The sequence below is a fragment of the Takifugu rubripes genome, chromosome 13 (assembly GCF_901000725.2).
Source record: "Takifugu rubripes chromosome 13, fTakRub1.2, whole genome shotgun sequence".
NCBI classification, from domain to species: domain Eukaryota; kingdom Metazoa; phylum Chordata; class Actinopteri; order Tetraodontiformes; family Tetraodontidae; genus Takifugu; species Takifugu rubripes.
In genome coordinates this window covers 8,886,769-8,958,857 of record NC_042297.1, presented here as the reverse complement: position 1 = coordinate 8,958,857, position 72,089 = coordinate 8,886,769, and the positions used below count along the sequence as shown (strand labels likewise).

Here is a 72,089-nt window from a genome sequence, read left to right as displayed (position 1 = left end):
CTGCCTGCTTGCAAGGAAGGTGGGTATGACATTTAAAACTTAGTCCCCAGTGTAGATCGAGACAAATACCCCAGACGGTATCATGGCGTTTCTGGGCCCCTCCAGTCTCCCTTCATTACACCACAGTAGCACTGATGATGGCAGGTCACTGCGGAGAAGCTGTCCTCACGCCGCCCGTCACATCCCTGCCACTTTCATCTCCTCGCTCACTTCAAAAGTGACATCTGTCAACGCTAAGAAGCTTGGAAGCACCATGTTCCTTCATTGCGCGGCTTTGATGGTGATTCAGCCTCAGGCATTTGTCATACATAACTTAGGTGAAGAACAATGTCTTATCAGACTTGGATTTTAAGGAGAAAAGGAGTCTAAGTACACTACAGGAGGGCAAAATCAAAATGGCTCTAACCACTGGAGGGAGTAAATCAAAGTGCAGCATGAGCGGTTTGAGTAGTATTGCTTGCCTATATCACAGTCTTGTCACTTTTCTTCTTGTTCATCTCGTTACCGTGTCCCCATCTGCAAAAAGAAACGGCTGCTCTTGCAACTAATCAGCCAACTGCTACAGTATAACTATTTACATTTGTTATTGTTTTCTGGTTAAATGTGTTTTCTCTTTAACCACAGGGCACTTACAACCCCAACTGATGTCAAGAAATATTGTGGCTTGCTGATATATTTCATTTCCAGTGTCAACTACTAATAAATATACTTAGAGTATACTATTTTAAAACCAAAAAGACCAAAAAAGAATTGGGCCAGTCCAAAATTATGAAGGTTTTTTTCACCTTTCTGTCCAAATTGCAAAGGTTGATTCATGACTGACAGGCAAAAGCAGCAAAGTGTAATCTTTAAATGATGATTTCCTGAGCCTTTAATACTTGTGTGCTACAATCTGCAATTTCTTGTGGACTTACTAGATGTCCATGGGGGCTCATTCTTGGTTATATGTTCTTTTCTTTTTCTTTTTCTGCTAGTTCTTCATGCAGAATGATTTTCATCCTTCAAATTCTTTATTGATATTTCAGAAATACTTTATATACAAAGTTTCAGGCTTAGACAGAAGTCATGTAAGTAATAATTTGTTATTTTGTGTGCTAGTGATTCAGACATCTGGAGCTCTTTTATTATTTGGGACACACAATGAAACGGACATTTCTCTTGAATTCTCCTCTATTTGTAATCAGCTAAATTAAAAAAAATAATAAAAAAATCTTACACCACACAACATCACCGATATGTAGATAGATTCATTTATCTGTTTACCCATTTCAGACAGCCCCAACAAGTCTAATAGAAATATTGAGCTTTCTCTCTTCTAATTTTACGCCTAATTTAAATTTGAGTCATCCATTTCATTCAAACCCACATGTGTCCCAATGACAGCTGAGTTCTTTAGGACATCCGGCTGGTTTTCCTATAGCTTAGTCCTTTCTGGAACACTTAATGTACTGTAAGCGAACCATCTGTACTTTTCTGAGAACAAACATGGCACCATTTATCTTGCTGTAAGTCAGGGTATCAACTGGGCCATTAGCAGACTAAAAGCAAGGTCCCAGCCAACAGTTAATGTTATAAACAGTCTAAAACAAGTTACTTCTGTTCCACTGAACGGTCCAAGACAACTAACATAGCTTGAAACACACAAGTGAAAAACAACCCTGCAAGTGGATGTTGATGTAGTCGATTCCTCTGCTGTTCATGCTCACCTGAGTCATAGTAAGAATTGGCAGCTTCTGTAGAGGTGAGGAGTGTTGTAATTGAGTGCTATGTGAGAGCCTCCTGAACCAGTCAAGAAATATGAGTCAATATAGCCGCTCATTGTGATGTTCCATCCTGGGGCCAAGCAGACATGATATAGAAACTCAGTGTGACTCACACAACCCTGATTCTCAAAGTTCTTTCTGGTTTTCTAGGGTCATGATGGTAAGGAGACCAAAACCAGGTCAACATGGACACAGTGCCTCTGGGCGAACAACACTCTGGGAGCTTATCAAAGAAGAACAGCCTGCAGGTATCAAGTCAAAGACAAAACACTACCTAGAACATTTCACACACACAAAATATGTTGAGTTTGTGATTTTTCATTATGATCTGTAAAGCATGAATGTTGAACAAGTTAGTTAAAAGTTGTCAAAATTAAAAAAAAACTATAATCAAATTATTTATCTGTAAATATGCTATTTTAATATTATGGTGAAAATGTAAAAAGTGTAAAAACTGCAAAAAGTATACAGACCTTTATTTTTCCAACACTCACCTAGCTGTTCCACAGCAAAGTCACACATCCCATGAATAAATCAGTCATTTTGGAGCAACACATTAATCAATGATCCAAACAACAGAAACATTTTTTTCTAAATTAATCATCAACACTCTATTTGAACTACCCAGAACTTTAATCTGGTCTTGTCTGAACAGAGTCCTGCTTGTTGGGCACTGTTGTAGAAGCATCACATCACTTGTAGTTCTGGACAAGCTGACACTGATTGTTTCATGTATCTAGGCCTGTGCTCCTGACGCCTGCAATGCTTTTGAACCTGGCCTTTTGTGTTCTCCAACTGAGCTTTTGTTCTAGATGAAACAGACTATGTATGGTCGGCAGTGAGCTTTGTCAGGTACGTAAGACCAGACACACGCAGAAACACACACAGACACACAGGATCTGTAGAGAAATTGGTTTATAATCCCAAACTTGCGTATAAGAACCTGTTAGTTAGACCAGAAATGGGCAATCAAGACCTACAATGGCTGCAGGTAGCTTCAGGTTCATGTGTAAATGCTTTTCGAATTGGTAGGAGGGAAAACCTGCTGGATCGTGGCCCTCGTAGGACTAAGCCTTCAATCCCTGAACCACGTGATGTTGAATATGTCTTCACTGTGAACGTGTGTGTGAGCTCGATATCGATATTAAGGGCCAGATGACACTACCAGATGTTTCCTGATGTTATAGCTGCTTGTCTAGAACAGAAGAAGACAGCACATATACTCAGTATGTTGCAATTCAAGGTGGACTGAGATTAATTCATACTGTGCTTTATGTTCATTTATAAAATATGTTTATGGGAAAAAATGAATTGCGAATAATTCATGTCTTAAAGAGTACTACTTAATGGAGTTATGACATTATTCAGTCGAAATGGTTGGTTGGTTTATAAACATGTATCATGAAGGGGGCTGCATGGACAAATGTCCTAAAATGCCCTAAAATATGCAATGGTTGTCTATTTTTCTCCTTTTTTTAAAGAAAGTAATGACTGAAAACATTGTTCAAAATCCTCCCTCAAACTGGAAATGCTGCTACAAAACCAGCAAATTCATCATAAAAATCCATTTCTACAGCATATGTGACGCACGTCGTCGACCGTTGTCTTCTTCTGATGCTTGTGATGTGAACACAACACATCTCAGACCAGAAGACTTTGCATTTGGGAGGAAGGAGGGCAGCAAGAATTTCTACTAAACATGACGGGTGGAGCATGAAAAAGTAAATGAGCATCCTCATATTGAGGCCTCTTAATTTTTTAACAGATTTGATGAAGTGAGTTTTGACTGATGTTTCCTGAAAGTGGCAACATGTGTCCCTCTTACCCAGCTGGTGCAGCCCTCTCGTCTATAGATGTGTCGCTTGATGTAACCATCGAATGGCACGCTGCCACTTAATAAAATATCACTCTTGCTTTGACAGGAAGCCTTAATTGAGTCCCTTGTCAGTTTTATCAAACTGTGTGTTATCTTCATTTGAAACTTTTCCCCTCGTCCTCCCTCGGTTTCTCCCTCGCTCTTATGGAATATGCTAACAGTGGAATCATCTGGAGCTGGGAGCCCAGCTTTTGCAGGAGAAAAAGTATTTAAAAAAGTAAAGAACAAGAAATGAAGAACAAGAGTAAAAGGGAGAGAAGGGATGAAATACGGAGAGGAGAACGAGGCGAGGAAGATGGTACACAGACTGAGCCTTCGGAGCCTATCTTGTCATTGGATTTATAATTCAGGTTCATGATTTTAATTTCCCTCTGTTCTTATCAAAGGCCGGAGGAGCAGCGGGGGAAGGCTGGTAGTTAGCTGGATAACTGCATATGAGATGAGCTGCGGCACTCTGTCACAATGCCTGGACGACATAATAGGGATGGAAATGCAGCGAGAAGAACAAAGTATCTGTACTGTGACTCTCTTTCAACCACCAAAAACCTACAATCAGCCATTGTTTACAAAAACCCCTTTCTTTCCATGTCTCCTGTTTTCCTCAGAAGCCATAAGCAAGCTCTCATCCCCTAAAGCATTATACACTCACAAAAAAGTCGACGTGCTCGTGTGAAGCCTTATACAACTTGTGCGGATGAATAATGAATTTTGTCAGTGTTCCAGACTGAGTCTTTTGATTTGATAGCACTGTGGTGAGTGTCTATAATAAAGCTGCTCTTATATCAAAGTATATTTTCTGTAATGTACAGATACAAACAATTGCAAGCAAATGATTAAGGAGTGTTTTTGATAACTTTGAATATATTCAAACAAGGGAAGCACTATTTTTCTGTATTTATTTGTCCAATATTATCAGTTGAAAATCAATGCAGTTTATTTAATCAAACATATCAGCTGATACATTTATTGAACAAGCCAACACATTCCAGTTCTGCCATAACATCAGCACTGAGCGAACACTCCCAAGAGGGGTTTTATATGGAACCTAAAAATTTGAAATTGTAGTGAAATGTCTGGATATTTTAAGCAGTAATATCACTAGATCTGGTAATTAACATGCAACTTGCACACTACATCTTAGCCTTTCTCCCTCCCAAGACATATAATTGTGTATAAAAGTATCAGCAACCTTATTGGGAATGATCACCTCCTGGTTAAAAAAAACAACTAAAAACCTCTTACTGTGCTTGTCTGATTCAAAACCCAGGTGCATTTAACCAAACAACATACTGAGATTTCTTGATCCTATAACTGTTTTTCATCCAACGCACAGGCTACATGAATTCATAGTAGATTCTGTCACCTTCTTTATTAGGTGTTGTCTTACAAGTTGGTATTCTCTCCTTCTGTCCTTCCATGACTCAGTGGTGACACTTTACTCAGTGATTCATTTGATCATTAATTTAGCGCACTTCCAGCAGTTGGTTTGACAGGTGGAAGTGCTTTCATCAGAGGAAAACTTGCAGAGCATACAAGGAAATTTACATGTTGAATAACTGTTGATCAAATGACACTTTCTTGACAATGACCAACTTCTGTCATCTATAATTATTAAATGATAATCTTCATATATATAAAAAGCATGTACCACACTGTCCAAACTGGGGCCTTGATGCAAATCTAGCTTTTTCTTGGTGTCATAGTTAGGCTTATCTAGTTTGCATTTAACTTGGCTTGAGGAGTTCATCAGAAGACGTGGTTCATGATCTCAACATTCAGATTGTCAGCTTCTTTTCAAAGAAAATCTCTCCTTGATATAAAAAAAACACTTGCCAAGAAATTTTCCTTAAATATATATTCCTACTTTTTCTATATTGCTGGGGTGGAGATAAATTTGCCACAAATTAGGAGGAAACCTGTATACAGGAAGGCAAAATAAATGGACTGTGCTTTCATGGGAGCAGTAATCAAGCCTTTGCATGATGCTGCAGCTCATGATCTGCTTTGGCGGTTACTGTTTGTGTGTCATGCCACCGTAGTTTGCTGTTCTTTCAAGAAGCTAAAGATGCTATTTGCAATTAAAATAGAAACACCTGACACAGAAGACAGTAGCAGTATTAATTATGCTGTTTTTGTATTTTTACTCATTTGATTGTGGACCTACTTACAAGCCACTGAAATACATTATTCAAAAAAACAGAGTTTTGTCTGTCAGCCATTATTTTTAATTCAATGTATGTATTTTCATGTTTCTTCTTCATTTAGTTCATTGTCATTATCTAAATTGTTTGCAGTTAATATTAATCCTGTGATCAACCAAACAGTCAATAAATTTGATTTTTCCAAATAAACTCCAGTGTCTAACCATTGTTGGTTTTTTTTCTTTCCATTCTTCTTTCTTTTCCCTCCCTCCATCTCCAGGATCAAACTCTGCTGGGGCATTTTAAGACAGACACTTCCTCGACTATTTTGGTATCAAAGCTCCGAGGCAGAAGGAGGCATGCTCTCTGAAGTTGACATGGAAGAAGAGGAGGGCCATTCTCTCTTGCTGGATTTTAGGGGGCAATAGTTGGGAGGGGCACACGCAGTGGCCCTGCCAGGAGGGATCCCTACTGGGGATTGGGGCCTCACATGCATATCTTCAGGTCCACACCCTTCTGAGCCATAAAAGGCTTGAATAAGTGTTGCAACATTATGTAGTTGTTTACTGCTGTTTCTAGTTTTAGCTGAATTTTACAACTCTGTGCAGGTGATGCTCGAAATGGAAACAAGATGTTACTGATCATTTTTGTGTTTAAACTGACTATTCTAAATCTGTTAAAATTCCATAGTAAAAGCTGCCTGATTTTAAATATAATATCATTTAAAATATGGCCTGCTTTAATTCATTCTTCAGAATAACGAGTTTTCACGCTCTTACATGAGGAAATGGGAATTTTCTTCTTCAAGCGTAGTACCATTTTTTTTGGCTGATTGGCAATTGTGTGCAAAGATCCCACTATATGCTTTGATGTGAATTTAACCATCTCCAGCCCCATGTGGCAGACTGTTGTCCAGATTATCTCCTGTGTTTTTTCTCTCTATGCAGAGGAAGTCCAGCCTTCAGAGGATCAGACTGTGGAGCGCTCTGACCTGGCTAGTCTCTCTACCAACACAACTGCTCCCTGATTCATCTGCTGCCAACCCCTTCAAGTTATTCATCTGGAAGAAATATGCATTCATCATTGTATTTTTAAACTCACCAAATAGATAGACAAAGAGAATGCCTTAGAGAGTGGGGGAGCAATCTACAATTCCCAGAGCTCAGATGGTATTCCTGCCCTGCATCGCCAAACATTCCCTAAATTGACTCTGAATGAATTTATTTTTAATTTGTGGAAGATGCTCCACCATGGAGAATAGAGATATGTGTGTGGATTTGTGCTTTTGTTATTATCTGTATTGTTTGTAACACGCTGGGTACATGTGTGAATTTGCTATGTATTATTATAATTATTATTATTATTATTATTATTATTAGTAGTAGTAGTAGTAGTAGTAGTAGTAGTAGTAATACTAGTAGTAGTATTTTACTTATTCATTATTTTTCCCATTTTGCTGATCCATCTTTCGTTAATCAAAGCTCACTCTTTTTGTAGTGGAGCTGTTTGATCTTGTCAGTCCTGAACAAATGAGCAAACTCATTGCGCCATTTCATTGTATTCATTAATTAATTTATCAGCTCATATTCGTTCCAGCCTAATTGAGTCCCATCGCATCCCACTAAGTAGGGCACGTACTGATCCGGCAAATGGAATGCTATCTGGCCCCCAGTCCTCTGGGCTATGCCACGGTCCTGTACCCAGGAACGCGCCACTATTGCTTTGTTTGTTGCTTCACATGTGCTTGCGTATGTTTTCACATGGATAGATTCGATATCTGCCCATCTGTTTTTGATAGCTGTTGATAGTAAGCACAGTGCCACCATTTTCTCTGCTGCCAGGACAGTTTGGATGGTGGGGGGGAGGTCATCCTGGAAAGACAGGGAGAAAGAGAGGAGTAGAGAGAAAAGGTGGCTTCCTATTACCCAGATGAGCCCCTGTAGTGTTTTGTGTCTCTGTATACACAAATGCAGATAAAATGCATCTTAACAGATGTGCCCACACTCACACACTGCAAACAGATGTAGGCTCACAGAAAAGGGAGGGTCTTCTATAGCTTAATGCCATTACATTAAATTTTAAATAATGTTATGCAAATCAGAAATGACAGGAGATTATCTCCTTGGGACCTTGAAAGAGATTCGTCAGTTCTTATTCCAATATCCCTGGAAAAAAGCCCAGACGTCCAGAGTGGAGAAATATGGCAGGGCGTGACTGCTGCTGAAGTGGGTTTGGGGGGGCAGGGGGTGCTTGAGAAAAGGCCCCCAAGTGTTGGCTATTAAAATCAATTTACCCAGGAAGTCAATAAAGAGAACTCCCTCAGTAAAGGCATCTCCCAGGACAACTCAGGGGTCCTGGAAGAGGAGAACAAGGGAGGATGAAGGATATGATTGCAACATGCCAAGGTGACAGGAGCACACAAGCCAGATTGGGGGGGTGGGGGTGGGGGGTGTTCAGAAATAGGGAGGAAGAGAACTGTCTTTTGTGATTTCCTCTTCTGCCTTTAATCTAAACAGGCTGGCTGTAAGAGCAAAACCTTTTTGAAGAGCCAAGCTTGGCATGAAGCCTCCTGCCTGCTTTGCTTGACATGGCGATGAAAGTGTTATTCGTTGCTGGATGAAGAGGAGACTGTTGTTTCCAGGTCCTGCTGTGGCCCTTCAGATCACGTGATGCCTCCATTTTCATCAGCTACAACAGGTCAGGAGTGCATCCGCCATGCTTACAGTGGAGTCTCTCAAAATTGTGTCATCCATTACTGAGAAAACAAAGTCTTGTCTGTCTGCAGCGCTTTGGGCCAACAATTAAAGACAGCACGCCAGCACAGAGGCACTGCAGGGGGGGCAGCCCTTATCAGAGTCCATCCATCAAATATTGATGGACCTAATTGAGGTTCTTAGGCTCTACAAAGCTTCCTGAAAACGACCAGCATTTATATTAAAAACAGTGCAAGGATACAGACAGTGTGAGAAGAGTGCAAGAAGAGTGCAGTCTTGTGTGTAAATTTCATGTATGTAGACTAACTGCAGGCAATCGCATGTTACTGAGATGGAAAATAAAGGAGGAATTTGAACCAATGGAATTTTTCTTCTAAAGATGGAAAGTATGCCAGCACAGAGTTATCAGTTTTATCTGAAGGAGAAATTTGAAATTATGATCATATCATGGTATTTTTATTCTTCATGTTGAATATTCTTCCCTATTCTGTCAGAAAACAGAAATAGCATCCAAGCTCCCTTTTGGTGTAGACTGTATGTCTTGCAGCCTCTTTCTTTCTTTCTTCCTTTCAATCATTTTGAGATAATGCAGAATTACATTTCTTTTTTTTGAAATACAAAACTTTACTACTGTATTTCCCATTCCTCTCCATCTCCCAGTGCTGGTCCCCATGACACCAGCCTAAGAATGGCAGCTTTAATTTGCAGGAAAACAAGTTGAGAATATTGATTTTCAAAAACTGCTCCCTTCTCCCCTTGGAAAAACGGAGAAGAAGAATAAGAGACTGTCTGCTATGTGAAAACCTGTAGCCTTCAATTAAGTGGGGCTTGTAGGTGTGTGTTTTCATTTGGGCCCGGTGTTCACTTAAAATGACACATTAAAGGCTGTGTTTTACTTCAATCAGACTGTGAAAATATACACACAGGCCTGAGTGTCTCTTGAAGGGCTCTGATTTTGGCACACACACCCAGCTGCCGTACAGCACCAGACAGATGGATGGTATTTATCTTAGAATAAAAACCATGTTCTCCTGCTCCAAGAGAGGAAAACACTGCCTTCCTTACATCTAAAGATGACATGTGTCCTGGAATTCTTGTCGACGGATGTACACCGGTCTCAAGTCTCAGCTTCCCTGCTAAGACTTTTGTAAAACATGATGATTTCATGCAGCCTTTTTGCCCATGCACAAAACAAAAATCAGCATTGCGCCTTGGCTGCATCCTCATGCTGGACTACATTTATTGTCACTCACAATAGACCTTAAGAGATTTATTTGATCTTGTTTGTGCAATGTACCATCCCCGTGGTAGGATTTATCCCCTTTAATGTCTAGCCTATTCGGGGTTCTGATCTGGTGCTTAGGGCTATGACAGAGTTTGGTATCACCGCAGGGACTGATGGCAGCTAGCGGATGTAACACACTTTGGAAGTCCTCCCGCTAATGCAGACATGACTAAAGCCCCCTATCATCCTCCACAGAATGACACGGCATGGCTCCACGACTTAGCTCTTACAAAGAGCTTAAATATCTTAGATGTGTAATGCATAATGAAGGTGTATTCTGTACTTTGGGGTGCAGAGCGGTCCCTTCGTTATATGAGTTTGTTCTACAACCTCATGCTGGCTCGCTGGCTGTATCACACAGCAGCATCAACAGTGAGAAGTACACAGTGATGGCTCATAACAAAGAGACAAAGGCCGCAATAACAGTAAAATAATAAAGTGCATTCCGAGTTTGATGTCCTCCCCTGTTGAGTAACATTACATTTGTTTCCCTTTTTCTCTCTGCAAGTGTGTGTGTGTGTGTGTGTGTGAGAGTGCCATACGCTTCACTGTGTTTGCAGAAGAGGGGGTTGGAAGATCCCCTAGTGGCTCCTCTAGAGAATTACCTGAGAGCGCTGCAAACACGCTAATGGCATAAAAAACAGCAAACACATTTCTTTTGTCTCCATCTGTAGTCCGACTGCACCTTCTATTTTTACTTGCTTACATATATCTGGCGAAGCTTGTTTGTGAAACATAGCCCAAGCTCAAAAAAGATGTAGCTGTTTAGTGTTTGCAATTCAAGTACAATGTTTTCATCAGCAACTACTAAATAAAATAAAAGTGTTCGGGGAGAGAGTTGCTTATTTTCATATACATGATTTCCAACTTGCAAGATGTAATATTTTTGCCTTTGGTATCACTATGATCTATACTATTACATTCTGTTTAGAAGTGAGGGAAGCTGGCTTCAGAGTGCAGCATTGACTAGCAGGAAAATAACAATATGGTGGGTCTTTTAAACATAACCATTAATGATTTACTCTGTTTATACATCTGGTTTACAATCCACACACTGTTTTTGAGACTTGGACATGTGTCTGCTGGCCGTGTTGTGTTGTACAGAGCTGATAAGTAGTCTTACAAGATGAAGAGCTGAAAATTCTGTTAGGAAATGGATTTTTCTACAGTCTGTTAGTGTCTAGTAGCAGAAACTAATGTACATTCATGCAGTCAGGAGTTATTTTGTGTTCCAGGTTCTGTCAATATGTTTCTGACTGCATGAAATAGATGACATAGGCACAGTAATGCTAAGTATCTTTCGAGCCACTTTCATTTATGATGAAATGTGAATGAGGGCCTATAATGGTGACTCGTTATCCTCACCTCTTTCGTTAAGTTTGACTTCTTTAATGGTGCGGGTGTCTGCGTGGAGGACTGTGAGAGAAGCATCATCTTGTTTGATCTAAATTGATTACTTGCTTCTCTGCCCCTCTTATGTGTGAGGACGAGCTGATTGTGTCAGGAAGACGAGCAGCGGCCTGGTATGCTTCAGTTTCATTGGATTTAAAGAGGAGGTGCAGACATTAGAGCCTCAGTGCAATCACATTTGTCAGCATGATTGTTTTTTAAGAGCTTTTCAATTAGGCTTTGATTCTTTGATTTTATTAGGCCCCGGCCTTGCTGATAAAATGCGGACTGCTGGTTAAATATTCTTCTCTCTAATGTACACAATTTAATTTTCTTAATTGAACTAACATGTTTTTCATACCCTAGTTCCAGGAATAATCTTTGATTCTAGGATCCACTGTGGCGGGCTTTTAATGAAAGAGGGAAGCCTTGAAACATCTGTTGGACCTGTGATTAAATCATCTGCATAGCATGTGCATTTATGAGCATGTTGCACTGCCCTGTATTTGATCTATTTTGGGCAATTATCTGGTGGGTCTGTAGTGTTACAAGACATTAATATACTGTAGATCTATTTGTATACTTACTACCTTCCTACTGCAGAGGTGGACAGAATACTTTATCGCTTCCCTAATTTCATACTTTTCTGTCATTTTTTCAGCAATTCGAGAAAATGAAAGAGAAAATTAAAAACTACTCCTTTACATCTTAAACACCATCTGCCTGTCCCGCCCATTTCTGTCTTTCCTCCATCTCCACCCACAACTTCCCGGTGGTGCGGTCATCTGTCCATTAAGAGGGGGTGAGTCAGTCACCTGCCATGTCGCCCCCTCATCGTATGACACACGGCGGCACAGCACGGCTGTCAGGGCCTCTACCGAGCTTGGATCAGGTGACCAGATTATCACTCTACCAGGTTCCATTTCCCACATAGTCCCGCGCTACCCTGAAAACAGATCACAGGCAATCTACATGGAATCAGCCAGACGACCAGTGGCTCTTGTTCTTGCCATTTCCACAACACGTGTACAAGAGACACTACGATCTGAGCTTGCTGACTCAAAGGTTTCAGTTTAAGGTTTTGCAGATGGGCTGCGCTCCAAATTGAGTAATGTCACTGTGTGCCAGTGTTAGAGACATTGTTGGGTATCTAGAAGGACATCGGCCCACAGTTTGAGTCAAAACAGAACAAGCTAGTGCTTGTTCTATGGATGAACTTTCTGCTTTTTGGTAAGATTCCAGGTTGTTTTGTGGGAATTGGCAGAACTGTATATCTTATATTTGGCTTTGGTCAATTACAATTGTGAGTGTGCAGCTTTGTTATTGTGAATACCTTAAAAAGCTTGTGAAAGTCATTTTCACTCCGATGTGAAAAAGTCTTTTGAATGAGATGTTGTTTCTGCAAAGATTTGAACAGGTACAATTGTTTTGGAATCAAGCATTTAACACTATAATGATGTGGAGAACCTGCCCTAACACAGTATATTAAGCAAATATTTCAAATCAACATCAGTGTGTTTTGTTTTGTCTGCAACCCCCCCCCCCCCCCCCCCCACGCTCACTTAATCATAAAAGCAAAATGTTACTACCTATCATTAAAAATGAGTTATTGACCCTGAATATGACATAAGCTATTTGATCTTAATTTGAAACGTGTGTGTCTGATCTTTGCTTGCAGCCCACAGTTGCTGCTGATTAAAGTTTGGTGTCGTGATCAACAAAAGAAAGGGCATAGGGTCAACAAGGAAGGGAGTTGTCTAAGATCAGCCAGATGTTGTTTATTTTATTGTGTCAGCACTGTCATGTCATTCATTACACGCCTCTGTGGTCGGACACATATGAGTGTCTTCAGACCATAGCCACACCCAAGGATACGGCTAATTGCTGCTGTGCTGCCATTGTCTTTACAGCCCCATTTTGTGGCTCGCTTGCTAACTGGCACAGCAATAAGGGACACATAGATATACACTGGCAGTGTCCTTCGTGTGGCGGGTCCAACTTTTGTTTATGATTATGGAACATGATTTTGTTTTTTCCCTCTCTCATCTTGCCCTCTCTCCCCATGCCTGGTCTGTTTTAACTGCTTGGGTTTAGCTGTTCATGGGCGGTGCTGTGTCCCCAGCACTGCCAAAGAGGTTGCCTCTGCCTCATTTGGTGCCCACATTAGGGCAGAGAAACTTTCCAGAGCTGCTAAACCCACCCAGGATCTGCCTTGGCCTCATTTTCCCCTCTGCGGCAGAATCTTCAAGCTCTTCATAAAATCACTTGAAATCAAAGCTTTATGATCAATTTTATTTGAGTGATTTTAATGAAATGATCTTAGCTGATATATATTTTCAAACAGTGCATTATTTAAATGCAGAATTGTTTCTATCTCTATGTCTACAATAGAGTGCATTCCCCAAAGACCAAACTGTCAGAAGTTCCTTAGGTACTCATCACTTTAATGTGTAAAATGGTTTTGACAGACACTCCAGTGAAAGTCCAATGTCATCAACACAGTTTTCCTTTAGTGCTCTCCCCGTAGACAAATCTCAGAGCCAGTTTGTGTTGTGAGACCTCAAATCCTTGACCTGGCCCTTATGCGCGACCTCTCCTAGCGGAAAGGAGTAATCTGACCGGTGCACTGCTTGCAGAAACAACCGAGTAACCTCTGTTGTGCTATTATCAGCTGAGTGGTATTACCTCTCCTTGCACTGGAAAATATGCCTTGATTTCCATCGACCCATCACCAAATCAATGCTTTTAAAAATCTGAGACACCTTTTACTTAAGAGCAAAAGCATGCATTTTATGTTTTGACATGGTCATATTGATTGGGGAGGTGGGGTGAAGAAGGAGCAGAATGGAAAGAGGTGTGTGTGTTTGTATGCTTGTGTGTTCGAGTGTGTGTGTGTGTGTGTTGGGAGAGGCTCTCTCCTTTCTGTCTCCCTTTACGTGCAGCCTTTACGCAGCTCTCTTTTGCACACTCGGTCGCTGCCAGTGTCTGGTAACACTACCATCCTTAATGGCTTTCCTGTGCTGTACACCCACCCTTTCCACCCCACCCCACTCCACCTCCCTGCTCAACCATCTCTGGCTTTCATCTCCTTCATTCCCTTGCCCTTCTTCTCTCTTCTCTTTGGAGTCCCCCCTTTGCACCGTGCATTTTTTTCTCTTCCCACTAATCAATACTCAGTACTCCCTCCTGTCCACACCCCACGTCATTCACATTTGGCTTGCTGATAAATTATGGATGTTGGCCTCTCACATCACATCTAAAATTTCTATTGTGTTTGTCAATGGCTGATCGATACTTCACCTTGCCTCATGCTCGGAGCTCCCCATGCTTCCACTGTCTGACCACTTACATCCTTGGTCTCCTTCACCCCTTTTTTTTTGTTTGTTTATGATTTTGGTTTGCTGGGAATGCCTCTGGTGTCAAAATTTCATGGATGGCAACTTACCAAAAAAAACTAAACATCCTATACAAGTATGCACCCTATAAAAGTCTATTTCTTTTCCAAATGTTGTTAATGTTTTCAAGTCTGCGACTTGATGCTGGAGACATATTTTCTTTCCTTTTTGTCCACTCTGACAGTTGCAAGGCAACTTTGATATTTGAAGTGATAGAGTGGATTTGAAGATGGCGCACGACTATAAACAGGCAAACATGCACTTGGCTTCTATTCCGGAGTGAACTTTATTTAGCTGTAAGTGTTTTCTTGATAATGTATACATGGTAAGTAGACCCTCCTAACCTTCTCTGTGAACAGAAAAAGAGAACCCACATGCCCCACACACATTTGCACGCACTGGCATCCACATGTCTCAGCTTTTGTTTCTCACACTTAGACCCTCAAATCTCTCACTTTCTCTTCCCTGCACACATACAACCACTCGGGGTCAAAGCAGTGCTGGGGGTGTAATTTAAGTGGCGTTGGGCTTATCACAGATTAAGGCTCAGCTCTGATCTCTGGCCCTGCGCAGCACCTGCTCCTCACACCAGATCTCACCTCCCACCTGCTGACGAGAGAAACTATGCTGCCTACTAACGTCGGCTCGGCCTGTTTCCTTTTCCGTGACCACTTAACCTCTGATGCAGGCTTTTAAGTGAACGTCTGGTATGTGTCTGCCAGCCACAGCTTGGCAGCCGAGCTCTAGTACCAATACCTTAAGTAGCGTGCAATCACCTGTCAGTAGTGAGGCAAGAAGCTACTTGAAACTGCTACCCTTCTTGCATTTGGCAGTTGTAGTTTCTTGACTCTGATTTGACTTATCTGGCCAGTGTAGTTGAGTTACAGTTGCAACCAAAATATCAAACCAAACACATGAGACGAGTTCTATAAAGCAGTATGTAATGCTCTCCTTTTTTCTTGTTCATTTGACCAGCAAATCAGCAATTTACACCAAATGTCACTCACTTTTCAAACTATTTGATACCTGGAAGAATATAGAGGCCATAGTCTTAGTTTACTCCAGGCCTAATATAAATTAATATGTCTATAGTGTAGTTAGCACAACCATGGGCCTCACTTCTTCGTTCCTCACGATTAACAGCACCAACTAGGAGAGACATGGATTAAGGTTTTTCCCAAACATCAATAAATATTTTGAGCTAAATGGATTATTTTTTATTTCTATTCTTTGAATTTTTTTGAATCAGAGAAAGGTCGCCATAGTTGAGGGAGGGGTAAAAATGGCTCCGTTCTTCTATGCAGAATAATCTGCCTCCTGTCTGTCAGCACCTCCACTCCCTCTTCATCAATGGTGGGATGACAGCCTCACACACATAGACACAGTTGTCTTTTCCCAGATCCCTGGTATGCCATCCCCTCCTAAACCAGGGGAGGTGAAAATCTTTAGGACCCAAACTTTTATCCCCTTGGACACACCTTAGTGGCTTACATGCCAAGTCTTAGTTGACCCTTACATAGACACACGGGCACAAATTATCACATAAAGACTTCTGCCTTTGAGGTATGCATTCACACACATGCACTGCTCTAGTGACAGGAGTCAGGAGTCACAGAGCAGTGTGGCATGCTGCATATTATGAAAATCTCTGTCTGAGCAGAGGTCATTGTCTTTTATCTTTAGTGTGCCTCACCTTAGCGTGAGGATTATTCGGCTGAAAATGTTGCATGTGTTAGTGGAGCTCTTTGGAAATGTTGAATCACAGGTATCAATTCCTGGCAGCAAAAATCAATGTTGTGAGATTCTGAAACACAAAGAAGTCAAAAGGTTTGAGTTGAGATTAAGATATTGCCATGTTCCTTTTTCATTTGATATGGTGAGTCCGTGGATTTTAACAATGCACAAACATTTGCCCCAGTGTAATATTCCAGTCATTTTACTACCTAATCAGCTATTCAGTTAAATAAATATTCACTTAAAATAAAAGACACAATAGAGAATAATAACCGGTATGTACATTGTGCTTGCTGATATGTCTCTTCTAATCAACAATGACTGGACCATTTACTTTGCCAGACTTTCTATTGTATTTGACCTCTGTTATAGTCCAGGACATTGCTCTTTACAAGTCCTGGTATCTCTCTTTGTTTCCTTTCTGTTCCATTCAGTCTGGCACATGGACAAATGCACACACACACACACACACAGTCATACACTAACACAAGTTCTGTGGAAGAAGTGGGTGTCATCCTCCCCTGTCGTCCGTCGGGCTGGATTTGCCTCAGAGTGCAACGAGACTTCCTGATTTGTGTGACAAACACAAATGCCTTTAAATTCCCCACAGCCCTGCTTCTTACCAGCCTCATACCTTGTAATGCATTATTCACATCCTCTCTAGCATCCCCCTTACCTCACCCCAGCTCTCTACGCATCAGGGAAGGGACAGACACACACGACTCTGCTGGCAGAAAATCCATACGGCCTTGACGTCTTTGCTTCAAGTGGGCAATTAATGGAACTGCAAGTCAGTTCTATTTTCTCTCATAATTGTAGTTAAAGGTGAAGATATAATGATACCATTAAATGACAGTGTTCATACATTTTGGCAAGGAAAGTGTGATCGCAAGGAACATTATTGGCAATTATGCTGGATCAGCTGCGGCCTCTCCAGGGCACTAGTTATGAGTTGCCAAGTCTGAGAGAAAAAGTCACACCAGATAATATATCCCTCATCCTTTACAGCTCTCCCATCATGACCTGCGGGATCCCACTGCCCTCTGACATCAGTTATAGTGGTTATGGGACTAGTAGCCATAAAGTTAAAGTCCTCTGGTGCCTTACACTATTTCTCATAAACGTCTACAATTTTCTCACATACGCTACAACTACTTTTCCTCAGACTATAAGAAACTGTGGAGGAGTTGGGCTGATGTCACTGGAGTTTTACTGGTGTGAGTGATCAAAGTCCTACCTGTGTCGACAGAGCACGCTTCTTTGTGATTTTTATCATCATGGTATATATTTTTTAACATCATCGGTTTTGCTGTGCTGACGTTTGAGACAAGCTGAGCACCCCATGCTGTGGCCAGAGGCTGCACTACGCAACCTGTCTTCTTGCCGACTCACTCCTGTGCGCTGACACCCAGCTGAAGCCGAGCGGAGGCCTGCCCGCCTGCTGCTTAATGGTGAAAAACGAGAGCTGTCATGTCGTAATCGTGTAATAACCGTGCATGGTGTCACTTTCAGCAATTAATGGAGACGCTGTGACTGGGCTGCGTAAATCCTGCCTAAGTCGACTGCGGCCGCATACTGTGGTGGGTGAGAGTAGGAGAGGCTTATGTTAGCATAGGTTGGATTCTTGTTCGTACGTGTTTACCTAAAGGGAAAATATAAAGATTTGCATGTGTCTCCTCATTACAGCATTTCATCAGTCATAATAGAGCAATTACATTTATCTGCCAGTAAATGACTGATTAGTTGTGCTACAGTCCATGGTAGTTCACTAGCATATTTATTTTTCATTTATCAATTCAAGCTGGCATGGCTGCTGGCTTATTCAGAGCAATGCTGTCACGGCCTTTTGTAAATATTTTATGAACATAAAAATATCAAACTTTTGACAGAGTACTTTTTTTATGTTACACATTAATACTTGTGCATGTGTACAAATGTTTTCACACTATTATGTGTGTGCCAAAAGTTTTTGAGTGAGACCAACCTTTGAAAGCCATGTTTGTCCACAGCTTTAAGTATCAACAGCGTGTTGAAATTGTCAAAGTAAAGTCACTGGGGGCCAATGTCACAGCAAGGGTGTGAGAAGGGGTCCAGGGGCCTCTGAGTCTTGCCCATAAGGCAGGTCTTTATAGAGGGCAGACAGATGAGGTGAGCGGAGCTAGCTGTCACTGAGTCCAGAGTAATGACTGGCCCAGTATGCTGCTGCCAAACCCTCTGATTGTTTTAAGTATGTTTGGGTGTGGGCACTCTCTGACTTTATGGGGTGTTAGGATAGCGCGCAGTGTGTGTGTGTGTCTCTCTCTCTCTCTCTATGTATGTGTGCTAATGTTTGGATTTCTATTCACAACAGACACAAAATAAGCCACACGCATACATATCCATCTGCAATGCCATACACACACACGGATTTTGACACAGAGTCTATGTCCTTTATTGCACCCTTCTTGAGACTTCTCGCAGTTTCCCTTTCTTCCCTTGGCTCATCAGTTTACTTACAAAATAGATTTTGTCAGGCTCATTGATGTATAATGCACTGGCACCAGTGAGCCTATTTTCATTTTAATAACACTGAAATTTTTTTTAATATTATGTGACTCTTTGTGACAGAATGAAAGCAGTATGGAGATGATCAAACAGTCGTTTGTTTCAGGTCACGTCTCCTCTGTCTATCTGTCAGAGCCACTCCGGAGAGGTTGAGGGAATGAGAGGGAACCATGACTGGAGGGACTTTCTCCAAAACAACGCCAAATCACTCGCTTTGCCTGTTCCTCCCCGTGCACCAGAGAGACGTGTCACAATCCAACACGTCTGTCACGGTATCCCACAGCAGCCTCTGGATCCAACAACGCACTGCGCCCCATGTCTTGTCACCTGTTATCTTTACCATGCCTTGTTGTTCTGCGTCAAATCACTCGCAACATTCCTAAAAAAAATTGGGGTCGTGCTTTTATGCAACGTGGAACGTGCCATGGCATTTATTCAATGTTATTAGAGCTGGCAGTCTGCAATCCAAAGAAGTCAAATAGGAAGAATTCACTCTGAAATCATACTTGTCTGTGATGCAGTCATGTTGATGTTTTTAGAGCATGAATATCTGGAGGTAAATCAACTTCTTACGTGAGATGACGGATGATTTACATTCTCTAAGCAGAGCAACAAGGTCTCGACCAAAGGATGCACATGTGAAACAAATTTGCGATAGCAGCTTACGTATAACTTTTCGTGCTGGTGCAGAAATTCGTGAGATGTTCATGTGGCAGGTTGGTACATAAAGAAAAACACTGAACCTCAAGTATTTATCGCCCACCTTGTACTTAAAGTAAATGTCTCCAATTCTGTAAGACCTAGTGTTAACCAAAAGGTTTTCAACAGACAGAGTCAACCATCTGCTCACCACATTGTTGGAACAACAACACTGTTTCACCTAAAACTAATTTATTTGGGTACTTTAAAAAAGACCATATGTTATTTTTTTTAGATAATCCATATGGTATCATCTTATTCTTGCAACATATTTCCAACATTTTTCTTTCAGACCACTCTTCAGTTAAGGGTCTGTTGCTGTTATAAATAATAACTGTAATTTTTCAGGTTTTTTTGAGCAATAACTCAACCGTCATTGAATACCTTCGGTATGGAGTGAGCTAGTTCCTCTACATTTTACCTATATTAATATTATTCATTTGTGCATATAGCATCTGTCTATAAACATGACTTCATTCAACACTAATGGCCATAATACCTTTAAATAACATCATTATATGTTGTGAAATGATGGAACTTTTTGGATGAAAAGATCAGCGATGCTTTCAGAGTTTCCTGCAGGGAGGGAAACATCCTTGTCTGTGAGAGCTTAGAAATCAGTGCCCCACACAGCTTCCTCTTCTGGTATCTCTTGTGACAGCCAGATTACATTGGCCGTATAATATCGTTGTAGGTACAAGCATCCAGTATGTACTTTGGATTAATGGGGAATGATATATGTGTAAAGAGTAGTGGGCTAACTAAACTCTGAGGAGTCCTGCTGTGAGTGCGTGAAGGCTCAGATTAGCAAAATACTTGCAGCATTTCTAACAGGTGTTTTGTGTCTGTCTCTGTGTGAGTGTTATAAATGACTCTTAAACACACTAATGGTGATCTAATATCCTATTTACACTCTTGCAAATGAGTGGTTTTTTTTTCTTTTTTCAGCTAGGTCCTTTCTGCGAGCATCTCAGCAACTTTGTGTCAGGCTGCTGGCATTTGTTTACAGAGTTTTACACAATGTCAAATTTCTGAAGTTGTCATATTGAATCCACTCTGGAGAAGAGTATAAAAAACATGAGTATACCAGTGAGCTTAGAGGCGCAACAAATATCCACCCTGAGTTACTCTACAATGCAACTCTAAAGTCAGAAATTTAACAAAAATGTCTACAGAGCAATAGGATTTTCCTTCTTTGTTTGCTTCTTTGTATCCTTTGTTTTTTTAACTGTCTTTTTTTCCCCACTCCCTCTTTTTTTGGTGTCCCTGCAGATTCCCCTGCTGTCTGCTCTCGTCACATTCCCCAATCTGTTAGCCTTCTGATACCAGGGCCAGACTTGAAAGGAAGTCTTAAGGACGAGAGCTTATACACTGTGCCAGATTTTGTTAAATAACTACGAGATGTTGGTGCCAATTCATCAGTAATTGTCCCTTCTGGCACATTCTGTTGAAAGTCCTGGAGAATCCTAAGCTCAAGATCACTGCAAGTGTTAATCTTCTTATACTTAAGGTATCAGGTTTTCTTTTGATGTCGCTAAACATGTTGACTTCTATCTCAGCACAGAAGGCAATCCAGACATAGCTGTGAGCGAGATGGGGGTTTGTCTGCCTTTTCCTTCCAAGAAACTCATGGTTAAGTGTTCTTTTACTACCATTTATTATGGTGCTTAGATAAAACAACCACAACAAATGAGAAGGAAATGGTAAGGAACGGATTGATGCTATGCTAATTGTCTCCAACTCAACAATTTGAGCCGCCTGTGTACAGTGTGAAATCAGCTAATTTATTTACAGTGGCGGGATTTTATTTCTGAGACAGCTTGGTGTCAAAAACCAAGGTTATTTCCAAGATCTTATTCATCTGTGGGTTCCTTTGAAGATCAAGAGAAAAGACAGTTGGAAGTAGAAGTGATTTAGTGACTTAATTAATTGTCATGCCTTCCGGGCGTGATGTGCTTGATATGTCCTGGAACTTCAGAGTTGCTTACATATATACAGTGGTGTTGTCCACACAGGGTCATGTTCTGGGGAATCTGCCTCAGGGTTTCAGGTGGATCAACCAGGGAAGAGTTCACCCTCATGGGGCCCAAAGTCCCTGGCATGCTAGACCCCCCTCAGGTGCTCAGGTGAGCGTCTGTGATCAATCACTTAAGCATTTTGTCAGGTGAAACTCTCCCATCAGTCAGTCAGTCATTTGGTTGGGGCCTCAGGTGGTGGGGGATAGTGCAGAAGCTGTGAGATCAGGGCGAGCTTCCACATGTGCATCAACACTGATCCCAAACGCAGGTGGAGATTTGTCGTGAGCTGGTCGGAGCTCATCTGTGGCTGAAAAAGATCTTTTTTCTTAACTGCACCTGCATATATGTGTACATCTCTGCACTATACATTTATGATACATGTCAACACAGAAATATGTCTGGGAAAAATATATGTATATTGATATATCTTTTCTTTCCATGACAAAAACAAAACTTTCTTTCATTCCGCATACTGCAATCAAAAGAAAAATGCTGCTTGCCTGGAGGGACTCTAAACATGTGTCCTGGAAGATTTATGGCAGTTTAGAACTTAATTGTGCTGGTTTGTTTTTGGAAAAAGACAGGTGGGGACTGAGCCGAGACATGTTTTATCAATTTGATTTCAGATGTATGCTTGGCTATTGGCGTAATGCAACATGCATTTTATTGTAATTCCACATTTGATTTAGAGGTGTCTGTCTTTGGCAGACTTTGGTGAATGCTCCCCATGTAATGGCTGGCAGTGGAGAAAGTGCCTGGAAGCGATTGGGTGTTGCTGTGTGCTGAGGAAATCTCTTTTCAGAGACATGTGGCAGCATGATCAACAAGTTCAAGTGAAAAGTGACATGTGAAATGCAGCATTTATTTATTGAAAATCATCCAAAAGTGATGTGGTGTCACACTGATATCATCAGCAAAGCAGCTATGATGCTACGAGTTAATTTAGGGGGTGTTAATGCTACTTTTCTTTTACTCATAGGAAATACACAGTAGGTGTGTTTAGAAAAATGGAAGTTCATTGTAAGCTGGGTGATTTTTTTTTTCTTTCGTGTGTATCAAAAGGACATTTTTAGAGAGAATATGTTTTTGTAGTATTTTGTTTTTAGGATTCAAAGCTTAAGTATTATTTCTTCTAAAAACAAATTAGTCATGAAAAGGCAGGATTTAGATCACATTTTGGATGAGAAAATGAACTGTTAGTATGAGTAACTCTCGATCCAATTGTCCTGGACCAAACCCATTATAGAGCTCAAGTGATGCTAGGGTGGTAGACTGGCATCAGTCAAACCCACAGGCTCCCCTAGGTCACACCAAAGCTGGTACTTTGAGTTTTAAGACTCAGACAGCACAGACATTATACAGCTAATGATGAAATTACAGCACTGACTCACCGTGTAGCTAAATGTTCGTGACAGGAGAACGGCAATAGATTATCGTCTGAGAGAAGAAGCACTTTTCCCAGGAAAAGCAGCTGTCAGTTAGGCTGAGAGTGAGAGGAGTTGAAGAAAGAAAGTGGAGATGGACATAAACTCCCAAGAATGGAAGCTTAGATGATTGTAATTATGACTGTAAAATGCTCGATACTGTCATTATCACTGAGTCATGTATCCACGTAAAAGAAGGGGATATTTAAAGATGTGTCACCACTGTCTGAGGCTGACATTGGAAGGACAGGTTTACACTAGGAAGGACTAAAGGAAGGAGTAACTAAATGGAATATCCTTTAAAGTCCTTATAGTCAGTGGTAATATTATAAAAGCCTTTGGTATGTGTTTCTGTATCACATGTATGGTTTCATTTAGTACTGACTGTTTTTCTTCCTCAAATGGGCATGTGTCTACATTTAAACATTTACAAGCTGGTATGAATATGTGCTCATACTGTGTGTGTATGTGGGCGCGCGTGTGTGCGCGCTCGCATGTGTGTGTGTGTGCATGTAGTACCAAGATACACATTTTACTTAAAAACTGAGGACATTTTGGCTGGTCCTCACATATTTAAAGGCCTTAGTTTGAAGGTTGATGTTAGTGTTTGAGCATAGGTTAAGGTAGGATAAGGGTTAGACATGTAGTCATGGTGGTTGGGATTAGGGTTTGGAACTGGATAATGCAGTTTGTCAATAAAAGTCCTCACAAAGATGGAAGAACAATGTGTGTGTGTGTTTGCTTGTGCGTGTGTGAGACATAGAGAGAAAGAGAGAGAGAGAGAAAGGCTAAAGTGTCTATGCCTGGATAGCTACATGCTCCAAGTGTGAGTGTGGCGTCTATATGCTCCTATGTTGCGGTCACTCTGTATAAATGTTGTGGTTGCTCTGTTTTCTTACTTGGGTTTCAGAGCAAACGTCTGAAAACGGTTGTGTTTTCAATGGCAGCTCCAAGGGAGCCATAAATTCACAGCATGCTGTATTTTTATCCTTTTCATATAATGAAAGTTCCAGAGGACAGACCAGTCACAGCGAGGGTGGGGCCACTTGTGAGAAAGCAGTGTGGGGGTAGATTGTGGTTTTTTTGGGGGGACATAAGAGAAGGGAACAACTGCACTGGACATTTGGGAAAAGCAACTAAGAAGTGTTCCTAGACCTGTGCTTGCTGCTCAAAGAAGCCTGAGCCTTTGAGCAATTAGTGTGCTTTTCCAAGTGAAATGCAACTGGGTTGAGTCTGAATATTGTTGAGCGAAATGGCTCCAAGTTCAATTACACATTACAAGCCGCATGACAGTTTCCATTGTGCAATGCTCAATTTAACACGATGGTGCCAAATCGTCCAGGCAACCTGGTTCACACTGGAGTCAGTGTGACGAGACAGAGGGAAGGACCTTCAACAAGAGGCCCTCTTAACTACTCTATTATGGTAACACATACCTGTAGAAAAGGAGACACCTGAGACTGCGAGTCAAGCAGCTCGAGGCAACTAACTAACACAACCTTCCTCTGGTAGTGTCCTGTCCTACTTGATTGCTGTCAAACTGTTGTGGTTCTCATGCTTTTGTGTCAATTGTTGGAGTCAGGAGGAGATTATCTGGTGGCCCTGTAGCCTCGGGCTTAATTCTTGTAATGAATCTGAAAACCCTTTTTTCTCTTTAATCTCTGCTTAGAGGACAAAGTTTTCAGATACTGTATGCAGAGGATACAACTCTCGTGTTGGAGTGTATCATTTAATCATCAGAGACGCTTTGCATGTCGACAGCGTTCAAACTGGCTTGCTCAGCCTCCTCCAGAGTCTAATTCACAGCCCACCCGTGTAACCTCTTTTTCCCTTTGGTGGCAGGAAAAGGAAAATAGAGGCCCGTTCTTCACAGTTTGACTGCTGCTGTGGTGGTGGTGGGAATGCTGGAACCAACCCTGTTAAAAATTGAAAACGTTCCCGCTTCGAAACCACCATGACTGAGTAGATTAGACCCGCATCCACTGGAAAACAATTTTATTTCCTGAAGATATTCGGGGCATTTAATTCAGAAACAATGCTGCCTGACACACTGAGCCTCTTATATTACACGTTTCTTTTCATCACAGTAAGTCAAGTTAGTCAAACAAAAGGAAATGGGTGGTTCAGTCAAACATGTTAAGATGCAGCCCAAATACATTTGTGCTGGGCTTAATTATTCACCCAGATGAGTCTTTTCTTGTGTCAACACCAATTAAAGTCAAGGGAATAGAATCAGAGAAACGCACGTTCCCTTCCATGCAGTGAAGCCTTTGTAGAAGCTATGTCACTGACGACACACGGCTATATGCATATTTCATTGGGACATGCATATTTTACAGTATAATTCTTGGCACACCGCTGCTTTGTTCACAGTACGTGGGGTGGCCTAAAGAAATAGAGGTTTTCTTTGTGTGGTTGTGTAATATCAGTGGGAGAAAAATGTGGAGAATTGAAATGCGTCCTGGCAGTCACTATCATTTCCATGCAACTGGGAAGGTTTTGATATGGATGTCATTATTCCTGTTACCCTCGGTTTTTTAAGCAGGTGTTCAGTACTAATAAATATTGACATGAAATCAGATAAAAAATAATCACAATTTCTTTATTTCAGATTATTCCATGACCACCTATAATCCGAGTCACATTGATATAATACATGAAACTTAAAATCCATGCACAAAGAGCACCTACATCCCAAAAGACTCCTGTGGGAGACTGAGTTGGCGGAACAAAGCTAAAAGTGCTTGAGCAGCAAATGTTTGCACGTGGCAATTTTCTGAGCTCTGTCCTGCGTCATGTTGTGGTTGGAGTGGATTAGAATGTGCCAGAGATATGCTAATGTATGCGTTCAAAAGAGACATAACATCCAGACACAATGCAAGCACAAACAAGTGTCAGCCAGTGTTTGCCTTAATGGCCGGGTTCAGAAGGGAAGGAGCGTGAGGGAGGAAAAACTCAAGCAGGGAAAGAGAAACGGGAGAAAAAAAGCATGGTCACAAACACATGTTGCACGAGCTCGGTGAAAGAATGAGCAGCGGCACTAAGAGTCCAACTCTGTAGGCTACTGGGATAAATATCAATTGGTGGGCTGCAGACACACACGCAAACCATGCAAGTGTTTTTTTTTTTCAGTGCAGTTCACAGGAGTTCACAGGAGTTAACTTCAACCATATCACTCACATCTAATAGCCCTGTGTACTCTGGCTACTCATGCTACACGCACTTGATCATTGTGTTGGATTTGGTGCCTCTGGTCCTGCTTCCTTTCGAGTCTGCCTCATTCACCCACACAGGCAGCGGCCAAGACAGTATTCAGTCAAACATTAACCCAGCTGCTGGTCATGAAATGCCCGAGGTCAGTGCGTGCTATAGTGGAAACATGAGAATCAAGACAAGTTGATACAAGAATTAATGCTAAACTGGATACGGCTGCCAAGAAGATCACAGAGCTTTAAGTGATCCTTGTGTATTAATCAACACTTATATTAGAGAAGTCTTTGATGGTTGCGTATCAGCAGCATTTGTGCTCACTGGAATCTTTAAACATGTGCGTTGTATTAAGATACACATGCATTCTTGTATTCAGACAGCTGCACTCCGGAGATGTGACCACAGATCTTTATCACCAGCTGACTGACCAGTGTCGTGGTTTGCTTACATTAATGAGGCTGAGGCTTCCTCTCCTCTGATGTGTTCTCTATCGATCACATGCAAGTATGTCTTAATCGCTGTAGGGCCCAACCAATCTACACGATTAGAGAATTCACTCACGCTCGCTCATGTCTTTCTTTTTTGGGCGAGGCTTAGCTGAAGGCAGTTTTTTTTTTTTTTTTAACATTGTTAGATGGGAAAGGAACTACCAAGATGACAAATACTACTTAAAAAAAAAACCCTAAGGTGAGCAGACTGGTGTCTGAACATGGTCACCAAATAGATTACATTAATGAACAGACTAAAGTACAACATTACCAAAGGCTTTTACATTTTAATGTCTTTGAAAATGCAAATATTGAACTTGATGATCCTGCAGAACTAACAGATATATCCTGCTTGACCTGCATTTCCACTGCTGGGATATTCTAACATTCTTCCATATTTGAAAGGAGGTCCCACACAGCTCACACAGGAATTGGAATATTGTAGTCTTTAAATTTAAAATTCATGTCAGGGCTGATTTCATTCCACTGACAAGATAGTACCACGACATAAAAGGTACATGTGTCCTATATGTATGTACAGTATCACATTACAACTACATTTGTGTTACATTTTTAGGGGCGATCTAACCAAATACTCGTGTATGTACACCTACGGTAAAAACATGACACAACATGACTCGAAACCAGGTCCCCCTCTCTTTAAACTCATTCATTCATGAGGAGCTCACATATCATGTTTGTCTGTTGCCAAAATACCAAGTGTCTTTAAACTATTCCCCGATTAGAGCCTGAGATATCTCTCCTTATCTATCCATCAGCACCCAGAGTGATCTTCTCATGTGTAAGTCACTCAGGCTCGACGTTGGCTCTGAAGTGCGTGTCACGACCGTACATGACAAAACACCTTAAACAGGCCTCTTTTTGGAAAGAATGTAGCCGGGCAGTGGCGTCCGTATTTTCCCTTCCACATCATTGCACACTTTGACCCGCCTGCATGTACTTAATGTGAAATCACAGGGTACCACCCAGACTCATTATCTATGCTGGCAAATTAGGCCTTAAAGATGAGAATGTCCAGAGAAGAGGCCATTTTTGTAGATCTGCATATGAAGGTGTGTAGTACTCGGGCAGGCCTTTCTGCGTTTGCAGGCTCTGGCTTTTGTCCTCAAATGTCCATGTCCTCTTTTCTTTCAAGAACAAGGAAAAAGCTCTTCCTCTCAAGGTCAAGTGCTTAACTATGGCTGGTGACTTACAAATCATAAGTATTGATCATGGCAGCAACCGTGCCGAATGTAGGGCAGACAGTAAAATCAGCTCCACTTAAGGCTTAATAGCCCACATTAAAGCAATTATGCACACAAAATAGGACGATCTAACTCTACGGATATTATGCCGGTCCATATATCTTTTTTTCCCCTATATTTCCTCAGTATTTTTATCCAGGCACTTCTGATAATGAATCAAGGGTTTGGCTGATATTGACTGCCTCAGGTGGAACCATTGTAATTGGTTGGGTGACCCTTCATCAGCTCCACGCCCTGTACAGCCTTGGAGGTAAAACTGCTGTAGTCAATGACATAATGTGTGCAAGGTTTTCGCTGTATATGTGTGTGTCAATTCTCATGTATTTACTAATGATGGCACAAGTGGAGACTGGTGACCCGTTAACAAAGGTGGTGCATTCGGGAGTCAGTCAGTCAACAGCTCAAGGACCAGCCTTGCGGGTGTCCTCTCTTTATACAGAGCAAGAGATTGGTCAAGATGTTTTTAAATGATTTTCATAAATGTATGTTTTACTTCAAGAATGTAATCCCAAAAAGAAGAGATTATACTCTACATTCGTTAGTACTTACGACATTGACGGTTTCGTTGAAGGTTGCTATTCTTTCACAAAATACTTGCATATGATAACTGACATACCTCTAACCATTATATGAGACAAACTCCACCCACCAGCTACATGTTAAATTAAAATAAACCTGTAAATATTAGAAAAGGCTGTTTGATCATGTCCTAGACCTCAGGCATACAGAGAGAAGAAAGCCTGTGTATGCGGAAGTATTATTCATTAAAATTCCAGAATTCCCAAAGGCGACAGTGTGATTATGACCTATTATTGATATATGTAAGTGAACCTGATAACTCTTGGTTCAGTGCATTTCTGGTAAGTCTGAGGGAATTTCTAAACATTTTGATACTGAAAGCCTGCGTTGTAGAGACACATACCCTAGGCTATTACAGTTTAGCATTGTTTATGCAGAACAGTAATTCAATCTGTGCATCATTGGAAAAGCAAAAAGGCTTCTGAAGCAAAACACACATTTAGAAATGTCATTTGTGACACTGTATTGTGTTTCTGATTCAATATTTTGTCTAATTACCACTTTCCTCCTTTTTATCTGTTTTGAGATGAAAGATGCTCATGAAAAATTTAAAGTTGAGATCTGCATATGCCGATTAGCCTGATTGGGATGCCGTCTCTTGTTTGGAGGAAAGCGGAGTGAAAATGACATCAGGGAGCAATGAGAGAATCCCGCTTTTCCCCTTTTGACACATGCATTTCATCTTCACCGTGTGAGGAGGGAGTTATCCAAGTCAGGCTGGCCGTTACTAAACCGATCCATCCGCTACGTCTGTCTCTTAGAGGGCCGTAAATATTTCAAGAAGTTTACCTTGCAAGTTTTAATGTCTAACACATGAGAGCCGATGGATCGCTACATCTATGCAAATCAATTCTTTGGCATCTAATTCTAACCACAAATTCTGCTCAGATGATATAGAGCAGGGGCAAATTACACAGATGGTTTTGTGCTGCGGCGTGTGCTATTTTGCGCTGCATACTTAAAGATGTGCCAGAGGATGATGAACACTAGAAAGAGGCAGAAAGTGAGCTTTCTGTGAAAACTTATGTCATCAAACGCTTTCATTATCTAATGTTAATACCCAAGAGATCAGCATTGTCTAGAAGATGTGGGACTATAATTGCTTTTATTGGTTTATTGTGTGAGCCAAGGATCTCTTTGATGTATTTAAGGGACCGAGCTAATGAATCAGTGAATGCAGAAGCAGCCTATTGAGGGAGCTGATCTCAAAGAAGTTGACATTGGAGGAGGGGTTGTTGTGTGCAAATGTGCATGTGCACACATGCATGTGTGTTTGTGTTTGGTAGTGGAGTTTGGTGGGGTGGGGGTAGATTGCAACAATGTGTTCTTTCGTTGCAATGGTGAACAAGCGGGGACTTAATCAAGCACAGTTGAGTAAAGAGGGGTGGCGAGAAATCATGGTGTGTAGTCATGTGTAAACATCCCAGACAATGTTAAACAGAAAGATGCGTGACCCCAGAGTTATGAGAGCGGGGCTAGATGCGAGCTCAGGGGGGTGGACCCTGTAGTGACCGCTTTACGAGCCCTCTGACAAACCCATCGGCCATTAATCATCGTTTGCGACGAGAGCGAGCCTCGTTAGACCAGAAAATGCATCGCGTAAATGCCATGCTTCCATTTTTCAACATGGCTCTCACTTCCTGTGTGTTGTTTTTGTTGACTCATTACTGAGTTTAGAGGACCTTCTTTCTTTGATCTTTCCACCCGGTCCCGCGCTGGTAGATGTTGCCAGTGGGTATTGTGAGGGCTTGTGTCATAGGCGGTGGCGGGTGAGGGCAGATACAAGCGTGTGGATCCGGTTACCCCCCCTGCTTTTCCCACAAAAGTGATCAGAGCCTGAAAGTTGAGAGCGTGTGTACCTTGCAGCAGGTTTTACTCACATTTCTAGTTAAACCTTTTATTAAACTGTCCATTGTGCTCCTTCTCTGCCCACAGACGCTCTGCTTCATTCTCATGCCCATCAGGTCAGTGAGGTTAACAGCCAAAGGGAGGTAGAGGGGATCAGGGCAACACTATCCCATCTCTGCCCCTACAACACATTGGAAGAAAGGGAAAGAAGTATATACTACAACCGTTTGATGAGTAGCAGGGCAATAAATTCATTAATCATCATTATATGCCTCATCAAACTCTTTGTCAGGCTCTCCGTGGGAGTTACACAAATTAGTAAGTGAAAAAAGGCAGTAATTTAAGAGGAGCTAAGTAAGTGCTTTTTGATTGCTTTTTTTAACAATGCTTTCCCTGACAAGCTAATAAATCAGATCTTTCTATACTTAAAGTGCAGCTTCTGTGAACCAATCTGAGCTCCACAAAAAAAGCACAGAAAACACGGCTGTGTTGGGACGAGTGCTTTTACCACAGCCAAAGCCCTTTCACCGATTTGTTTTGGATTCCTCCTCTTTATTCTTTAACAAAGAAGCCCGAGTACAAAGCTTTTGATAACTGAATGAACTGCTGTTATGTCTCCTGATGCGACCCGGGATTTTCTCTTCTGGGAGTAAAATAACCTCATGTTTGACTTGAGATTTAAAAAATGCAGCAATGGTGACCATATGGTGGGAAATTCAATTAGGCCCTCCTTTTATTATTTTTGTATGCCATATTACATTTTTCTGTTAAGCTAATCCAGGTTTATTGGCTCAAATGAGATGCGCGAATGCACCGCACCCCCTTGCTAGCCTAATTCTATACAGAGAATTCTAGCTGGCAGGTGAAGCATACCTACTACAGCGATCATATCCTTCCCTCCAGATGGCCGTTCCATGCGAGACCAACAAATCATCCATCAGACTGGAAATGGCTCCATTATTGAAAATGAGGTCAATAGAAGATTTGTGCCTGAATTGTTGCCTGGCCATTTCAGCCTTCTGCAGGTATTAGCAGTGCATCGGAAGTTAGATAGGAAGTCTCATGCGGGAAAGGATGCAGTTGGTGGGTGGCGCTGGTGGTGTGGTGGGGAGGATAGTTAGGGGTGGTCTTTATCTGTTTAAAGCCTCTCTCTGATGAGATTACCTATTGGAGTTGGCTGTAAACCATCCTGTTAATCAGTGTGTAGCAGCCAACTCACTCCCACTGGCATGTAGCCACTGTCTGATTTTTCCCCCCTTAATAAATACTGTTTGAGAGTTAGTTTGAAATTGAAAATTGAAATTATTAATGTTAAAAGCCATCTGTGTGAGAGAAGCCAGAGTGCGCATGAACTCAAATTGCTTGTTTTTGCTTGTTTATTTCGATTTAGCTGCCTTTAAATTTGTACGTTATAAATGACTAAACCCGGCAGCCACCTGCACTCATCTAAACTAGAGCAGCCGCTGCTGTACCTCTTGAACTGGCAGTTTCAAAGTTGAATCACTAGAAGGCACTAAATTGGAATTGCAGCAGCAGTTTGCATACAGCTGAGGTGGCGTCCTCCCCTCATTGTTTGGGAGAGAAGGCTGGTGGGGAGTAGAGTTTTGAATCTGTCCGACAGTGGGGGCGTCTCCTCCTTGGCCTTCCTCATTAAAGTTCGCTACACACACTGCTGAACTGAACAGGGCTCAAAATAACTTGCAAGAGGAAGGGGAACTAAAAAAAAGCCACTGCCCTGTTTATCTCCATCTTGGGAAATGATCCAATTAAGTAAGCACCCATTTGCATCCATCAGACTGCACCAAACTGGGAGGAAAAGAGACGGGTAGAGAGCAAACATAAAGGGGCCTGCAGCGGGAGAAGGTCTATTTGTTGTGCAGCGTGGTTCGGTGAGGTTAAAATGTCCCTGATGAATGGTAGCTAATGGTAACATTACAGGAAGCGAATGTGTGAATGCCAGAGCAAGTGTGTGTGTGTGTGTGTGTGTGTGTGTGTGTGTGTGGGTGTGTGTGCGCGTGTGTGTGTGTGTGGACATTACAGCAGTCATTAGGACAGATATCTGTGTGGTAATGTGAAGCAGATGTTGAGAAGAAAGGGATCATTTAAAAAGGGCAAATGTAAATAAACACTCAGACGGCTCAGTGCCCCTCCTCCCTGCTGGACAGGGAGGAGGGGCGTCAGACCTGTGGAAAGAAGCGGCTGGTCTCACAGTCTCATCCTGAAAGAAGAAGCGGCTGGTGTCTTCATTTCAAGAATAGGAGACATGCTTACTGCTCTGTAGCCGTGCAAACCTGAGGGGCTGTTGGCAACAACGTCGAAGTCCCTCCCATGCATACGTGTGCATACTTGTGTGCGTGCGTGTGTGTGTGTGTGTGTTTAAGTGCATATGCACATCCCCTCCTCGAGGGCTTGGTTGGAACCCCCAGCGTGGGTGTCAGTGAGCCCTTACATGGCCACTGAACACAGACCCTTTGCAGTCACCGGGTCAGAAGCTCACGCCACACTGCTGTCAGAGCAGATTGGTCAATGAGCAGCGCCTTTCACGGAGTCAAGGTGCTTGCAGGGAAGCGCTGCTCGTGTGCGTACGTTGTGTCATCCAGTCATTTAGATTGCCAAAAGAGCTAAGATATTTGTAAGTTAAATCATTTTAAGCATTTGGCTGTGTTTTATTTTGTGTGTTAAAACCATTTTAACGATACATCTATTTGTAAAAAGGTTAATTCTTACTTGCCACTGAATCTGATTCCTCGAGTCCTCCCTACGTCAGGCCCTGGCCTCCCAGGACTTCATAGTTCATCACTCTATGTTCATGTTTTTCCCTTTTCCCCCTTCTTCGTAGAAATGTTTTATTTATGTTGGGGGGGGTGGGAGGACACTTAAACCATCTCACAGCTGAAAATTACACATGTAATCTGTCCCAGAGGAACTCCACGGAGAAACAGAAAAACAGCCCGGGAAGTGCAGAAAAATAGTGGTAAATCACCTTCAGCCACTTTATCCAGGGTGCTTTACAACGTGTGCAAGACCGTTTTATAACTCCACTTAACATGAAGGTTGAAAGGGCCAAATGATGGAAAATCAGGGACCTGTACTATATTTTCCAGGATTCAAAACGGAGGATGAAAAACCTCAGTTGGGTTTTTGATTCTTTGGATTACTGCAGGTTGAGAATATGTGCTGCAGCGACGTCCCATGTGGGCTCAAGTGCGCAGTCTCGCCAGAGAAGTAGGTGACGTTTTCAGTTTGCGTGACAGTTTAACGGCCATCAGGTCCTTAGTGAGTGTCCTAAATAAACGTTTGTCTACATTCTAAAGAGAGAGTCTTTAGAATATAAATATTTAGCTGCACCTTGTCTCTATAGCCTAAACTAAAGCAAAATAGCTTTTAAAAAATGTGCGTTTATTGTATTTATGTGGCTGGGTGTTTTTTGTTGTTTTCTTCTTAAGTTAACGGCTCGCAGCAGCATTTGGGACACTTAGTAATCCTTCAGTGATCTTGGGAGTATGTTGATCATCAACAGGTCTTCGTGTCACTCTGCTCTCTGACATACAGCGCTCACGCAGCGGTCCATGCGGCAGGTGCCTCCTCCTGTTTGGTCCACAGCTTCTTCGGGACCGAATCTTCCCGCACCTGCATTTGCGATTCGAATGGTTGCAAATGTGGGCCTCGTATTCCTGTAGAGGACAGAAGCTCATAAGGTTAAATATAAAGTTAGAATAGAAGCGCTCACTAAAAGTGTTACGCAATGAAAAGGGTTTATAAATCAATTACAGTATTTGTTGTTTTTTTTCCTCAAACGTTGCGTAAATCTTTAATACTTCATCTCTGATGTTGCGCACTGTCAGATCATTCCAATAATAAAGGGATCATACGGACTTTTCACTTCAATTTTCACTTCATCCGATCCTGTCGATCCCAAAAGCGTGGAAAGCAGACAAGAATTCCCGCTTACTCTTGTTACTCAACTGTCTTACATTAACGCTTTCAGTCATCACTGAACGTTATAACTGAACTGAAGATATCACAGAAACATTTTTAAATCTTCAGCACAGTGGTGAAATGTCAATTAAACATGTTTATAGTATCCTAAGTGCCATCAGACGAATCGATTTTGGGAACACATGGAAAATGTGTGACGACAGCAGGAAAAGAAGACGTGTTTTCCAAACACCCTCAACAAAGTCGAAGTGAAAGGTGCAGACATCTCCGTCTTTTTTTGCGTCTACTTCCTCTGCTGTCTGATTATTCTCTCTCTTTTCACACGTGGGAAATGTTTCACACCCTACTTAGTATTCTCACAATGTAGCGATGCCAACAATGAATCGAAACGCCATTCAAGAGGAGGCGAATTGTGGGACCAAGTTGGATAAAGTTGCAGAAAGCATCTTCCCTGCAGGCTGCTGTGCCTCTCATGGAAATGATCCCAAACTCCTTTTCCTCCGGCGGGCTTCCGTTAATTGGCTCGTTTCTTTAGACTCTTAACCAGAAAAATTTCCCAAATATGCATTTTTACTATTGTTTCAATTGTTATCTTCGAAGGTTTGTTGTGAGCAATGTAATAATAATAATAATATTAATAATAATAATAAAAGAAGAAGAATACGTGTTAAATTCTGGCGCTGCATAGAACTACATCCTATATTTACTTTTGCAAATTAAGTCAAATATTGAAAGATCTTGACAAAGGGCAAAACAAGTCAGACATGCTTTATCACGCCTGTCATTTGTTCCTAATCTGGTTTGGTTTCAGAATCTTGTGCACGCAACACTGCGGCTTGTATTTAATCAGGAACGTTCTTTTGGGATAACATTATCAACCAACCGGCTCTGCAATTCAACACACACCAGCCTGAAACTCGCCACTATTTACACACAGGCTCACAAAGCGCGGAGTTGTAGTCTGCACATTCTCCGTGAAACAACAATCAAATCCCCGGGAAAAAGGAAAAGAAGAAGATTTTCCAAAAATCTACTAAAATCGAACGGTATATTAAAGGGAACGTTGGCTCGAACAGCTCAATCCCCGAAGGACCAAGAAGAGAAAAAACACACATAATTATGCTATTTAACTGGCTGATGCGTTGCAATCATTGCTCCAGCACACTCTGTCAGATTAAACTAGAAGGCCCGAACAGAGGACATTAAGGCTCAGGGAATTATGGAAACCTCAAGGGACGTTTCAACTGGGAGAAAATAAACAATGGAGATTAATGACAGCCATAAACAAGAGCGCGATCTCCTTCTCCAGTGGAGGTCATAATAATAATAATAATAATAATAATAATAGCTCATTCAACGAGTAGTTAAAACCCGTAGACCCGCGATACCAATCTTTGAATAATAATAATAATAATAATAATAATAATAATAATAATAATATCAATAATAATAATAATAATAATACTAATAATTCTTATTTGATGAGGAATCAGTGTATGAAATAAATGGGAAATATTTTGTCAGCATATCGGTCACGTATGTAATTCATGCCATTTTATCCACTTGTCAAAGTTGCTATAATCCTCATAATAACTGTGATCATTGTGTGTGTGCCCTATTGGCTCCACTTCTTTGTAACTAGGCCATTTGATCGGGGATGGGGTTCCGTGACGGATTAACAAAGAAGTCCACCCACCCTCCCCCCTCTCAAATTAGGAGCAAGTGTGACACCTACCTGCAGAAGTTGGAAGAGTTAGAGCTGCTTCCTGCGACACCAGCAGAGCAGAGCAGCAGTCTCATCCCGTGTGCGAACACACAGCAGCATTCTCTCCTTTTTTCCCTCGTCTAAGCATCATGTTTCACAGCCAGCACGCCATTAGAGAATCATCATTAATGGTATATAATAGGACAGTATGTTCGAAATGCATGGTCGCGTCCCTTTTAACAGCTTTGCCACGCCTTGGAAAATAGTAATGAGGTCTAAATTTGGCATAAAATCGAGCTCATTACCGGAGTTCACAACCTGATTTCTTTGCATAAAACACGATAGATAATTGGCTTAAATGACTGCGCATCGGTGCTGTGATTATATGAGGCAAAAAGTGCCCAGTTAAAAATGAAACTGGGGCCTGGTTGCCTTCCAAGTCATTTAAAATGTAAATATTCTTTTGTTTACGATTAATTCCCCTACAAAAAAAAAAAACACCTAACTTAATTTCCGGAACCTTTTATTTCTGAGATATTGCACCATGTTCATTCTTGAAAGCGGGGCCTTTTCTTTCCTGCCACAGCCTTGTTATTTTCACAGGATGTCAGCACTGAAACATCTGTCACTGCGCATTCAATATTCGGACTAAATGTAGGAATGAAGTGACCCCAGATCACGGTTTAAAAAAAACAAACAAAAACACCACAGCAGGCAGAAAATAATCGCCGCACAAGCGTAAATATTTTTCTCCATAATTTACTTCAAAGATAGTGTGTTGTCCATTTTAAATACAAAAATGCTACATTAAATATACATGTTAGTCTTTAATACAAATAGACTCAGGCGGCTGCATCGATTAAGACCATTTTTGTTACACTTTAGGAATAACCATTCAGAAACTAAAAAGAAAAAAATCTGAAGATAAGCATTTGCTCGTAAAATAAGTGTTTTCAGAATTGGCTTCATCATTGTTCTTTTTATGCAACCGCAAAAATAAATAAAAGTCCGTGGTGAGTGTAAAATATTCAGGTATTAAATGTTTGACATACCTTTCTTTAGTTCATAAGGGGAGTCTTTACAAAGATCTACCTGCGTTTGGCCTCTGACTCTCTGGCTCTCTCTTACCAAAGCCTCTGCTCTATTTAACACAGTCTGGTTTAATCCATTGAAATGTGCCGTGGAGCCCGTGGTTACCGAGCCGTGGTTACTGTGAAGGTGTCCAAAACTGCCACCATAGTTCGTGTAGCCGGGGTAGAAAGGGGAGGTGTAGTACAAAGGCCTGGAAAGGACCGTGCTGTTGGGGAGCGGGCACTGAGGGGAGGACCGAGATGGAGACGGGTTGGAGCCCATGACTGCGCTCTGAGGCAAACCGGGGCAGGACTGTGACGCGTCGCTGCTGCTCTTACACCTGTCTGAGGACGTGGCGATCTCCGCCAGGGACCACAGTTTAGGTTTAGGTGCCGAAGGGGGCGAATGGATGACAGAAGTGACGTTGCTGGTCACCGTGGTCGCTGCGTGACTCAAATCGGACTGCTTGTCTTGTTGCGCAACGGCCTGGTTCCCACGGGGCACCGCGGAGGGAGACGAGGTGGTGGGTTTGGCGGAATCCGGCAGCAGTTCTGTAGTCCGTTCTTCCTGTTCCTTTAGGTCGGAATCGCTGAGGAGAGGATCCGTGTCTTTGCCGTGGTTCTCCTCCTTAAATCTGTCACAGCCCATGTCCCCTGGGTTCAGAAGTTTATGATCTACAAACACAAATAGAGAAAATAATTACTGCTAAACAAGCGTTAAACCGTTGATCAAAGCGTGACATGGGTCTGTGAGCCGAGCGAAATGCAGCAGAAATAAGATATATGAAAATGAAATGACTGTTTATCCACATTCCCCTTGGGTATAATGGGTGGACTATAAACTCTCCTCTTAAAAACACAAGACCAGTCAGCTAAAACTCGAAATACGACTTAAACATTGTAAGAGAACAAATAATATCGCACGTGACTATTTCTAAGTGAATATTTAAAAATACCAATATTATCATTAATTACATTTTCGGATTAAAAATAATCGCATCACATTATTAGCCCTTCTTATGATAATGAGCACTCGACGACGGTTCAAAACTCGAGTGTAATTATCATTCACAGGCAATATTCTTTTAGCCGGAAATTCACCAGCTGCATCTTTATCACGCTGTTAAAGATGAATTGACTGCTAAACACCGTGCGTCACCAGCAATTTCACCGCCTGGGAAGTCAAACGAGGGGACTTCAAGGTGATTATTATTTAAAGCAATTGTCCCATTATAAATAATATACCACCATTAACCAGCAATCAATTTTGCACCCTGAGTGGAAACGACTGCTATGAAAAATTGATGATTTTCCTTTCTTTAATTTTCGTGCACCACCGACCTGCTTCTGTGTCTGTCGAGTCTCCCTTGTCTGTGGGCTTATTCGGCTCGTCGTCGTCGTTTTTCTCCAAATCAATATTCTCGTCCTCCTCCTCGTCCTCGCTGCGGTTCCGGGGGGTCCAGGTCATCTTGTTCTCCTTCTTTAACCTCCTCCTGGCGTTGGCGAACCAGGTGGACACCTGGGTGAGGGTCATTTTGGTGATGATGGCCAGCATGATCTTCTCCCCCTTGGTCGGGTAGGGGTTTTTGCGGTGCTCGTTGAGCCATGCTTTAAGGGTGGCGGTGGCGTCCCGGGTTGCGTTTTTACGGTATGCTGGGTCACCGTAAGGGTAGGTGCCCAGAGGTGTCGCGTAAGGGTGATATCCTATTGACCCGGCCATACCGCTCGTGTGATCATAAGGGGAACTCTGGGAATAAAAACCAAGCATAACTGATCAAAATATGCCAAAGTTTTCTCTCAGTCATCTAATAAAATCGTTAGGACATGAACAACTGTGCACACATTCATCCAAGCACACGCAGGGATAGATACACAGGTTCATTTCGGTTTTAAATATTTTTAATAATATATATATATATATTTAATATATCTTCCAATTGGGTGTTTGAAATGTTATACATGTCGCCAAAAATGATTTGCGTGGCAGCAGCACGCACAGCTGTTCCGCTTGCAATTAGATTGAACTAAAGAATTTTTCAATGAAAAAAGTGACATAATAGAAAAGGGGCCTGACGTTCTGTCGCCGCCTGTTCTGCGATCAGTCTTTGTAAACAGGCCTGTTGTTTTTATTCTATTCCCTGAGAGCATTCCACGCACCTTCAGTCCAAAGTGTAGTACTTTAACTTTTTACACCTGGAGCATCAAATGGGAAAAAGCTTTTGAATGACACCTTACAGCGCTTTTCGGTAAGTGCCTTTCGATGGAAAATTGTCTTCTTTTAACAATCCCCACTTTACTCCGATAGCACAACACTTTATTTGCCAACCGACCTGGCATTGTGGAATATTACCTAATACCCACGCACTGCTGGGGACCGAAATCCTACCTACAAATTGACTGTTTCTGAACGCGCAACTGACACTCTAGGGCTCAGTCAACAACGTATTCACAGGTTCTACAAAATATTATTTTGCAGTAATCACCTTTAGTTTACTCACCACATACGAGGTGAATGTGGCAGCTGCCGCTGCGTCTGCACTGTAGGGTAAATGGGAGTTGTAGCCTGGCGAGGCGCTGGTGAACGCAGTAGATCCAGCATAGGGCGCAAAAGCAGATCCCGAAGAGGATCGGCCAAGTTCCTCGGTCCTGGGTCCTGATATGACGCTGGTGCTATACGCTGGACACGAATACAGGGCGAGAGAAGCGGACGGCTGGTACAAGTAGCCCTGAGGATACGCCATGCTGGAGCCCGGAGAGTAAAAGCCACTTAACTTGCGCACTTTCCCCTCTATTTTTCAAGCGCTGCTGTCGGCGCGCATAGAGCCGTGTGCGCAGAGCCGCTGCCTGTTCTCCCCCCTAAATGACAGTCTGAGCAAAAAAAAAAAAAAAAAAAAAAAGAAAGAAAAAAAAATCAAAGTGGTCAGATCAAGAAAGCTTTAGATACTTTGCAGAATATTTCGGTCGCCGTCAGTCAGTCACTGTCCGTCGGAAATTTCTGTCTGGCTCTGGCTTGTTTGTTATTTGTTTTCGTTTTTGCTGCTCCCTTATCTGAGTTGCACCGCCGCTCACATAGCCGCGTAGAAGTTTTTTTTAACCGTCGGACGGGGGCTTTGCTTGGGAAAATGTCCTGCCAAGATGCTAAGTTGAAAAATTGAAGATCCCGACGCCTATGACGCTCCTCCTCTCGGGGTGTAGTCAGAAGGAGAAGGCAAGCTTATGCTGGGTAACTCTCTCTCTCTCTCTCACTCCCTCCCCCTCTCCCTCTTTACCCAATCCCTCTCTCGCGTTAACTAACAATCCCTCTCTTTCTCCTTTTCTCTTTTTCCCCTTTAACAAGGCTCGTTGCTCTTAAGTCTCAAGTGCGTCTAGGAGCCCCCCTTTGGATGGCGACATCACGCGAGTCTGTCAACTCACAAGTCTTTTTTCCTCCTCTCTTTTAATTCAAAGCCGTCACTTTCACACTTGATCAATAACTAATCGGCTGATATCCCTGGATATTGGCTGAGATACCAGCAGGAAACAGCCACGCCACTCTGCTCTCCTTTTACTGCTTCTCTGCGCGTAAAAAAGCTCTTTTTAAATACGCGTTTTAAATCAAAAGAATGGTGATCTTCGTGCGCCGTCAGTTAAAATCCGCAAAGGGAGTTTGCAATGGATTATCCAATTGTTCACGTCGACATTCTAACGCCAGACGAATATTGTTTTGGTAAGATATGACAATTAAAAGTAAGACAATAAAGTGGCACAATTCTTAGTAATGTGTAGTTTTTGTGTGTGTGTCTAATAACTTTGTGAGAAATATTTGCTCAAATCGTGACAATATGTTTTTTCTGCGTCTCACTTGTGTTTGAAGGATTTACTGCAGGCGGCGGTAAATAGTTTTTGCAACAGATCCTAGAATAAACCAGTCAGATACTTACTCTCATGAAGTCATAAACCCTCAAGCCAGAGCAGATTAGTGCCAACTACACCAAATCCGCCTGGACCAGTGGATATAATCTCATTTGATCACCGCAGATACGTTTCAGTGCTGAAATATATGGGCAGATTTATTTAATATGCTTCTGTTATCGACCCAATTTTATATTCAAATGGCTTCAGATATCTCTCAAATTATATACATATATATTATAAATACGAGGGTTTGCGTGTGCGTCAGGCCTGTTTAATTTTGTAATATTTCCACAGCATTAAACTACACTATAAACAAGAGTATCGTTTTATGCGTTTTCAAATTATTCTCTTGTTTTACAAATTTGAAAATGAGATCATTTACAGCCAATCTTCTTCTTCTGCTGATTGACTTTGCAGTTCAAGTCTCAGATAAACCGAAAGGGATCGCTGTAGGCGCTGCTAAAGAGTGTGTGCACACGCTGTCACGTGTTTTCTTTTCTTTTTTTTAACACGTTCTGAAAATCTCTCGAGAGAAGAGAGATGACGCTGGTGGAGTGAGAGCATAGGCGCACACTTCCAAAAAGGAGAGAGAGAGAAAGAGGGAAATTAAAGAAATAATGATGAATACACAAAGCGACCCCACTGTTTCACCAAATCAGATGTCAGTGATACGATGAGAACTGGTTGCAGAGTCTCCTGTTGAGCAGACAAACCAGCCAATTGCCGGAACTTTTCGCCGGACGAGGACAACTACCTGGATCCGCGGGTACTGAAAGTTGTCAAGTTAAAGACGCGATCAAAACCATTACAGAGCGTCATTTATCAGACTGACACATCATAAAATCATCAAATCAAAAAAAGAAAGCCTGTCACCACACTCCACCATCTGTCCTGCCTTTTAGGAATAGAATCATTTGTGGAATTGCTTATTTTAAATACTGTATTTGCTCGATGAAAGACGCGCTTCGCGTGCGCTTTAACGCTTTTAGCGCTTTTAACCGGCTTGTTCTGCGGGGTTGGAGGACGTTCAGTGAGCCGACGGAGCCTATAATAGGAGTAGATAATGGCAACTGCTCCCATTTCTCTGCATTGATAAAGGAGGATGTGTAGGTGAGTATAGTTTTGTTAAACAGCGCTTTCAAAATGTGTTTTTATTGCGTAAAAGTACCGCGCTGTGACCCGTGTGAATATACCATTCATTTTTGGTATTTCCTGAGAATATATAACTCGCGCTTTACGCATACTAAACGGTTTTACGCGGCATGGAAGAAGGGAATGAAAGATGATGCACGCCACTTGAAATGCCTGAGGGAGCAAGTGTAATCTAAATTGGATATACAGGATATTATTACACAACATTATGCGTTGAGGCGGACTAATTGCGTGAATGGGTGAGTTAAACAGTCAGTTAACGTCGAGAGGCGGACAGGTTTCTGGAGCACGCAAGGTCAGCCGCTGCGCTCTCAAGCCTGTAGTGGCTCACCGGGAAAAATGCTTGAAGTATTCATGGGATTTTTAACCATTTTAAATCTGTGTCCTAAACCGATTAGTTGACACCAATTTTTCTTTGATGTATTAGCTGAGGGCTTTTGCCACTTGGAAGCCAATTGAAATTCAAAACAGTTTTCGCTCCAAATGCTTTGGGGAGATCCGCTGCAAATAATGGATGTAATTTATTTTTGACCTTGCTTTTTTTCCCTCTCTTTTTTGTTGTTGTGAAGTGGGACTATTAAATGATTAAACACATGTGCACTGTGTTTTAATATGCTTAAAATAGTTGCCTAAACAACTGTCATCATTAGCCATTGTTCTGGAATTACAGCATTAGGCTAATACATACATGCAATGTTTAGTATTTTTTGATTTTACTTTTTTGTAAAGTGCATTAAAATAAGAATTTACAGTTATGCTGATATATATATATATATTTAAAAAGTAAATTTTGTAAAAGGGAATACATTTAATCTTGTAATGTTTTTATTGCACCATGGCAATCTTTTGGTTTCAGCAGTAGGTCTACTTGTGTTTTTAGTCAAATTTGTATTTTTTTCTTATAATATTATGTGTATCGTTTAATCCTAATATGATATTGATTATTTTAAAAATCACAAAAAAATAAAATGTCAAAGCTCAAATAACTAATGTGGCCTTGATGAGAGAGTGCAAGTCTATTTTCAGATTTCCTTTTTCAGCTCATGTGATCTCCTTTTCTTTTATTGACCTGAATGAAGATGTATGGACCGTGTGCATGTGTGTTCGGTTTACTCCTGATGGTGCTGTCTACCCCCCCCCCCCTTGTCTCCATACACCCCATGATCCCCTCAAGGCTGAGTGGCAGGGCTGCGGATAGGCTAAGTGATGAAATGATGACCCTATTATGAGAAGTGATTCCGAAATGAAAGGTATCAGGCAAAGACTGCACCCCTTCTCACACTGCCACGCCATTCCTCCCCCGTCTCGCTGCCAGCTGTGCGGATCATGATTGATTTGCTTCAGATGGCTCGCAGGAAGCACCCATTGATTTTCCAGTGTTTTATCAAAAATACTTATTTACAGTTGTATCACTGGGGCATGGACGCGACTTATACTGCCAGTTTCCAAATGGCACGTGGTGGAAAAGGGATGATTCTCCCCACCCCATGACAAGATAAATGACCTCTAATATTATTTCAGAAACGAGTCAATAAGCTCAGTGACTAAATGAATATTGATTAGATATAATGAAGCTTGAGTGTGACTGGAGGTTTTCCAGGGGCCCTGCTACACACTACCCTGTCAGCATGTCGCGATGCAACTTATTATTTCACAGCTGGGACAAGATAAACCCCATACAGTGAACAAGGTTGAGGATGAATCTACATATATATTCTAGAATCCTTCTTACTGCTGTTAATCTGTATTATATGATTCATTTTCCACGTGTCACACTATTTCCTGAGCAGACCGATGGATCAATAGCATGTTTGTGTTGAAGGTGTTCTAGGTGCCATATGGTAATCATCTAAATTCCATACTGCTTAAAGCTCTCGGGGGCAAGTAGGAGGCACCCGTGCAATGCTTGTGTGAAGGTAAAGTGATACAACATACAAATCAAAAGACTACCAGAATGCTAAACCACAGTGTGGGAGCCATGTACTAGATCTTTGCACTGACTTTATAGAATTGAAATAGTATGAGTGAGTTGCAGGAGCGCCCAGGTCTTTTGCTCACTTATGTATGTGATGCATAATAGAAGCTGACGAGGTTGGTGATAGATCACAGCCCAGGTAATGTAAACACATTAATCCCTCAGGGTTCATATGCATGCTCTCTCTCTCTCTCTTTCTCTCCCTCTCTGGCTTTGACCCCCCCCCACCCCTCCCCTTACGTTCATCATCTTCCTTTAAATGCATTAGTGGAGCACAAACCAGAAGCAGCCTTAATCTGTCAACATGGCCTTTAATTGGAGGGAGAAAACAACACATGCTTCTGTTGGTGCCACTCCTAAGTGCACATGCCAAAGAAACATGAAGTTCATGGAAGAAGTGATCCCAGGAGAGGAGGGAATAATTAAAAGTATCTTTTAATAGGCTTGTAATGCTGAGCCTGACTCTTGTTGCCTTAAGTAGAGGGCAAACTCTGTGGCTGGAGACGGACGTGCACAGGGCTTCTGCTGAGCGAGACTGTAAACGATACGTCGCCTGGCCTTCATTAGACATGCAGTCTCTGCCTTGGTTGTCATAGTTGGGACAGCAACCCCATCAAGCAAACCTTCGCTAACCCCTTACTGCGTTCTTTTGTTCCCCAAATGAGGGATTTCGCTCAACAGCATCATCTTGCCTCGTGGGCAACTTTGACACCTTGTGTTCCGACTCCCACTCACGGCAGCACGAGACGGGACTGAGGGGTTGATTTGGGGTGCACTGCACTGTAATCAGATGGGACTGCTCAGGGGTGAGGAGGAGGAAGAGGAGGAGGAATATTATGTTCTGTCGCACAGTCCGCTGCCGCATTGTTGCGTTTTTTTTTGTTTGTTTTTTTGTCAGAGCTGACTTTGATGTTATATCCCCGTACTTTGAAACCTCATCAGCCGTTTGTTTTAAAATGAGCTTTTTTCTTTAATTTGAAGATTCCCCCCCCCCTACCCCCACTCTGCATACAGTCCAGAACCAGTTGCACTGGGCATCTCCCACTGTCAAGGCTTTAAATTCCCTCTCCGATGCCTCATTTAAACATCGTACCATCATAACCTTTTATGTGGGGTGTCATGTATAATCTATGGCAACAATGATGCCAGCATGGCACCGTGACCCCCTCTTGCTGGGTGCTGAAGTATTTCACTGTTTTTCTTTTAGGGCAATTTCAGATACAAAGAGCCCACTTGTCTAAAATATACTTTCTGTCAGGGGTTCAATTTAGACCTCGCCTTTGTGATTGAGAATGTGATATTTATATCAAGCTAAGCTTCTTCTCTCTTTGTTTTCTTTGTGTTATGAACAGTCAGTGCTCAGTTGTCTTTGTAGTTAACTGGATATCTCAATGGGATACAGTGTAATGTTATTTTAAATCTATCTTAACTCATTAAAACCCAAAGTGTTCAGCTCTGCTTCCCATATTTTATTGTCTTCCCTTTGTACTGTATTCTCAGTAGACTCATTTCATATGTAATTGAATATTTAAATGTCAAACACTGAAGAGAATCATGGCAAAATAATAAAATTACATCTGCAATAGGGCCTTTTTATTAGACATGGTGTATATTTAAATTTGCCCGGGCCAAAAACTTATTCTGTGCACTATTGTTGAGTCTCAGGTCTTCCTACTCCTCCTCCCCCTTCTCTTTTCTGCTTTCCGTCTGGAGTATTAGTTATGTCCTGACGCTCACTGCCCTGGGTGATTGAGCCAGATGCAGAAAGCCAAATCGGAGATGCTCCCCTTAATGCCCAACACCTGGTGCAGATTTGGAAGGGATTGCATTGCAGGTACTATCTTACCTCTTCCTCAATCCAAGAAAGTCCCTGAGGTATTTCCTCTTCTGTCTGTGCCTGTGTTTGTTTCTCCTTTGCTTGGCCACACATCTCTCCAACCTGTGACAAAGTCGGCCCTTGTGTTGGGATTAGGTGGTTAAAGTGTTTAAAAATGTGACGCCTATCATCCTTTTGCTACACCCTGTCCTGATTTGTTGATGTATTTTGTAAGCCCCCAAAGAAAGCAAGATGACAAAATCTTTTGTATTAAAGAAAACAGTCATTGTTAATATCTGTTCTGAAGATCAGAAAAGCTCAGTTGGATAATTAGAGGTGTTTGTTGATAAAGAGAAGACTTCATATCCCGGATGCTAACAGCATTCATTTCCTAATCCCACATGTCTTCTACCTTGTATCCGTCTGTTTCTTTTGTTTACACCTCCTCCCCACACCCTTGCCACGCCCTCTGGGCTTTGCTGTACAACTGGACACATTACCAGAGTGTTGCCATTCACCTTCCAGCTTGTGGGCACATCTGCATCTGCACTGGGACAATGATGCCTGCCAATATTAACACAGCAAGAACATCAAAGGCTGGCAGCCTGGGCCGCACCACCTGAGCGCGGTGACTGCCATGCGCCACATTGTCACCTGACCTGAGGCTGAACAAGATTTTGGTCAGCCAAGTGGAGGAATTACATCCAGGAAGTGGTGATTCTGCTTAGCACAGTAAAAAGCAAGGCTTTGTCCACATATTTAATATATGTTTTAAAACCTGATCAAAGCATGTTGGCATTCTACAGTATAACCAGTATAAACATTTGATGCATAACTATAATATACCCCAAACAAGGAATGCATGCAAATGTTAATAATGTGCATTTATCTAATACTACTGTATCATACTTGTTCATATATTGTGTAAGGCTGGGAAATATTTTTTCCATTTATTAAATTTTTATTTAATTTTACGCAGTTTAAACCAGGGTTTTATATTGATATTTTAGTTTTCAACAATACTTTGAAGGTGAATTTTTATACCTTAGTTTTACTAATATGCCAAATGCGAGTTACACATAGGAAATTTCACTGTGTTGTTTTTTTCATGCCAATCTTCATGTATCGGTCCTCCCTCCTACCCCAGACATCGCCACAAACACCAACACATGCCACGCGCCTGAGCTTTATTGGCTATATTGACATGTGCAGCCCTCTTCCTCATGCAAATGCAATCTAAACATTAAGTGAAGCGGAGGCAAGCGTGGCCCATAAAGGCTGGGAGCTCCAAACGCTTCAAACAGACAACTATCACTAATCACTCCCAGAGCAGTGCGGCGTGTAATTACTCTGCCAAACGTTTGCCTTTCACAGCTTAGCACCGGGAGCCCTGACCCTGCGCTTCCCTGTCTTTCCTCACTGCCGTGCATGTGGAAGGGGACGGATTCCCCCCACACACCGACAGACACACCACCCCCGCCAACACCACTACCACAACCACCGCTGCCATTACACCCCCCTCCTTTCCATCTCTGCTGTCTCCCTCCCTTTTTCCTTTTTTGACTCAGGAGAATCGGAGGGGAGGGGGGAGAGGGGTGGGGGGTGTCAAACTGAGCTCTCCCTCAATATTTAGAGAGGGTGACGGACAGGGAGAAAGGCAGAGAGGGAGAGGACTGAGCTAAGGTTGGTGCTTCCGGCTTTGTGGGAGCCCAGTTAAACAGGCTTTGAAACCCTAGCCATCCGGAGATCAGAAATAGCCTTATTGACTGCACAGGCCCAGAAGTGACTGAGCACACGGGGTTCTAAGAGTTCATTCACCCTTCCTCGACACTCTGAACAGAAGGGGGGGATCTACAAAGGCTTTGGACATTAATTTTACATTAGGAAAAAATAATACCATCCTGGTGCTGTTGTATAATTTGTGATTTTTGTTTCTCTTTTTTTTTTCTGTCCTCTGGCAGGTTGCTCGCTCCTCACCCTCAGCCCTATTTACTCATATTAGCAATGCAGCTGTCAGTCGTCTGGAGTGTGATCTGTCCTCTGTCTGGGTGACTGCTGATAAGATGACACAATGCAAATATGAAGTGTGAGGGAGCCTCCTTGGCAAGCAGGTAGTGTGTGCAGGCCCCTGGATCCCGTAATGACTATTAGTTGGATTTCACAGACTGCTTCTGATCTTTTGCAATGACAGGGGCCTTTATAGGAGGTTGGGTGTGCCATCACCTCTCCTAATGACATGCAAACACACACATCCACACCCTCCCACACACACATGCGTACATATAGCACAAATCTATCATAAGTAACAAATACATTGAGCAAAAGGCATAAACCATCATTTCAGCATATTATAGACCCATTATGTATCCTTATCTAAATGTCGCCACTCGCCACCATATTGCTGTGCCGCTTCACCACTGTTGTACAAATTCATTTAGACTTGCAGTAGCTTAAAGTGCTCATTTGGCTGCTGCATGATCTTATAAAGGCTTTTCAGAGTGGCTCGTTTTATCACTGATGTAGTAATTTCACTTCATCAGTCAATTGTGACTAAAAATACATCAGGGATTAGTTCCATAGCCAGACTATCTCTCGCAGCTTTGATAACATAATGGAGGCTGGTTGCTCATGGTTACAATCATCTGATATGTAGGTTCAGAACATTCAAAACTACACTGAGAATACAACTTTTTTTCTTCAAATAATGATAGTGTGTGATCTTTTTAAAATCCTTATGAAAATTAAGTGTCTTCCCATTTAATTCCTTTGTAGCAGCATTTTGCCATGATGAAAACAGAACCAACCCCCATCCCTTCCCCTTTTTTACTCTACACAAATTAGCTATGGTCCTGGAGGGCAAAATGACAAGAGGTTACTGGAAGACTGTGTGTTTAATTAATTGAAAAATGCTTAAATTGCTTTTACAGTTGTTATGTGGAGTGAAAAAAGGGAATCCGTGTTGCCAGTACTCAACCATAATTAGCACCCAGGGGAATTAAATATTAAGCATTGGCTGTGCTGCAGCACTTAGGACACAAATTTCTATTTTAACTATGAAAGTGAGCCTGTCTTAAGTGCATGAGCCTGTGTGGACAGCTGTGCAAAGGAGAATTGCACAGGATATTTCAGCAAGACACCCCAGTGGCATTCCCGGTCCTTCTACATCACATGTGTAAGAGATATGGCAGTTGTATTCCCGAGGGCTCGGCATTACTCAGAGTATTTAGTTTTCTAATTAGGCCGAGGGCCTTCGTCCATGCCTGCCACCACCACAGGAGCCAATGAGAATTTAGTCTCTTGCATGTCAACGTTCTCCCTGCGTCCCAGGAAGAAAAAGAGGAATGGAGAGAGAAAGAGCTAGTGTGAAGGAAAAATAAAAGACCTGGGGAAAAGCCTTTGTTTATTCCAACTTTAATTACACACTGCATTTAATGACTCCAATGGTGTGTTCGAGACTGCAGAACCTTAATGGTCTGTAGCCGCGGATGTCAGCCAAGGCATTGGAGACATTTTTAACAGTCCCTTTTGGTTTGGGACATAGAGGTGACAATGCGAATGGGTTTCATGCTAAGCCACACAAGGCTAGACTCTGGAAACGCTTCATTGCCTGGTCAGACTCCCTCATTGACGGGGCGGACCATTTTGAGGCATCAGCAGCTGACGGCAGCAACTGTTGGGGCTTGTAAGTGCGCATCAGGTTACACACTAATGAGAAGTAATAACGGTTATCCCAACATTTGAGGACTTTGATCTCTGCACACGGTGGGATTTAGACAAAGAGCTGGAGAAGGTAGACCAACAGTGGAACTTGAATTTGACCTCCGGTTTTATGTGCGTGTAGAAAAGGGTGGAGAAAGTGGCAATGCAGAGGAGGTAATTAAACCATTCTATCTCTGGAGTTAGAAGATCATTTTAGAAGTGTAATATATGGCTCAAACCAAAATGGATAACTTGGATTAGCCAGTCATGGCTAGAGAATCTTATAAGGATGCCATCAGGCAGGAAAGTTGTCCAAAATCATGGTGGTCAAACATAGTTGCTGTCAAAATACAATGTACCATGAAAGGCCACCACAAACACAATTTATCATTCCAAACTTGGATCCTTCCCTGGGAATGATACATTAGAGCATTAAACTCAAAACAGATGACTTAGGAGTGGGACGAGTGAGTCATGTTTAATTAACTCATCAAACATGCAACTCTTAGAACAACTCTGTTACAGTATTTGTCTTAAGTTCCCAGTGATAGTCAAACCACCTCGGCTTCGGTACAAAACGCTAAAACTCCTTGTTCTGTACAACAAATTCTACAGATTATTCAAATCTCTGAGAATTAGAATGGGGAGGAAAAATCCATGCGTAAAATTACCGTCCATTCAACTTCAGGCAATATTTTCCTCTGGAGGCAAATATGTTAATTGCACTTCCTAAAGTAGCTCAATCCTGAGGTTATTTAATTTCCCCAAAAGCCTTAGCTGTGCTGAATTTAGAGGGACTGGGAGTGTTAAACTCCTCACACCAGCAAGATGGTCATCATGGGAAAAGAAGCAGTAATGAAGGAAAATGAAACATAAAATGGATGGAGAGAGTGGAAAAAAGAGTCTGTATATTCAGGAACATTTAACTGGACTCACTTAAACACATGAAATGCTGCAAAGCAGCTGTGATACAACCCTGAATTCAAACTTCCAAAAAAACAAGAAAAAAAAAACAGTCACCATCTTCATGACAATCATGTCATCTAATTGCCTTTGTGTGTTGTTTTTCTTCCTAGAGGCTGTGTGCAGCTTGGTCAACGCTCCAGCAGCTTGGTCAAAAAGACATCCTGGCAGGGTCCCAGGGCGGCTGCATCGCCTACACACGCTGCTCCCGCCAGCTCCCAGAAGTCTTTGTGGTGAACCACTGACCGTGCTGCTCCCTATTTTCCTCCAGCCCTGAAAATAATGTGTCAGAAAAAGATTATTGATAGGCCATAAAAGAAGAGCCAAAATGTTGTTACCTCTTTGCCTCAACTTTACGGAACAATGCAAGTGCTAAACCATCAGTTTGAATGCTGCCCTGCTCCTGAATGAGCACAACTTTCTTTTTTTTAAATGCTCCATTGTTGTTGGGTTAAAATGAGTTACAACTGTACAAGCGCAGACAACAATAACTTCTATTTGTTTAAAATGCTGCCTCGTTTTCCGTTACATCCCCAATCATTGTTGAAAGGTTGGCGCCCTTGTCGCTGGGTCTTCTCAAAAGGAATAAAACGAGGTCCCTCAAAGGAAACATTTAAATTTCCACCCTGCTCTGTCATTTTTGCAGCTTTGCCCAGTTTACCAGACGTTGGCAAAGTCTTTCGCTCATCTGGTCTCAATGTGGCCTTAGCGGTTGATTCTCAGGCACACAAGGAAAGCTATATTTACGGAATTAACGACACACTTCATCCACCACACAACAGCTGCTTGCTACACTTAGCTGATTGAGGCTGCAGGCCCGCTCCCATTCACGCAACACCACGACGGAAGAATCAAGGCAGCTTTTGGTGCATTTTCTCTATAACGATTCCCAGAACCAGCAGCGACACTCCCATGTAAAAACAAACACTTGTTTAAGCTAAATGCCCATGTCCATAATGATTGTGAGTATTCATGCTCCTCCACCCTTATTTGTTTTCTTCTAGCATCTGTTTTTTAAAACACTGGAGCGAAGATTAGTTCAGCAATCTTCTCCTAATATCCTGCTTTTGACCATGTTAATGTGTCTGGTTTTCTCCCAAATAGCAGCATGAAAAGTTATTTCAAACATAAAGTCTGAAGTAGGAGGCAAAGAAGAGGACAAGGAAAAGGATTGTAATGCGAAATAAAAAGATCTACACTCCAGCAACTTTAATGTCACAGACATTTTAAGCTGAACTGTAGTATCAAAACAAGTAATTACAACCTTGAATGTGTTCTTTTTAAGCGTGCCTCTGGATGTTAAAGGTGTGTTTTGCTGTTGAGCTCTGTTTAGTGCACTGCAGGCATATCTCACAGCAGGTGTTACAGGGCTGTAGGCTACCCAGACGTGTTTGGAAAACTGTTACTCCCATTTGGGAAAGGTTGTCTAAAAAAACCTGACAATAATAATAATTATAAAAATAATACACACAAAACAAAAAGCTGCCAAGCTGAATTGAATTCCGCTGTATAATAAGTGAACTCCAAATATCAGTAACTTCCAGAAAGCCAGACATAAGCTCCATATCAGAACATATAATGGGAATAATGGGCCTTTGATTTTTGGATTTCCTATTGGAGCACCTGTCACTTTTTGGCAAGGGCACACCCCAGCGCCAGGTCCCCTTTGGTAGCACTAGGGGAGGAGTGCATGCGTGTGTGCGTGTGCGTGTGCGTGTGTGTGAGATGAAGCAGCCGCTGCGGAGGCAGTGATCACACAGACAGACGGGGTGAGTGACAGACAATACCTGCTGTAAAATTCCCTCACATCTCGCCTGATCTGTATTCACAGATCTCAGCTGTAACGCGCTGCAAACTGTAGCCCACACCAATGGGCTCCTTTTGGCACGCCATCTCACTCACTTCCACTCTTGCAACTCACTACATAGCCCCCCCCCCCTCCCTTTTTCTCCTACCCAAAAAATTTGCCATCTTTTGTTCTTTGTCTAAATGATGCTTCTGATCACGAGGTGAAAGCTGAAAGGAGCTCTGTGACAAAATACGGACTTTTTCCCATTGGATCTAATTGCACCTTATTCTGCTCCTTCAAATGCAGAGCTCCCCTTTTGAGCTCTCTAATACCTCAGAGATGAGTACTTTTTTTTTGGTGACCTTGTTTTTTTCAGGCAAACGCCTGCTGAGCACGATGAATGAAAATGTTTTTAAATGTTTATTTAGCTTTCTCCACCTGCTCAACTCAATCGCATCTTTTTTTTTTATCTCAGTGAAAGTCCGTCTAACACGTTCCCATTATCGGCGCTATCAGAGCCTTTGTTTTTGCTCTGCTGCCGCCCCCCCATCTGTGATGACTGACCTGAAACTTCCTGAAACCTAAGCTGCGTTACAAGAGAAACACGCACACACACATGGCGAGGACACCACAACACAGCGGCTGCTCAAACCGGATTAGGTTTGTTGTGGCAGATCTAGGTTTCAGGTTTGACTTTAGTAATGTGTCGTTTAATTTCTGTGGGAATTGTTTTGACAAAACAAGTTAGCGTAAAGTCGGAAGTGTTGTCGAAAACAAAAAGCCTCCGTGCACTGTGTACTTTTTTTTGCAGCGTGCATGTGAAGCATATGTCAGTCATCAGCCAAGTGTTACACTGGAAGTGACATCAGAACCCTGGAGGGCTTGCACTATGAGACAGGCTTTTTGATATGATTCCTGAGAACAGAGAGTTTAGTAAAAAAGAAAGGAGTTGCTTTCGTCTCTGTTGTTGGTTTAGAGGGAAAAAACGGTTCTATACAAACAACGGAGATGAACTGGAAGATGCTGCATGATTCTTTCACTGAATCTTTATCATTGTTGCTGTCAGCGAAGAAAATGCCATGATTTGCGTTGCCAAATTACACAGTTTAATGTGACAAGGGTAATTATTGTGACGTTTGCAGGCGCAGATGGAGAAATGTTTGTCAGCCATGATTATAATTACAATCATTCTGTTATATGAAAGCGGAGTGTTGTTGTGTTTGATTGACCCCCATGCTGAAACCATTTCACTGCGTTGTGCCGCATTCTTTCCAAACGGCACCAGCCAGCACACAACCACACGCAAGTACACAATGTCAAGCTGGAACTTTAAGCTTCAATCTCTTTTCTGAACTCTGCAAGTAGAGAGCTGGCGATTGGCCGGAGCCCTCAGAGCTGATCTTTATCCTGGCTTGTCCCAAGCTTGAGGTGATGATGCCCACAGCAGTCCAAAGATTGATGGGGGGCCAACACAGGCGGCGAGAATGAGCTCTGGTCTTTGAAGTCATCCACACGGAGGGAAATTGATATATCAGTTTAAGCCCTGGACCCTATTAAAGGAGCCCCCGTCAGGTTAATGTGATAGCCTCCATGTTACCCCCAGACCCATTCAGGTCAGCCCTAATTCCTCCCCTCGCTCCGCAATCTCATTTTAGTTTCCCATCAGTAATGTTCTTCCATCAGAGGGGCTGCTGGAGTAGATCACCCAGTCAAACACTGGGCCATCTCTCTCCCGGAGTGATTTAAACCTGCAGCCGGCGCGTTAATCACCAGCCACAGATTCCTATGCTTTTCTTTTTTTCTCACAGGCTGTGCAGACTTTAAAGTGAGGCCTGTAGTGGTTTACACCTCCAGAGGCAACACTGCCACTTCTCCCCCCACCAATCCGGTCTGACTGTTGTCCCCATGGTAAATCAGCTGAGCAGGGGCTGTGGGGGACTCGCCGGGTTTGCAGTCCTCTGATCATTCATTTTTAATTGCATGCAGAAATACATTTACATTAAAAATGTAGAGCAGTGTCTTCTTAATTCAAACACGTTTTATTAATTATTAAGCCTCTGTCTTGGAGGTCACCTCACAAGGAATAAAGCGTCCATCAGATGCAGGATATTATGCGAACCGTGGTCCATCCTACGATCTGGACATTTTATTCACATCTGTTATTCACTTTGATTTTATTCCTCTGTCACAAAGTCATCAAGCTGCTCTGAAGCGCAGAAACAAAGGAAAAGATCATGAGCAGAGGCACAAATTTAGCATTACAGAGGCTCTGGCGCTGGATGGAAACTTGCTGCAAGTAAGGAATTCAGGTGAAAACGGATGGGCTCGTGTCAAACTGGCTCAAACTGACATAATAAAATGACAGGCCTGCGTACTCCTAATGGGAGATGCAATGTTGTCCACAACTTCAAAATAAAGCGCTTCTTTCCTTTCCAAACATCCACAGCTAAGAATTAATGTGAGATCAATGGAAAAAATATGCATTTATAAATTTATGATTGCAAATTTCACTGTCTGTATTATCTTTTTTCCCTGCATTGTATCCTGTCCTTCAGGTTCCCATTTATATAGTAAACCATCCAAAAACCCTCAAACAAGTTTGCTAATAACAGCGTGTTTTTTAGATCTATGGATTGACGCATATTTTGTCTCGTCAGAGTCGAGAGTGTTGAGATTAATCCCATGTTGTTCCTATTATTGGCCTCTCCTGAGACATTTTGATATGAATGGCTGTCTAAGCGCCATCAGATTCATCAATTGGATCCAAAGAAATGTTATCCAATGCTCTCTCCAAGCTAGCAGATGTTGAGGTTTTTGTAAGTTGAATTCCTTTATTATGTTAATGCCACTGTTTTGTCAGACGCACCATTTCCATTCAAGTGGGGTGGAAAAATCATCAGATGGGTTTGGCTTCTTCAATAAGAGATGTTTGACATTCAATGAGATGAGACAAGCAACAGCAAAGAGAAAAAAAACATTTCAATGGCAGGTGGCATATGACAATCACAACACCAGGGTCCTTTGAGTAATAAGAAGATCACGTTATAAATTTGGCACAAGGCTATTTGTCCGTTGTTGTTGGGTTTTTTTTACGTTTTCCTGGGTAAATTGTCCGTGATCGTGTCATCTTGCCTGATACAAACCAAAGAAGCTCCAGCGGTGGTGGCGTTGTTCTGTTGGATTGTTGTTATTTTATGCTTTCGGCCTCTTTCCTTTCCTAATATAAACAGACAGCTATCCGCATGGACATGAGGCCTTGAAGGAAGAGTGAAAATCTACACTTGGTTTCCTCTCTTGTTCACATTTTGAATTAATTGACACAGGCGTACCTGCTCTGAGACACACTGTCTTGTTTGCCCAGCTGGGTGTGGCAGGGTCTGTGTGGACATGTAAAAATGTACTTTGCCTTGATGTCAATTGACAACACATGTTAATTGACATGTGTTTTGCTGTATGCATCGTAACTGTGGTGTTGGACCAAGTGTATATGAATAAGAGTCTTATATTTGTATACCATCATTGTTTTAAGGGACAGTCTGAGCACAGGGACAAGTCCTGGATCAGCATCTGTGCATATCTGCAAGTGTGCGTGTCAGCGGTAGACTCAGAGGCATAGCGTGGGTCCGCATGAGGGAGTGTGGTGGCAGCGTGCTCCTCTGATAGGCCAGCTCCACGGTGCACTGAAGCCTTTCGCATATATATGGAATTTTTGAATATCTAAACCATTATTTAGCATCCAAATCAGTTCTGCTTGTCTGACTGATGGACAATTTCAGTGTGACCCCGGTCTTTTTGCATGTGACCTATACTGTCGGGATTCTTGCATATTGTTTGGATGCTCAACGTTGAGTCTCTCCCCCGTTTTTCCTCTTTGATCCTTTTAGTGTGCTCTTTGTGTTGGAATTCATGAAATATTTATTTCAGGACTGTGGCTTTTCCATATCTTTATGTACAATTATTGGCAGGTGTCCTGTTATGTCGAGCCATCTTAATAGTCCGTATTGGGCTCGGTTAAGTGTGACTTCAGATTTTTCTGACAGTTTAGCGGGCCGGTGTTATGAATTGATAAGGTAAAGCATTATATTTGCAGATTATGTAGGGAGCTGGCCTTTTTACATTAATATTGATAAACACAAATAATGTGCTTCAGAGGAAAGACTGGGGGGCTGGAGTATGGCCCAGAAAATTTGACACATCGAATTCTTATTAGTGTTGTTGTTGCTGCTGTTGTGGAAAATGTGAGATGCATTCCTTCCGTGGTTTCTCTAATAGAGTCCTTATTTAAGGTTTGCTGGTTGCGTCGATAATGCTAACAGGGTTAATAGTGTGTTACTCTCCATCACGACCAGCACTATTGGCAGCTGTGGTAATTGGACATTATCATTCCCCATGTGGAACTGAGGATTTGCAGGACCACCGAGGCCCACAGTGTGGCCCCTGCCAAACACTTCAATGTCCCCGGGAGTTTCACATGTAAATAGTGCCTATTCTCCCAGCATTTAATAAATGTTTCTGGTGGTTTATTAATGTGCAAATGGGTGAAAGCGCTTCTCCCCCTGTGCCGGCACAACGTGTGCGCAGAGGCGCAGAGCTGTTTAAGGAGCAGAGATTCACAAATCAGCCGGTGTGGAGCTAAGCCTGTGGCTCTCTCCACCAGGGAACCACTAAGGGTATTTAATTCTCTCTTCCCCCCTGCTCCCTCCATCTTTCTGTATGTTCAGATGAAACCTATGCGTGTGTATGTGTGCGCATTAGACTCCATTACCTGTCCATGTTTACTCAATTGTACCATTCTGCAATAAGTTCTCCCAGTGCCTCTCCAGCCAGTGAATGACTGGGCGAAGGAGGACTGGATGATGTGAGCGACATCCAGATAGTGGTATCATGCATAAAGTTGCTGCAGCCACAGGGGCATACAAATAGGCAAATCAAAGGATAAAGACTCTCAGCATCCAGCTCTGGCCATATGAATGCAAATAGGATTAAAGTGCCAGCTTTGGAGGCTGATATACAATTCACTTATAGGAGCAGGGCTGCAGCCAGACCCCATGCATCCTCCACTCTGATGTTTATGAAGATACCTGTCTTGTCCCAGCCACCCCACTCACGCCAAAATGAGCCACCTTGTAATTAACAGCGAGGAAGGTCTCCATCATTAGCATTCACCGTTTTATCTTTGGGCGGTTTGATGGGTCAATATTAGTTTGATCTCAGTCTGGGGGACAAGTGATATGGCTTCAGACGGAGGTTCTATTGCAGTCCAAAGGGCCCCATTATTATATTTTTTAACTTACTTTGCTCAGCAAACAAACATTTAAACAAACTGATGTCTTCAACTCCAAAAGAAAATCTTCTTTTTGCTCCTTTTGTACGTGCACTCCTGGTACGTGCAGTCCTGTGTCCCCTTAATGTGTGTCGTTTGCAATAAATTTTATACTTATTTGGCTGCTGTTTTTCTCCATCAGGGTGAAGAATACCGTAGGCTATTCTGTTTCATATAGCTTTACTCATTAGGCCTGAGCCACCCCCCACCCCTTCCTTCCCTTCAAATCCAAGGCCTGCTTTATCTCCAACCATGAAGTTAAGGAAGCTGGCAAAGCTGTAAATTTGGACGCCTTTCGTTAAAGGAGCTCCCCGTGGCCGTAATTCATCTAAATCCTCAGCGGTCTTTAGTTCCCTTTCAGAGGTTGTAAAGTACTGCCTGACACTCACTGGGAGCTGGGGGAGACCGGGGTGCAGAGGGTCCAGGGGTTACTGGAGAAGGGCTCGTGTTTGAGGGGACAGTGCAGGGTCTGTGTCACATCGGGGTCAGGTGACAGACCTGGAGATGATATATAGACGCTGGTGTGACACAGCGTTAACAAGACCGGCTTTTACAATGGCCCTCTTTACGCGGCTTTCCCTCGTGTCTTCCGTGTCTTTCTTTCGGTTTCACTCATCACATTTTGGGAAGTTGGTAAATTTTAAAGTGCCAACACTGAAAAATTTCAATTCCTGTGGGCAGAAAACGAGTAAACCTGAACTCTGAAGTGGAATTTGGGATTGTTTTGTTACGGCAAATATGAATACTGCAACATTTCTGTACTTTTAAATATAATATCTTCTGTGGCCATGGACATGGACTATTTATCACCTTTTGTTGACAAAAAAAATAGAATAAAAATCATGTAATATTTAATAAAAAATGCTGAATAAATAATTGTGAAAAGCATTTTGAATCTGACATCTTCTTCTCTCGGGGTTTTTTGTTACTGACGGATCCTAAAGGTCAAACAGTCAGCACATACAGATGACTACAAAGTGTTTAAAGCAGCTGCAAGCCAATTTGCTTTATGTAATGTGTGTGCATGTGTGTGTGTGCATGTGTGTGTGCTTTTTGTGGTGCCATAAAACCAACACTGACTTCTGTGTAATGTTCTGGCTTTAGTTATCTAGTTACTAGTTATCTAGTTAAAAGAAAAAGAGCAACTTTATCCATGAGGACACACACCTTAGAAATAAAACCTAGATGAATAAAAAGTCAATATTTTTTCAGCCATTTTATTCAATACAATACACATTATAATTACTGAATCCTAAAGTTGTGAGGAATTGCACAAATCCTCAATCCTCCAGGGTTTATTTTAAATGCATTTAAATTCATGGATTCATCACGTGGCCTCGGTCAGCATCTGCATCCTTAAGCATCTACGCGGTTTAGACGGCTTTGTGTTTTTATTGTACTGTGTAACATCTGGATCTGCAGTTGTGAGGTTAAAAGAGAGGTCTGCTGCTTTAGGTCACAACCTAAAAATAGGAGAGTCTTCAGAAGCCGTGCCACGGGCAGCCAGGAAGTGCTTTGATTTTATAAGAATATTCAATAAAGCCTTTGGTTCTGGCAAACAGGTGGCCGAGCTTAGGTTCCCTCGCAGTGCTTAAACAAACTTCCCCCTACATATTTTAGCATCACAACGGCCTGGTAGCACGTGCAAAATAATATTACAGTGTAGGAAACCTCTGAGACCTCCTGATGCCATGATTATTAGTGATGACAAAGTCAATTAAAAAAAAAAATCATTCGGCATTAAAACGGTCCAGACTGAATGAGCGTTTCTGCACTTCAGCGTGTGTATTAATAGTGCCCATTAATATGTGTGTTTGTGAGTGTGTGACGCACATTGTGGTCCGTTTGAGTAACCTGAATCCGAGCTCAAGGGCCCACCTGTCTCAAGCTGTGGACAGACGAGTCCTGGCTGCCAGAGGCCCCATCCATCTCCACTGCTAATGCTAATACAAACACTAACATCAGTGCTAACATTAGCTACTGTTCTCGTTTCACTCCGAGGAGCAGTTACTTCTCTGAAGTAAACAGAGTTGCTACACTTCGGAGTCTCCTGCACTTCAAGGAAAAATGTTAAATATAAGAGGCACATGTATAATTATTAGAGCTAGAATATACAGAGGGAAAAATCATGACCTGACTATTTTTCCTGCACAACAAAACTTACTTTTATAATCTGCATATATGTGGTAGGGCTTATTTGTTCTTCTCTTCCTAATAACAAAGACACAGACGTGTTGAAAACAGCAGCTACAATGCCAGACTAATTAGCTATAAAAGCCAATGTGACCTTTTATAGAATCACTGAGGTTACATTTTTACTCTGGTGTATGCATGGGAGAATTGGCCAAATTAATAGTCCAGCACAACAACATTTGCTGTAATTTAGGGAAATGGTTTGCATAGTGAGATTCCCAGTTAAGAATGTTACTTAAGCATGTTCTATTTTTTTCTCTGTGTAATTACAGCATGTATTCTTTTGGCAACATGCATCCTGGAATTAGCAAATGAATGTTTTAACCTCTTTGAACTTTCACTGTGTTTTATGTGCCTCCCTCCCCATTAGGTTGGGCGGCTTTGGAAATGAACACAGCCGCTAATGACCTTTAGCATTACTGGCAGGTTTTAAATGTGATCAGTGGGTATATGTTTAAATGTGTTGTCCTGCGCCTCAGGAGATTACAGTAACCATACCAATTAGCCCAATCTCATTAGCCAGCAAAACTCCAGTGCATCACACAAATTAAGGACTCTCTAATCTGACAGTGGAAGAAATGGCCCCGTACCTTCTCGCTCTCCCTCACTTCCTGCGTGTAGAGGAAGGGTGTACATATAGAAGCTGTGTCTGATCCCTGACTGGTAATTAAGCTTATAGCTTTACACACTTGCATGCACACACCCACAGATTCAGAGTTAATAGGTCAAACATAAACCCATGGTTAAAAAATGAAAGGCCACACAATTTGTCACACGCGTGCGCGCACACACACATACACAGACACGCACAGACACCAAGTTCCTGTTTTGATATTTTTAGAGGCTGATGATACATTTATGACGACTAAAGTGGAACATTTTTAATCTTAAAAGTTCCATGAGTTCTGTGTCTCTGTTTCTCAGTAATACAAATCTGTTCCCACATAAATTTCTTTTTTTTGATTTTCGAATAGCTGCTAATAGTTTTTCTTCAACCTTCTCATCAATTAATGCCATTTTTATGGTTTCTCTTAAATCACATTGGGAAATAATGCAAAGTCTGCAGTTTTAGGTCGTGAGAGGCATCATAAATGTTGACAGTGATGAAGCGTTGTGCATCATCGCTCATTCAGGCCAAGGAAAAGTGAGGTATCTTAGAAATTAGACTGCTTTGATGGCGGCAGATTGAACAGAGGCAAGAGTGCAAAATTTAAAGTTGCCACATGCCCGCTGGTCCTATGTCAGCTCTGAAACAAATGAGAACAGAGAACCTGAAGATATTCTTGGTTTTCACATGTTGATTTGTGTTCAATCATGTTAAATAATGAACAATAACTTCGATTTATAAAATATGCGGTAATATATTAAAAGAGGGGGTTAAAAGGGGAGCTTTACATCTGCATCAACATCTGCAGTTGGGTAACAGATGTCATGTGCCAACTTACCTCATGACACATTTGTATAAAAGGGTTTTTAAAAAAATGCAACTTCACAAAACTGAGCGTTGTGGACAAGAACGAACAATAAAGTCACTGTGCACCTCTCTCTTCCCTGTCTCCCTCTCACTCTCCAGTCGCACATCTGATTAGTGTCTATTAAACATCAGAGGGGTGAGGAGGAAGTGCCCCCGCTGATCCAGGTGCTGAGTGCTGTGTTATCTTTGGATGAGGTTGGCTTTCCCGCAGGCTTACCACGGTGCCTTATTACTGACTTACTGAGTACATTAGAGCACCCCTGGAACCAGTTGGTTTGGTTCATTACTTCGAGCAACTTAAATGAAGCACGTGTTTATTTTAAATACGGATCACTAATATGGGAATAAATGTGCTCCCTCACAGCAATACAGCGCCAATGTGTTTTTACTGTAAATGATCATCACTGAAGACAAAATGGAGGTGGCGATTTTTCTTGTAATAACTCCCACCTTGCTCTTAAATTCGATGTAAACACAACTCAGTTATGTGTTTTTGCTGCGTACAAGACAAGTTCACCGAGGTGAACGGATGAATGGAATTTGTGTTAGCCTACAGCTGTTGGAGGTGGCTACGGAGCTGAATTAATCTGCCTAACATTTGATGTCGCCAACTCGTCCCAAATGTGTAGAGTTGTGAGATACAAGGCTCTCACTGGTACTCCTTTTGTGGCTATGAATTATGCAGCAGCACTCAGGTGAAGTTAATTTCTTGCAGTGGATTATGATCAATGACACAAGTTCTTTTCATCTCAACGTCTACATTTGTTTTTCCGTCATTCACGTTCGTTTTGTCTGGAGATTAAAAGTGTCTCATTATTCACGGTGGTACATTATTTTGCTTTAAATCACACAACATTAGACGGAAGCTTTACACCACTCTGGTAAGTCCCACTAATGCCGTTTAACCCTGTTTTTCCCCTACTCTCGTTCTTGGTCTCATTAGGTCAGGATTAACAGGGGATTACTGTAGCCATGGGCTACTTGCTCTTTAACACTAATATCTTGAGATGCTCCATAATTTCATTTTGAACGCCTCAAATGACTTGAAACAGGCGGGTGTCTTTGGGCCTTGGCAGCTAATCAGAGACGATAACTCGGGGAGGGAGCGTGATGGAGAAGGACTTTTCACTCAAGCCTCCATAGACGCCACATGTATTTCCTTCTCTCTGAATTAGGGAATGAAAGCACATCTTCCAGTTTGTGTTATCTGCATATCTTTGGGCTTCCAGATGTGATGTTTATTTGCAGATAGCTCAGGGGATGGGGGGCATTTTCCCCTCTTTGTGTGATTTTTTTTAACCTTTCTGGCGTATTTACAGCTCAGTATTCCAGGAAAGCGGTGGTGGATGAGTGAGTGGATGAGTACCTGAACAGCAGGGCTCACAAGGTGTGTATGAAAGATTTTTGTGTGCGCACAGGCATCATTGTGGTTGCTAGAGAGACACATCAAACTGAATTGGGGAACACAGGAGCCCCCTCACTTCAAGGACCCGTGACAATCACGGCATCAAATCCTGGAGTTTTGATACCGATGATGCGCATGCACACAGAGGGAGTCACAAGCTCAATATCCCGTTCCCTGGAAACCTTGTGCTGGTGTTGTAGGTCTCTTTGCTGTTTGTGACAATGTTTTGGGTGAAAATTGAGTCTTAAAAACATCGGCGCAACCTCCGCAAAACATCTGCGATTGATGGCTGCGCCCTGCCACCGTGATCAGTCACCTAATCCGCTTGGTACGAATCAAAACACTTTGCTTTCCCAACTCTCAAGATGTGGAGCGCAGTGTTGAGAAGTAAATTGGCATCTTTTTTGGTTTGTTTGTGTGCCTCTTTACTCTTCCTAACAGCCACCAGGCCACAAGACAACAGGGGAGTGATTTTAGTTACACATCACAAGTCAAGCAGTCATATAACGCCGCCTGCCAAAATGACACTCAAGTGAGCTATAATGACTACATTGTTTTTCCCGCCTCCCTTTACCCTTCTTCTTACCAGCAGCAAGCACACTACCGTAAGCTAGTGGCACACTGAAGTCTATGTGCTCTGAGAACTTAAGGAGTTTTGAAAGTTTAAAGAGGCTTTTCTTCCCCCTGATCCTGTTGTGATGTTTCCCTGGCTGCCGTTTGTGTTGGAGTGCACCAGACGATGCTATTATGTTAGAGGTAAAGTAATATGACTGTGACAGGCTTCAGTATCCATTTGAAAAGCACGTTTGGAAGACAGCCTCGTCTAGTGCAACGCCTTCCTTTAAGAGATGCACTTTTCCCTGATGCACACTTTCAAGAATCTTGTTAAACACAAAAGGAGCAGCACCTGCTTCTGTGGGACAGAGCGGGGGGGAGGGGGAGGGAAAGGGGAAAATAACTTTCAAAAAAAATTTACTATGAATGTGCTTGCCAGGTATATGAATGTCAAGATGGATTTGGTGCAAAGCCTGGAAACAGTGCAGTTAAAAAGCTTAAAGGCTGACCTTGAAAAGTCTGCCGTCAGAATCATGTTAGCAGACCCGCGTCTCACCTGTCAACGTACGGCAGAATCACGGCATTGTTTATTCACTTTGATTTGTCAGAGATGCGGGCTAGAGTATTGACAAAAGCCCTTTCCTCACTGCACCTCCTGCCTGCGCATCCACTCGCTGTGCCAAGCGCGCCACAGCCATGCCCGCTCCCGGACCTCTATTGATGTCCCACCCTAATTACGCACCTCTGTTAGTGGCACTTAGGGAAAAATTGATGAAATGTTTTATTTCAAGGGTCAGTGCTGCCCATTAGAATTAGCGTCGACATGGGCGGAGGCTTTTGTCATGCATGTCTCTCTCTCTCTCTCTCACACACACACACACGGTCCTGTCTTACCCCACCCCACCCCAACCCCTGTGCACTCCATCTGTAGGGGGAGGCTGCTGGGGACTGAGGGAAGAAGGAGATGATGGGAGGATGGGTAGGGAGGTGCTGTCCATACGGGGGGCTGTGGTCCTCTCACTGTGGCACATCAAACTCTATAAAGGGAATCATTTATGTGCCACTCCCTATTACTGAACAGCATGGAGACAGCTAATGAGGGCCAAGGCAAAAGGAATATATCCACCACTTTGCTGTTAGACAGACACTGGCAGCAAAAGAAAACCAAGAGTCTTCAGGGAATCATTGTTTTCAGGGGGAAAAAAGGGGGAACAACAAAAGGACTGTGTGTGTGCGCGCGCACGTATGTGTGTGTGCGCACATGAGTGTGTTTCTGTGTGTTTTTCCCACACCCGCTTCATCTACGACCTTATTTATTTATTTCTTTACCCGCGAGCATGGCACCTGAGCTCCGATAACAGCTTGAGGTGAAGATTCTGCAAAACACACATCGCTTTGTGCGCTAAGTGCACTTTTTTTCTTTCCCTTAGCAGTGAATTAGTGATTCATGTTGATGATGGGAAATAAATATGTGCCATGAATGTGTGTGCTAATGGACACCCAGGTTGGATCATGTATGTTTGCGGTGCCTGTGTATACGTGCACATGAGTTCACGCATGCACAAAGGGGTCTACTGGTGCTGATAAAAAGGTAGCTGTGACATTTCCAATTTGCCATGCACCAGCCCACTCCATTTTCTTCCCTGCTGCCTCTTACATGGTAGAGTAAGCCTCTAGGATTGACAATAATTACAGCCTGCATAAAATGAAGAGGGTAATATGAACACAGCTTTGCCATAATTGCCTTTTCATTATTTGCTAACAGTGAGCTATTCAGTCATAAGAAAGAGATTGCATAGTAATTGGCTGACAATGGGAGGCTGAGGCTCTGTTCAGAGGCTGTAGTAATTTTTGTGTTGCTGTGGAGGTTTTTCAAGGGGCTTTTTTTTATTTAAAATCTGAAGCATTAAACTGTAATTTAAAACTACAATTTCCAGCATGAATGAAAATCTGGGTATTAACATGGACTCCTATTTAGAGTGGAACATCCTATTAGCAGTATTAGCACTATTTGGTAACTTTCCATATGGCCCGCCTCTGAGCCCGAATGGGATTTGAGACAGCTTTGTTTCTCTCTCCGTCAGTCTCGCACATCAACAACACAAGGTTGTTTACACTGCTGGAAATTTCCTGTGCAGCGGCTGCATAGGCGAGTGTGTTTGTGGTAATTGAGGGTTAAGGGAAAAAAAGAAAAACATGACAGCCAGTGACACACAAAGGCTACCACAGAGTGCCTCGGTCACTAACACACAATGCAAAACAAAAACCAAAAAAAATCGTGCACATCAACATGAGCACGCGTATCACGCCTCGGCTGTGTTTTGGATGGACGGTGTCGACATGACAGACACACTCTTTTTTCACTAAGGGAACATGAGACTATTCATGCTATACATGCCATAATGATTTTCAGAGAGATCCAACACGTATATTACATCACAGAGTGTTTGCAGCGGGAGCTCCAATGTTAATTTGGCTAAACAGGATTTCAAGGTTCCGCCTGGGACTCTGGAGATGCTGCTCCAATATGCAGTCAAGGACAGTGAAACATGACAAGGGCCGTGTGTGTGTGCGTACATTTGTGTGTGTACATCTGTGCATACATAAAAAGACGGAAAGAGAGAAAAAGATTAATGTGCAAACATAATCCTTAATAAGCATTAAGAATTCTCATCCTCTAAAATTCTAATGTTCAGAGAACTATATTTTTGTCATTTAATGCAGCGCACAAATACCTCGAAGGCTTTATCTAGTGAATCTGAATCCTTTCTTCTGACTTCCTAATTCATAGCGAAGTCCGGATTATTGATTATTTCTTACCAAAGATCTTACATAATCTTTACTTTGTGACAAATGTAAATATTATGTTTTTGTTTAGTCTAAACAGTGGGATAAATCGACTGCTTTGTGAAATAGATTGCATGATCCCTGTTTTTATGGCTGGCACGTGTTGCTAATCTCCTCTCCCTATGCATGACAGATCCATAAGCATGTGTGCAGAATTACAAAAAAAAAAATGCTTCTGTATGGATGAGGAGAAAGACTGCGTCTGTTTGGGTTGAGATCTGAAGGAATGAAATTCCTGAAATGTTTGTTTGTGGCTGAGCCAGGTCAAGACGGCCTATTCTTCATTTGGAACAAGACTAGTAGCTGGCACCAGACAACTCGTTACTCCTGTCTGTCTCCTTTTCATAGCTGCCTCTTCTCTTCTACACTGTAGCTAACAAACCCTCTCGTCAATCAATATTTATCTTATATACTGCGCCACTCCTGAGTAGGCTTAATCGCTTAACTCAAGTGCTTGCATGCATGAGAAATAAATTACATTTACGGTGCCATCATTGAGAGCCTGCTGTTTCTCAGGTGTTAGTGGGTATTTAGAGATGGTCAAATGTGGTAGGACATTAAAGAACAAGGGTGAAGGAGATTGATTAGATGAACAAACAACCGGGCAAGCAGATGTAAAGTGTAAGTGGGGGCTAATATGATTGTTGAACTGCAGAATTATCCATCTAAGTCACTTAACATTGACTCTCAAGTTTTTACTTTAGTTAAAAATAAGTAATGTGATTTACCCATAGTGGTGTCTAGCCAGTTCGGCCTCTGAAATTTTTTTTTTTTTTATAAAGTGTTATAAACTGATTTGAATATGCTTCTGTTTTTTTTATTTTTTTAGATAAATTCCTTAAAAAAATGAGTGTAAAAATACAGTGAAAAGAGTTTAGCGAGGTGTTTGGAAAGGACAGATATCAGACTTTAAAAATATCAATACATACTCCATAACCAACCAGGGTCTGAAAAATCAGGCACAAGATTGTGTGACCTCTGACCCCCAAAACAAATCAGAATCATCGTTGAGTGCATGGCGACGCTGACCTTCGCCTTGTTAGGGTTTGGTGGGTATGTTTAGTTCACTGTTCAGGTTATCTGGCTTTTCCCTGTTGTCTGTGTGGGTTCCTCCCAGCGGGCTCCCCCCCTCCCTTGACACCCCCAACCTGACCTAATTACCCTCATGTCTTCCACCGTTGTCTAATTGTCTCCTCCTCTTCTCCCAGCCATTTAAACTCACTCCTACTTCCCTCCTGTGCCAGTTCATTTCTGGAGTGCTGGTCTGGTGTTTGTGACCTGTCATCTGAAGAAGAACATGGTTCCTGCTCTGGGGTTCAGGTTAAGCTTGATCCCAACTGAACTCTGAGCGCGAGTGGACAATTGTGACCTTGATCTTGGAGAGCAAACACTAACTTCGAGAATCAAACTTCAAAACCTTCAGAACTTGAACAAGAAATGTCTGAAAATTGAGATTAAATGTGAAATAAAGAAATAACATCAATCGCTTAAGTTGAAATGGTGATCCTTGATTCAGAGTGAAATGTTTGCAATGTCTGTAGAAACAACTGGTAGTGAGATGAGACTTTTATTAGAATGATGACAACATACATATAGAAAACAATCCCCTTGTCCCGGGCAGCATGAGGTCATTCATACTTATGACTAAAATCAGATCTGTGTAATAAAAACATTTATACACGTGAGCCATGTGTCCATTCACCCCACTTATCCGGTCATCTGTGCTCACCTGTAATTATGGAGCACGGGGGCAGCCACGTGCCCCAGGTGCTGCAGGTGCAAGTTGGTGTGGTAATTATCCAACACCAGCGGGGTTGATGCTCTTATTAGTAATTAGTTCCAACCAAAACTGAAGGTATGGTTCCAGCACTCATCCCTTTTAATGTTTAAACATTTACTTTGTGCTTGAAGGATTTGTTTGTATATATCTTGTGTGTGATGAGCGCTTTTCAAGTAATTGGCTCCTGGGGGACAACACTTTCTAACAGTTAAAGAATAATTACAGCCCTATGAAATGTTAAACTGCCCCAACTGTCTTTGCGCAGGGGCTTAATTGCACGCAACAAGTAAGTCAGGCTTTTCATTTTGTTCCATCACAAGAACGGACTGAACTCTTGTGGAAACACGCGGAAATTTTGTCGAGTTGTAAATAGCTTCTCATATGGTAATTTTGTAGGACACCAAAGCAGGCGCAGCTCTCATTGAAAGCGATGCGGGTAGCTTGTTTTCTTTTTCCCCCCTTTCTTCATGTTGTGGAAAGGGGAAACGGGGGCCCCGGTGTCTGTGTTTTTTATGCTCTAATGGACTTTTGCATATATTCATTATAAGAGTCCTGAAAGAGGGGGAGATGGCATAAAACACCTAGAATTACTCAGCTTTTGCTATTTAAAAGGGCTGTTTATATTAGTTCATTGTTGATCTATTGCTATAAATCCAATAAAGCATAAAAGTCCATATTCAAAAGAGAACACAGCTTTAAAAATAGATATTAAAATAACCAGTTGACGTGATTTGAGCAAGAAAAAAAAGTTATCTTGTTTTATTCATAACATTGAATGGGATAGACATTACACTTTAAAAAATAAAATTGAAGAAATGCTTCTGGAAAAAGGAGTCATTTTAACCAATATTGCTATTCTCTTTAAGATCTTTAGGCCATAAGATGGATATTGTGGTCATTTTTAGCCTCAGGGGCTCTAATAGGTCAGTCCACAGGTGATAGGTTCACTCCTGCAGAAAGTGGAGATTATTCATATCGGCTGTCAGTTTGTAGCAACTATGAATATGAATTGAGCCATATATTTTCATATATTGTCTGATTTGTTGATTTCTGCGTTCTGTTTGTTGGCCCCTGTACCTTCTGTTTTGACTAGACAATGTATGAAAGTAAGGCAGCGGCCGACAGTCAATCCAGGAAACACTCACCCGCATATTTCCATGTTTGCACATCTACCGTTTCATATTCTGCTGTCATTCCACATGCTAATGATTTAATGTTTGGCACGTGTTTATATTTTCCCCGCTGTGTGCTGGAATAGTGTGTTTTATTGATTTGGACCGATGGACTCCCGGCTAAATGCACCATTGATTTAAGGGGAGTGGATGCACGCTGCGGTCGGCGTGCCTTACATTCCATCCGAAAATACACACCATTTTCGAGTTCTTGCTGGGGAGACAATGCGGTTCTCACCACAGAAAGATCTGCCGGGCTGACCCACCCACATGGCCTTCGTGTTCCCTCACCCTCGAGCTTTTCGCAGGTACCCTGCTGTTCTCTGCCACGGCTGAAGGGGTGTTGGATTAGGTTTGCCTTACAGGTATCAATCATGTCTCTGTTTCTAATAAACAACTGTGACTAAAGCCATTCCCTTTCCCTTTTCCCTTCCCCAGCTGGATTGCCAGAATAATATAATGCATTCAAGTGAATTTCATTGGACCCTGTTTGGCAGTTCTGGCATGTATTGTGCCCAGTGGGCCCTTTGTAAATAAAATGTTATTACACGCCTGGATATTTCATGCCCTGTGTGCGCACAGAGCTCACTGGCGCCATACTTCCACAAGATCACACGCAGATGTTAATCAGAGATTAACGCACACTCAACACAGGACTCAATCAGCCTGTGAATTGCCGTGCTTTCCTAATGCGCTGATTAAGAGAAGGGCCTACCATGCAGAACTCTGCCGTGTCTTTTCACTCAGATCTTACTTGTTGAAAATTATTTTCTTAATTACTGGATAGAAAAATGGGGTGAAGTGCGTGTGTCTGTCTGGGTGTAATGATGAGGGATTGATGTGCCGGAAACATTTGTAATTTTCAATTTTCTTATGTTTTGTTACCTATAATGGAGGAATATAGAAGTGAAGCAAATTAGTAATCTCCATGAAGCAAAAACATACTCTTCAGCAGGCTGCTTGTTGTAGACTCTTGGAGAGGAATTTTGATCTTTTATAGGGTGCCACACAGACCCTGACTGCTTCTACAGCTTGATGGACGCATTGAGCAAAATAGAGACACATTAACTTTATTGCCTCAGAGATACCATTGGTGCCCGGCCCTGTGGGGGTGTATATTTACACCAGTGCCAGATATATATAGTGGTTAATCTTTAGTTTAACATAATTATCTTTAATTGTGTTACCCAACATATATTTGAGGATTGTATGGAAGCGGTGATGAATTTGGGAGATAGCACTAACAGCCTGTGCCTGCTAGATTGAGCCCTGTGATCCAGAGGGGGAAAAAACATAGCCCATGGCTAAACAAATCCTTCTTTGTTTTGGGGTGTGCTGAGTGATCTCCATTGAGAGGAGGGGATGGGTAAACACTGCTAGCTCTATAGAGCTACACATTGTAAACACAGAGCGCTCATTAACTATAATGAGATGTTATGAGGAACCCTAGAGCTCATTGTGTGGCTGCTACAGAAGAACCTGCCTGCTATTGTTGTTGTTGTTGTTTATGCAAAGGAAATCATGGCTTTAAGTAGGGGGGAAAGACTGCCTTCCCCTCACAGTTTTCTTCCACTAATCATCAACACTAAGGGAGATGGTTTAGAAACACCCTGGCCTGTGATTTCTACCTTTTTACCCACTCTTACCTTTCATGCCCCGCGTTTGCTGCAGCCTTTCAAATCGTCTTTCTGCAGACGTGCATGTTAAACGCATGTTACCATGTGTTTTCACAGGCCTTCCGAGGGAACTGACTGGGGGCTTCTTCAAAGTTTTGCAGTTGAGAGCATCTCCTCTTCTCTGTACAGCTCAGGCTTTTAATGAGGATGACACCCAGCTCACACTGGGTTATCATGACCTTTCATTCAGTTTCACCTACTGTGGCATTCCATCCATCCGACCCCCCCCCCCCCCCCCCCACACACACACACACAACCGCTCCCTACAAACAGCTTCATGCCCATCCAGCAATGCTCTTACTTTTATGTCATCTAAACCAGAAATGGAGCTGTGCAGATGCGCTCCGCTTTGGCATCCAACAGCACGTTTATAATTAGAAAAAGCAAAGTAACAGGCAGTTTAGCAGTCTAACATAGCAGAGCCTTTGGCTCCAACGAGTGGCTTTACCTTCACCGTTAATTGCCCCCCCGCTTGGGTCCCTGCCTCCCAGTTCCAGATCCTCTTCTGCCTTTTCCCCTCCTTCGTCTTGCCACTGATTGGGAGTGATCTGAATTGGCTGACAGTTGGCTGAGATTTCTCAGCCACATGCAGCCTGACACCCTTAATTAGATGCTCCTATATGGCGGTTTACATTAGACAAACATTTGCGCAGACCATGGGAGAAGCCAGCTTTTGTTTGGAGATTTATTCGCACACAAACGGCATCTCACTGGAGAAATGAATGAGTTTGCTCATTTGCGCTTGTCTCCAGACTTTGTGTGCCGCGTGTCTGTCTCGACCATATCACGGATTTGGATAACTGTGGAGATAATGAATTTTAAATCCTGTCCCAGAGATGGCACATTGGTAAGAAACCCCTTAAAGTTAATTTTCTTCCTGAAAGTCATTAACATATTCCTATTTATCGGCATACAGGCTGTTGAGAAGCTTTGCTGGTTGTTTTTGTTTCCTGCCTACAGCTTGCTAGCGGCTGAGTATGGAGTCCCAGCTACTGTCCCAGCTTACCCGATCTCTCCGTCCCTGCAGAGATTGTTGCCTGATATGCTTAACACCAACACCGACATATTTCCATCAGGTTGCCTTTTAATTTTCAGAATAAAAGCTACCCCTTCACACCCTTACCGCTTATCAGCTCCAACATCACTGGACCTTTCAAAGCCAACAAACCTGGTTTCAAATGGCCTGTTCAGCCCGTGACAAGATGTAGCTCATTTCCCTCACAGACCCACAGCAAGGTCACCAATCTTTTCAATTCATTCTGTGGGTGGGAAGGAAAAGAAGATGGGAAG

General features: G+C 42.2%; 1 protein-coding gene and 5 long non-coding RNA genes across 7 annotated transcripts; 4 read left to right on the top strand and 2 right to left on the bottom strand.

Moving 5' to 3' along the window:
- Positions 1-1,919: 1,919 nt before the first annotated feature.
- LOC115252094 (uncharacterized) lies at positions 1,920-4,560 on the top strand. The gene is made up of 3 exons (XR_003890534.1): positions 1,920-2,011; positions 2,576-2,615; positions 4,026-4,560. It is a non-coding gene; the product is annotated as an uncharacterized lncRNA (long non-coding RNA).
- Positions 4,561-8,055: 3,495 nt separating this feature from the next.
- Positions 8,056-8,831, top strand: LOC115252088 (uncharacterized). Its single transcript, XR_003890525.1, has 3 exons — positions 8,056-8,185; positions 8,297-8,477; positions 8,566-8,831. It is a non-coding gene; the product is annotated as an uncharacterized lncRNA (long non-coding RNA).
- Positions 8,832-30,418: 21,587 nt separating this feature from the next.
- On the bottom strand, positions 30,419-36,283 carry LOC115252079 (uncharacterized). Its single transcript, XR_003890516.1, has 3 exons — positions 36,047-36,283; positions 33,100-34,046; positions 30,419-30,553 (listed from the first exon to the last, which is right to left on the bottom strand). It is a non-coding gene; the product is annotated as an uncharacterized lncRNA (long non-coding RNA).
- A 239-nt stretch (positions 36,284-36,522) lies between these two features.
- On the bottom strand, positions 36,523-40,299 carry irx5a (iroquois homeobox 5a). Of its 2 annotated transcripts, none has more exons than XM_003969530.3 (3): positions 39,585-40,299; positions 38,428-38,833; positions 36,523-37,761 (listed from the first exon to the last, which is right to left on the bottom strand). In XM_003969530.3, exons 1-3 carry the CDS (start codon positions 39,825-39,827, stop codon positions 37,052-37,054), a joined length of 1,359 nt encoding a protein of 452 aa, XP_003969579.2. In that variant the 5' UTR covers positions 39,828-40,299; the 3' UTR covers positions 36,523-37,051. The 2 variants fall into 2 exon arrangements, with proteins under 2 accessions (XP_003969579.2, XP_029702240.1); XM_029846380.1 differs by having other exon boundaries at positions 39,570-40,255.
- Positions 40,300-40,455: 156 nt separating this feature from the next.
- Positions 40,456-52,508, top strand: LOC115252077 (uncharacterized). The gene is made up of 3 exons (XR_003890514.1): positions 40,456-42,090; positions 47,885-48,034; positions 50,699-52,508. It is a non-coding gene; the product is annotated as an uncharacterized lncRNA (long non-coding RNA).
- Positions 52,509-67,972: 15,464 nt separating this feature from the next.
- On the top strand, positions 67,973-69,670 carry LOC105417240 (uncharacterized). The gene is made up of 3 exons (XR_964998.1): positions 67,973-68,026; positions 69,210-69,475; positions 69,562-69,670. It is a non-coding gene; the product is annotated as an uncharacterized lncRNA (long non-coding RNA).
- The last annotated feature ends 2,419 nt before the right edge of the window (positions 69,671-72,089 follow it).

What these genes read in the sequence shown, in the direction of transcription:
- irx5a (XM_029846380.1), bottom strand. Translation starts at nt 39,827, where the DNA reads ATGGCGTATCCTCAGGGCTACTTGTACCAGCCGTCCGCTTCTCTCGCC. An exon ending in ATGTGGTGAGTAAACTAAAG is followed by an intron (nt 38,834 to 39,569) that starts GTGATTACTGCA and finishes TTTTATTCCCAG; the next exon opens with AGTTCCCCTTATGATCACAC. An exon ending in CTCGACAGACACAGAAGCAG is followed by an intron (nt 37,762 to 38,427) that starts GTCGGTGGTGCA and finishes TTGTGTTTGTAG; the next exon opens with ATCATAAACTTCTGAACCCA.